Genomic DNA, 71,655 nt, shown 5'->3' with positions numbered 1-71,655 from the left:
GTGGAGGAGCAGGGAGGACAAAGAGTGGGCAAGCAGTGAGAAGACATCAGCATGGGGCTGTGTTGGCATCCAGGCCTTGAGATGCAGCAGGGGAGAACTGCAGGGGTTGATCAAGAAGTGCCAAACACCCATAAATTATCCACCTGTTCAAAGGAGGCTTTCCATCCCAAACTGGCTATAAATCTAGTCACACTCTTATTTGCTTCTTGAAGCCAGAAAAACGAGATAAAGACCTTATCCCTTAAGGCAGAAGTCTGGAACTGGACTGCAGCAATTCCATCTTTTTTTTTTTTCGCTCTTCAGGCTTGGTACGAGGTCCAGTGTGCTGGGGCAGGAGTACAAATCTGGGACTGCAGGATCTGAAGGGTTGGCTCTCACCTGCAGTGTGTGGTGGTAACAGGGTTTTGTTAGAGTGCTGTTCAGTGTGTCCCAATGTCTTCACACAGTGGTGTGTCACCCACATTGGTGCTGACACATTTTGCAGGGAATTTTCAACAAGTAGAAGCAAACACTGATCTTTTTGTCTTGTGTTGGGGGTCAAGTCCTGCTCCCTTTACTCAACCAAAGAGTCTCTTTGAAGCCACCTGGAGAAGGAGAGTCACAGTCATGCTGCTGCTTGGGGGCCTGGCTATGAATTCAAGTGGTTGCATTGGTCTGAGTTGAAATCTTCACAGTCATTGTTTGATATTGAAAAGTTGGTAGTTAAATTACAGTCTGTTAGTGACAGGGTCACGGCACCACCACAGCCTCGGGCTCATGCTCTGACCACAGAAGCAAGTTCTTGCCTTTCTCTCCCCAGCTCCAAAGGTGATGGACACACAAGTGTTATGGCAAAGTAGATGAAAGTGGGATGTTCCTGTGAAGTAACTAAAAGGCTGTAATTTCCTTGAGTGCAAGCTCTAACACCAGAGAAAGCAACCGCAGCATCACAAACCCATTCACGTTTGCCTTTACCAACTCCCGCAGCAGTGCATTACTGCAGGAAAACAGGCTCTCCAGCCTGGAGAGGTAATATAGACCACCTCCATTCTCATCTGATGCCTTTCCTCCCTCACATCCTTGGCTTCCAAGCTCCCTCTTAGCTTTCTTAGTTTTTAATGCACTCCTTGTTACAGACACAGCTATCGCCAGAATCTGTCTCTGCAAAGCTGAGCCCTTTTCAGGCACCAATCTCTAGGCATGAGAGGGAGAAGAGAAGATGAAAGGAGATGGTGGGAGAGCAGGAAACATCATGGACAGGAGGAGGAGACGACAGGCAAATGCCTTTGTCCCTCATCTGACACTGACCAGTCTCTGGGCACAAAGTTTGCCCCACATGGGGTTGTTGTCTCAAGCATTACACATAAAACTGTGATAAAATCTATGACCCTACTGGCTGTACCTGTGTTGCCATTGCAGGAGAAGTGCATTGTAGGGGGCAGAAAGATCATGAGAGAGATGGAAGACATCTCTCAAGGCCAAGTCTAGTGTCTAGTGCCTGGAGAAACTTTCAGGCTTCTTCGGGAAGGTTCTTGCCACGCCACGCCGTGCCTGTGAAATACAAGGACATCATGAAGAGTAGTAGGACAGACTATGCCATTAACTACTTCAAGGTGACACCTGCTTCCTGCTCTCCTCCCCAGGGAAGATGAGATTCAGTTCCCTTCTCCAGTGAAGGGAATGAATTCCCTATTCCTATCCCACCTCTTTCTTTTCCCACCTTGCCATACAGTGGATCTTCTGCTGGGTTATATCTTTGTTTATGCAGTACTGGAGACAGATAATTTTTCCTTACTATGGATTTGTTTTCTTACTCAGAAAAACATGCAAAATACCCCCATACCACGTCTGAGATAAAAAAGTTGGGAACTGTGTGGGGAACGCGACTGAGCATCAGTCATCACACCTGCTTTGCACAAAAATGCAGGTGTCAGCAAGGGATTCAAATACACTCCCAGGAACTCCTTGGCTAGGGAACACAAAGGAAATATTACTTATAAAAGAGGATGTTACCCACACACTGTTGGAAAAGGCAGGAATCCTTAGAGTAGAGGGAAAAGTGTGGAGTTATACGTCTGGAACAAGCAGCCCCTCAGCATGGGAAGTCCTGCTCAGGGCTGTCCACTCAGTTGCTCTTCCTCAGTGCAGTTTTTTCACAGTTAAGAGAATAAATCTAGACTTAGACATGTAAATTGGAGAGTACAATATCTGCTTCATATCCCAAACTATCCTTGACCCAGTAAAAGGAGCAGTAGCTCTGTATCTCAAGGATTCTCTCCTGACTCGTCTTGATCTCACTTATTAATAAATTTATGGACTCTGAGATGACTCGGCCAGACTGTATTCTTGTCTAAATTTAGCAGTCAATTTGGTTTATTGCTTCAGGGCTGCACTGAAAAAGAATCAACAAAAAAGCATCCCTTCTTTTTTTTTTTTTTTATCACTGGAGTTAAAAGTGCATTTGTGTGAAAATGGGTCTTAGCTTGGAAATAACAGCAATTAATTATTTACTAAGCACACACTGGGGATGGGCTTTCATAAAAAACCCCACCACATCACACCTCTTTTCCTCAGAGCCACTTGTTTCTCCTTTGTCTCTTCGTTGTCTGTGTTTTGAACTGGGTTTGCAAACAACACACTCTGGACCCAAATGATGCTACTGGAGATGGTGGGAAGGAAGTGCATGACCCAAGGGAAAGAAGTGCTCCTGGTGGGGCTGTAGCTTCTTTGGGGCAGGTTTCTGTCATTTCAGAAGCCTATAAAGCGTCTCACATATTTCAATCTGGTCTGCTGAGAGGTAAAATTAAATCCTGCAGTGAAATCAATGGGACCAAGTAAAACATATCTGGAGCCATCTGCTGCCTAGTTAGAGCACAAAGAGAGACAGTTTCCCAAATTACTCTTTCAATGGAAAATGAGTAGCAGGGTTTATAACAGAATTTCATCTTGCGGGAAACCAATCAGAAATGCTTTTGTATCCAAACTTAGTCACTGGCTGCATCTCTCATAATCTCTTACTGAGGCTCCAGCTCTGGGAACTGTGGAAGAGTCTGCTGGTTTTGTTTTGTTGAAGGAAAAAACCCAGTGGGAATTAGGTGAAGATCTACTCTCTTTGCCCCATTTCTCAGTCATGTGAGGAGTTGTTGGTTCAGTGTCTTATTTTAACTCATTTTCAAGGCTGATGTCAGAGTGATGAAAGCCCTCACTGCGTCTTCTCTGCAGTCTTTGGTCCCTCTTTTTGAGCAACCAGGTTGCTCAAAGTCCTATCCAGCCTGGCCCTGAACACTTCCAGGGATGGAGCATCCACAGCTTCTCTGGGCAACCTGGTCCAGCGTCTCACCCCCCTCACAGTCAAGGATTTCTTCATCATTTCTAATCTAAACCTGCCCTCTGTCAGTTTAAAGCCATTTCCCCCTTGTCCTGTCACTCTGTGCACTTGTTAAAAGTCCTTCTTCTGATCTACTGGAGCCCCTTTAGGTACTGGAAGGTGGTCTAAGGTCTCCTCAGAGCCTGGAATGTTCTGCTGAGACCAGGTTTTTCTTACTCTTTATTTCAAAACACTTAAGAGTGACAGAAACGCGTAAAATTATCAAAACTGGAATTTCCATTCATTATTTTTTGTTCAAACATTAAATTCTTTAGAAATGTAGCCAAACTTGTGTTTGTTTGTGGAGCAGGGAGCTCTGCTGCCATTAAATTAGTTGTGACATTTTAATGTAATTAGACAACATTAGTGTCAGATAAGATTCATTAATGGACCTTGATCTTTGGTGATTGTTCAAAATTGATTTTTGCACTGGAAATCTATGTTGGATGGAGAAAATAAAATCATAAATTCACCTTTCTGCTAAAATGCTCAGCTAATTGACATAAGTACATTAATGAGAGCAACACACTAATAGGATTATATCAATATTCCCCCTGCATCAGTTAGAGACTCAGCAGAAATGGTCATTAATTATTGCTTTACAGTAATCCTTGGCAGGTTTTGTAGGAGTTGGATTGTCCTTCCTTCAGAAGATATTTCTGCTTTGTTATTTTCCCCAGATTTGGGGCTTTGCTGTTGTTTCTACCAATGTAATCCCATCGCTCAAAACTTCAAGCCTGGGTGCCTAAAATTAGTCTCCTAAATCTATAGTTTGACATGTCTCCAAAACAGGATTGAATTTTCTCCTCTCAGAACAACTGCAATTTCAAGGCAGCAGGAGAAACATATTTAAAATACAGGATGCTTTTGAAGTCACAACATAACTACACATTTGAAGGACATTTGCAAGACCAGAAAATATAGTGGTTCAATTCTCAAAGTCAGATTTTCTGAAGAAAAATACAGAGATCCTATTTTTCCACCTCCGAGCTGAAAATTTTATTTAAATATTTCAGCAGAATCACTTCTAATTTCTACTAACATGTTTATATCCCTTGCTTGACTGTATTAAAACAAAAGAAAATTTTGAAACCAGTGAGTTTTGCAAAACAGGCCAAAAGTGATAAAACAGTTTTGATACTTTAGAATGGACTTGATTTTGTAATGTTAAAAGCCACAGTGACATATAAACAACATGGGTTTAGTGATCCTTGTTTATCTTTTCACCAGGTTTTGTTCATCACCTCATTCCATGTGATTTTTTACTCCAAATACTGTAAAATAAAGCAACTCCATGTCTGATAGCACAGGGAGCAGCTCACAGTACAGCATTTTAGCTACATTTCTTCCTCTGGGCTTTCCTGAACAGAGAGTATCTTTATTTATATAAAACAGCAGAGATAGGAATAATCCCACTGCTGTGCACAAGGATCTGTACATTTATTTCCAATAGTCTGCTCAGGGAGAGGTAGTCTAAGAATAGAGAAGATTCCTTTGTTTATAAACCAGCTCATCACAGTTAGATTTAACTCACAGTGTTTGGAAACCTCAGGGGAAAAAATGCCATTAATTCCAGGTAGCTTTGGACCAGGCTCTGCCTGAAGGAAAACATTCCCCCTTGCAAACACAGCTCCAGCAGCAATTTTCCTTTCAGAGCCTGACCATGGTGCACAAAAAAACACTTAGTGCTGAAATCGAGGAGGACACAGCTGAATATGACTCCCAACACCCATCTGTGATGAGAGAGTCATTTCTCAGTAAATATTTTGAAAACAAATACTTCAAAATATCATCTTATTATGAGTTCAGAAGATTGACATTAATGAAAGTAAAACCCTACAACAGGTACCAGACACATTTGCACCAGCAAACACAAACCAGCAGCTTTCAAACAGAGAGAAGTCATTGAGCCCCTCCAACAAGATTCACAGATAACCCTCTCCAAGGAGGCAGGACAAAACTGTGTCTGTGCCCCGACCAAAAAGAGACAGAAAAGTAACTGAAATGCTCAGTTAGTTGCTCCCTGCAACCCTGAAAAGAGGTTGTAGTGAGATGGAGGTCGGTTTCTTCTCCCAGGTAACAAACGATAGGACAAGAGGAAATGGCCTCAAGTCGTGCCAGGGGAGGTTTAGACGGGATATTAGGGAAAATTTCTTCACTGAAGGGGTTGTCAAGCCCTGGAACAGGGCAATGTTGAAGTCACCTGGAGATATTTAGAAGACGTGTGAATGTGGCACTTGGGGTTATGGTTTAGTGGGGGCTTGGCAGTGCTGGGGGAATGGTTGGACTCAATGATCTCAGAGGGCTTTTCCAACCTAAATGATTCTGTGGTTCACGATTACAGAATTATGCAATGGTTTGCTCATGCAAATGCACAAGCCAATTAAATGCAGATAAAAATGTAAACCAGGGTAATGAAGTGACACTGCAACATGAAGTAGTGATGCCTCAGTTGCAGTGTTATGGGATGTTATGTGCTCTTTGTCCCACAGATTTCTGCCCACTGCAGTGCCCCAGCTGCCTTCCCACTCTGAGGGGGGCAGTGATTCTGCCTGGCCAAATGGTCACATCTGGACATGGGACAACAGCTGTATCCTGCCTCTCCTTCCTTCAGTGAGGGACTAACCTGCCTCTCTCTTCTATTCCTTCTCATCAAAACTGTCAGGAAATTGACTGTCAAATGTAATTGAAAACAGCTGGTGAGTTCAGAGGGTCAGAAAAACACAGTGTGGTTCCCTCAAAAACAAATCCAATGAAAAGGTAGGATATTTTCCTCAATAAAGTGATAGTGAGGGGTTGAACATGCCCGAAGACCAGCTTCACTGCTGAGTCCTTTCTTTACATAAACAACTCAGGTGTTTATTGTGCTGAGCCTTGAACATGAGCTTTGAAAACGATGATGATAATGGCACGAATTCACACAGTGAGCATGGAGGTCTGCTAAGAGAGAACCAGACTGGGAGAGAGGAAGAGGGGAGGCAGACTTTGCTTCATTCTCAGTCTGCAAAAGACTCAGTATGCAACAGACTGGCTGGGTAGGCAGATACACAGCTAGAAAGCCAGGGGCCAAATGTACTGCTGAGCATATAGACATTTACTTTCTATTTTGGGTGATGATCCTAGTCAGAGTATCATCCATGCAACATATATAATGGCCAGTGAGATTTCTTTTTGTTGTCTTATAACTTACAAGGTATCTTGCATGTGTGCAAGGGAGCATGAGAAGCAGCTATCTGGCTTTATAACCACTTTAAACTCCCCGTGCAGGGGAGATCTCTGCTCATTGCTGCCTCCAGAGCACATCCTCGTTGCTGAGGGAGGCCCTCAGCTCCCACAAATACCTCTGCTCAGGCAGCTTCAATAATTTGCCTGATCGGAGGAGGCCAACGAGTGAGTGGTAAACACTTTCCCAAAGGTGGTCTGCAGGTCCTCAGGGAGTCGTGTGTGATGCTTCAGAGACCCACAGAGGGCAATTAAGAAAAGTCAGACTCTAAAAGGCATTGTGTATTGGTGCTTGCTCTTACTGGAAAAAGACATTTATCAATCAAAACAAGCTAAAAGTGTTTTTGCTGATACAGCTTAGCTTAAGAGAGTGCATTCTGTCTGACCCTATAATCCACATCCCAAAATTCTTCTGTGTCCAGGACCCTCCAGGCACAGATCCTGTCCCATAGAGGTCTGTGGGCAGCTGATGAGGCATCAAGGGCTTCCAGCTGTGGGCAGGGGACCAGCAACCATCCCAGGCTGACCCAAGAACACAGAACCCTGGAATCATAGGATGGCTTAGGCTGGAAGGGACCTCAAAGACTGTCTCATTCCACTCCCTGCCATGGGCAGGGACACCTTCCACTAGACCAGGTTGCTCCATGCCGCATCCAGCCTGGACTTGAACATGTCCAGGGATGGCTCATTCACAGTTTCTCTGGGCAACCTGTGCCTCACAACCCTCACATAAAGAATTTCTTCCTGCATCCCAAATCACAGCAACCCTTCACCCTTTCCCGGCCCCACTGCCTTTCACAGATCATTCCCTGCTGCGGGAGCCACGGCTGGAGTCAGAGGCACCCAAACCTCTGTGCTGTTCCTCACGGCACAGGGGTGACCCCACTGCAAGTCACTGGTCCTGTCCCACCGAGCTCAAAACCCACTTCACAGCAGCCACTGAGATGGATGGGCTGGGGAAGCAGAACCAGCACTGAAGTTACAGGTTTGGAGAGGCTGATGCAGAGGAGGAGCGACAGCCCCTGTTGTCACAGGATAAGTGGATGGAGGCACCGGGGGTTGTGTTTATTTAAGGTCACGGAAGAAAAGGGTCTTCAAAAAGTACTGAAAGTCAGTGAGGGGATGACTTTGTGCCTCGGGAGGGCTGTGAAGAGTGGAGGAGGGGAAGGTGCAGAGAAGTTGGTGCGAGGGGCACAGAGGATGCGTGGGGGGTGGCAGGAGAAGTGGGGGAGAGCTGGGATTATGCAGGGCACAGAGACAAGGACAAGGAGCTTGAACAACATGCAGTAGAGAAAGGTGAGTTAGTGAGTGGTTGTAAAAGGCTGGGCTGATCTTGGCAAAGGCAGAAAGGGATTTCAACAGCTCTGTTCCAACTGGGTGTCAGAGAGGATGGAGAAAAGGAAGTTTAATTTAATAACTAATAAGCAAATAATTACCCTGGGGTTTTAGCAGTCCAATTTGAAAGGTAGAATTTAGCCCTTTCTTTTGCTTTCTCCAGACACACAGCCTTTGATTCCTGCCATTGCTGGCAAAAGCTCTGGCATTTTATTCAGCTTTACTGTCATTTATATTGAATTTTTCTTCCTCAGCCACATGCGTGGTAAATGTTTCCATTTCATCCTGGCTCAGAAATGCCCAGGACCCACTCTGAGCTCTTTTACTCCAACTCTGCATCACTGCAAATCCATCAATAACGTTGCAGTTGCCTCCAGTTTTTTACGGATGTAAATGCAAGAAGCATCAAGCCTTGTATTTGGATCAGGAGGGCTGACTGCCTTTTAATAGAAGCATAATGAAACCATCAAGAGTTTTCATTCAATTAGACTTTTTCTCCCTCTGGCAAATGATTATAACACATTTATAGGGTAATGGGCAATTACTTTATACTCCTTGTCTGTTGACATCCTATTAAGTCTACATTTTCTGTCCCTAACAAAGAGATCAGATATAATTGTTGGGAACCACAAGGAATACATAAGAACTACCAGAATACATTTAAGCATAATGAATATGGATCTGCTAGAGAGATGCATGATGTGCAGTGGCAGATTTCTCCACTCCTTTCTGCTCTGGGAAAATCTCAATTACATATTCTTTTATTTCTTCATACATTAACTTTTCCTCTGGTGTCAAGAATGATCTTTGTGCTGCTGAGTAGGTGTTGATTGTACATTGAATTCTGTGCTTATGAATATGAGACTGAGGGATGTGACGAAGGCCACAGAGGGAAGTTTTGCCCCTGGAAGCTTTGAAGATGTGTATCACCTGTAGCTGGGGGGCGGGGAAGGCAGGGCAGGGGCAAGAGCTGATGAAGTCAGCTCTCTTGTGAAGGATGGTGGGTAATTGTAATGATGCTGGCTGATGTTTTCTTTAGCTCAATAACATTTCTTATCCAGCCTCTGAAGGTACCTGAACCCTCCTGTGGTGCTCTGTCACCTTGGGATGTCCTATGTCAGGCACCAGGCAGATGCATTCAGCTTGAGTGGGTGTTGGTGGGAGCTGTGTGTGCATATCCCTGAGAGCAGAACACAGCCTTCAGGTTGGGGCGTTCAGCAAAACCCTTACACAAGGATTTTAACAGCAGAAATCCAGAAGATCAGCATTTTGGAGCAGCAATCTGCAGAATCCACTCTGGTCACACACAAGCTGCCACTGCTCTGGGACTCACCCCTCTCAACATCAGTCTGGAGATCTCATGTACATGGCAATAATTCCCTTTTGAGTAACCCTGCTCATCCCACTCCAGGGCTCCAGTCTCAGGGACGCTGTTAGGTGGGGCCCAGGAAGCATCTCCAAACTGCTCTACCCCTGGATGTAGTCACCACTGCTGAATTATTCTGCTTGGAGATGCATTATATTAGCAAGACACGAGACCACTGGTTGTGGTAAACTGAGTGAACCTGTGTGGGATTCATACAGGCTTTTGTAGACAGTGGATCTTCACCTTAATGCTTCTCTCCCAGTCCTTGTGGTGTTCCAGCTCATTTAGAGTTCCTGATAACTGCGGTGTGACTGCCTGGTTACTGACACATTAAAGGGTGACAAACAGTACAGAGACCTTCATCACCTGCTTGGTTTTATGATCTTTCATTATCCTCTGGGATGACATCCCTGTGACTGGCAGGATAAGCAAAGCCACATCCTGACACAGTGGCCTGGGAATCTTGAGCACGTGCCATTAATTCCTACCTGGCCCTGCAACAGGATCAGTTTACAGCTCAGGAGTCATCTTACAAAGAGGACATCTCAGAAACAGTGGCAGAGTAGTCACCCAAAAAGAGACATTACTCAGATGCTCCATCCACAGGGTCAGGAGAGTGGAACAGGTCTTGGCCTGTGGCAATTTTCACAGCAGCAGAGTCCATGCCAGGACCAGAAGAGGTCTGAAGGAAGTGCTGAAACCAGCAAGGAACATAAAACCACTTAATCTGCAGATCCAAAAGTCCAAACAGACTTTTAACCTGAGCCCCCAAGTCCTTGCTCTTCTTGGTGTGCCTCAAACACTTCCTTGGAGCCTCAGATAGGGAAGAGTTTCCCACCAGTGGGTAGGGGCATCTACACTTCTACATAAGGTTCTTCAACATTTGAGTTTTAGTATCCTCATGTATCCAAATTCAAAATCCAAATCAAAAAGAAACCAAGGTTTTGAACACTCTGAGACTAATTTTGACCATTTGCAATACTTTGAGAGGATTTTCTTTTCACTGTTTATCACCAGTTTTGGTGTTTGGCGTTGCTTTTCTCCAGCTTCTTCTGAAACATCCACATGTGGATGGATTTTCATGCAGGTTAAGTTGGTGCTTCTGCTGATTCCAAGAAACCTCTCAAGAAGTGGGTGATTTATCACAAAGTCAGGGTAAAACTGATGACAGGCTTGGGGTCAAGAAGGAATTTGTGCCTTTGTTTTAGGGCTACAACTTTTAACTTTTCCCCGCAACAACAGGGTGAAATACTCTCCCCAATGTCACCCAAGTTTTCACTGACACGCAATAAAGGTGTTAAACACACTGAGAGTGCAAATTTAACACACTGGAGGTGTTAAAATTGCTATTGATGGCAGAGAGGCAGGCAGGGACATGTCAGGATGGCACATGAGCTGTGCTGGGAGTCTCTCTGAGCCTCACATCTGTCACCAAACTGTGCATGATGCCAGGGGTGGACTTTGGTGCAGTGGGGTTCCCTTTCCACACTTTTGTCCCCATGTATCTATGCATTTCTCTATAGAACAAGAATGCAAACATCTGTTGGCTGGTCTCTTCCTCCTGCAGGCTTAAGCATTACCTTTTTTCTTGTAAATCCTCCAAATCATCCATTTCACACCCATTTGTCGCGTATTTCATTTCTAAGGCAATTATCTGGGTTTTCTTGAATCAAATACCTGTGTGCCTTCTGTTTTCTGAGTAAATATGAATTTAATTGTATTTTGCTATTGTTTAGAAGCACCGGGGACACGACGTTTGGAGGCAGCCTGAATTTTGATTCAAAATGTCAGGTCTTTTTCTGAATAGCTCCATCAACTGGAGACCTTCCCCATCAGCTCTTTCATAAAGCAGAAGGAAACAAATGGGAAAATAAGCTAACTGGGAAAGAAAGAGATATTCCTTCCCTTGACCTAGAAGCCTGGCAGGACTCTTTTTCAATGCAGTGTATTATGTAGTGGTTTTCACTATTTATGCATATATTTAGCAGCAGCCACTCACCAACCTGCAAAGGGAATAGACTGGTGAAAGAGGAAATTCAAGGGAGGAAAGAAACACAGGAGATGTTTTTTCTCTGCTTTTATGTTGCAAGGATTGCACTGGAATATACACAAGAACATCTCCCCATTGAAACGTGGGACTCCATAGCTTTTAATGCCTTTAGTGTCTCTCCATTAGTGTACTTCCTGGTGACATTGCTCAACAAAAAAACCCACTTCAAACTCTCAGGACCAATCTGAAAGCAGCTCTAATTACAGGCAGAGGTAAAAAGATGCACCACAATGCAATGAGGAATGCAGGGGCCTGTTGGAGGACATATACCTAAACAGTCCTCATCCTCCAGCTGGAGGATACATATCAGGAAAGACTTTGCCCAGAAGCTGGATTTTTGAGCAGCTTTTAGGCAGGTTGTATTTGCTGGGTTCCTACTTTGTGTGCAGTGTGTATTCTGGCTTACAAACAGCTTTCACCAATAAATTTTGGCATTTTGAGTGCTTGGTACCTGCTGGCTTTAGATTCTCTGTTTTAAAGTACTTACAAATGTTGATGTGTTGTTACATACCCTGACAATTGTGTCATCCCCTGGCAGACAAATCACTTCTGAGTATGGGCACTGGGCAAGCAATAAATAGAGATGGAGATGGTCTGGTCTAGTGCAGTCACAATAATGATGTTCCACTCTTCCTGAGCCTGCTTGAGTTTCTTCACACCACCCAATCCAGAGCTGACTGTGTATTGTAAGGCAGCTCATGTGAAGAAGGCTGCCTTAGTGAGCAGACCTGGCCACACACTTCATCCTGCTGGAGGTTCCTAGGTGTGTCCACAATTTACACTATGATGAGTAATCCTTCGAACTGGGATTTGGTTACTCACCCATTAGTTTTAAAATATTACAGACAGACCATGAGGGGAGAACTTGGTTCTAATGGAGGATATGAGGGTGAATGTCCTGCTGCAGTCATCATGTCTCTGGGCCTTAATAAGGAAAAAAGAAGAAGACAAGGGAGATTTGCTTCCAGAAGGCGAAATAAACCCCTGAGTCTCAGGCCTTGATAAGCAACAGGGGGGAATGCACATCTTAAAAGCATGGCTAAGCCACAAAAGATAAGGATATGAAGGTAATTGGAAATATCATGCAGGTTTATAACATAGGACAGTCCCTCTGAGTAAAGATACAAGCCAAGAGGAAATCAAGTCAAGAGAAGAGACTTTTCAATGTACAGTGTATTTAATTAACACGTGGTAAGTGTGGCATCTCACAGCATGTCTTACTTTATGTGTTCAGGTATTTGATGTTATTTTTTCAAGCTTATTGCAATGATTTTGTTTCAGCTCCCATCTGGTCAAAGGCAGTTCATTGTGGATATTGAGGTTTTGGTATCAGAGAATTATTCACTGGATTAAACTGAACCTTCAGTGAATGTTTGATCATCAGTCACCATCCTTCACCATTCCTGACCTGCTGGAGTCCCTCTGCAATTGCAGCATGAATTCCTATGCAAGAGAATTGGAAATACAGTTTCTGGATACAGAGGAGCTGGTATAGAGGGGACATGTGTGGCCTGAGACCAAGCACAGTAATCAGCCCTCAACCCACCAAACTCATGGAGCAGAGCCAAGTGAAATGCTGGCGTTAGTAGTGTCTCTTCACTGTGTTCAGCACTGCACTTGCCACATAGGATGAACATTCCTGTGAAAACATCCATGAACAGAATAAACCAAGTGCTTCCCAGGTGCCTGCTAGGTACCCTTTCTCCAGTCTTGTAATGTTCAACCCCAGACAGGAGAGGAAAGGCCTCCAGGTGAGCCCACATCACACACCTGACCAACGGCTCCTACTGACAGTGCTTCTTCAGGGGCATTTTTGTTCACGTTACAATGAAAGCCCAACTCATTTACGAGGTGTCCAGTCTCCTTTAAAGGCTTTTAGAAACAAGATGTGTAGCTCAAGTTAATTCTTTCCTTGGCTCTGTACTAATCCCAGTAATGAGACCATTTCCTTGGTTATCTACCAGCCACTGCAAGGGTTATTTTTGAGGGGACTCTGAGGTGACTGAGAAGTTCTGTAACACCTTGGTAGGTGCAGCATTCAGAGCCCAAATGAATGAAATCCAACCTTTCAACAAAATAAATAAATAAATAAATAAAAATCCAAGTTTATTTTTCTTTGTCAAAGTGATTATTGATTGGCTTAAGGCAAAGCCAGGGACTAACCATATGGGGATGTCTGTTATACGATTGGATTAGTGTTTGGATCTAACCCCACTCCAGCTCTATCTCTAGGATCAATAGAAGATGCTAAAGAATGATTAGCCTTGTGGCTGCATTGTATGTTGTAATTCTTCAGCCATACAGGGGGGAAAAAAAAAAAGAAAGATAAACTGATCAGAGGATTTAGAAAAATTACTATTGTGTCTAAAAAATACCGTTCTATTATTTCCTAGACTGGGAATATTTAGCAGTAGTCAGACACACAGAAATACCAAACAGAGATTCTTATTTAGTTCAACTTGCTGTCCCAGGAGGTGCCTCTAGTGCCTAGAAGATGCAAAACCTTAAATGTTTTGGCTGTAATTTTGCCTGTAAAAATTATCGGAGAATTAGATCAGAGTAATTTCTTTCTTGAAGGATAGAGATGCACAGGTTTCACTCAAAAACACAAACTCATGAGGACATCATAAAGCTTTCCCTATATTCTTTCAAAAACCTACTTTTCCCTTTGTTCTGCTTTTAGAATTTAGCACAGGGCTTTCTGCTTTGAGATGAACGTGGAAAAATAGGTTTTAGCACAAAAGGACCCCCTACCTTCTAATACTAGAGATGGCTTGGGTTACTAATCCCTATTTCTAGGAGCAGATGCTGATTGTCCTATTAATCAAAGCAAATCATTAGGCATTAATTACACTTAGTAACAGAATAATTGCTTGGTTTACCTAAACTGTGGTAGGAATGTTTTTTTTCTTTCTGAGCAGGATAAGCTTATTTAAATGATGTCACAAGCACACACACACAAAAAACACAATGAAAGAAGAGAAAAATCTGGTTTGTTTTGCACATGCATGAGGTGAGCTGGTCTTGGGAACAGCGTCAATGGGGCTAAGAAAAGATAGTCTCAGCTGTTCTGGCAGAAGGGATGATTGTCAAGATAGGACACAGTCAATAAATCTTGTATCTTCACTGGTGGAAGTGCTGGGAACTGTTTTTTGTCCTGCTTCCCCAGGTGAGGTTTGAATGCTGAGTGATCAGCCCTTCAGCACAGCATGGGAAGGTGAGTGGGTCAAATACACCCCCAGCATTAGCAAAATACCTTCCCTGACCCAACAAGGCAGGAAATAAAGACACAGAGATGTCTAAGAGCACATTATTGCCTCTCATGTATTCTATGGTTCAAAGTTTATTTGTTGGGGAGAGAGGGGACCCTTTCTGTCAGTCTGGTGCTGTAACAAAAGGCTGATGTGACCAGGATCATGTCCACAGCAGCTCCAAGTGCATGGCAGAAGCAGCAGTTGTGCTCAGAAGGGTTGGAGCTCCAGCATGAGTACACACCTTTGAAGCCAAGTGAACAGTGTTGGCTTTTCCTGCCAATACCTTTAGAGAGACTGTGTCTCTCCCTGGGAAAGAAAGACTATGCTCCTGACGAATAAGAAACCCCCCAAGAAATATTTTCTCAGCCAAAGCTTAGAATTGCTTTAACCTAAAATTCTTGGAGCTAAAAGTTCAGCACAGCTTCACTGCATTTATTCCCAATAAAGGTCATAAGAATGTGACATTTTGGTGGTGTATGGGTCTGTTTTCAGTGGAAACCCTTGGATGAGTCGTGCTTATGTATTACTAAGATCATAACTCAGCTTTAGCAGAATCATGACTGCCTGGACAGAAGCTAAAGCCTCCATGTAAGAGACACTCAGCTCGCTTCCAGGAAGAGATTAATCATTGCCCTGCTCAGTTTGCAGCCTAAACAACCAAAGGATGCACCATCATATCTGAATTTAAGCCCAGTGAACTAACTTAGCTTTATTCCCCACTCGTTCAGTCTAATAAAAGCATTGGAACAGGCTTCCCAGGGAAGTGGTGGAATCACCATCCCCAGAAATGTTCAAAAATTGTGTGGATGTGGCACTTGAGGACATGGTTTAGCGGTGAACACGGTGGTGGTGCTGGGTTGATGGTTGGATTTTATGATCTTAAAAGGCCTTTCCAACCTTAACTATTTGATGATTCTATGATTGTCTCTTCTTGCAGACTTCTTAGCACATAGAAATTACAATGATGAAGAGAAAGCCATTCTTAATATGTTAATTTTTACATCCATTGAAAAGAGAGATATGGGAAGACTAGTGCACGTCCAGAGCTCTCCAGAGGCTACATAAAACAAATAAATTTCCAGCTTTGCCACTGACCTAAATAAAATAAGACTGGCCCCAGAAATGGTGGCATGCTATTTATATCTGTTCTAATTAGGAATTTCTTTAATGGCACTAACATCCCAGGATGTTGATGCCCCATCCCTGGAAGTGTTCAAGGCCAGGTTGGACAGGGCTTTGAGCCACCTGGTCTAGTGGAAGGTGTCCCTGCCCTTGACAGGGGGGTTGGAAGTAGATGATCTTCAAGGTCCCTTCCAATCCAAACCATTCCATGATTCTACATTAGTGGCTTGCATTCATCAGCAGTTTATTTAGACTCTGCACTGCTACCACACCTCCCTGTACTCATGTGTGCTCTGGGAACCAGGAGGCTGACAACTGAAGTGGGTGTGGAACAGGGACCCTGCTGCTGTCTGTGTGCACACACCTCTGCTTGCACATATTCAGTTTATGGAGACAAAGTTCCTGCTGATCCTGAAGGCACAAACAGCCAGCACAGGAGTGTGTGGGTGGTGCTTTTACCATCCTCAAGTACCAGCAAGAGGAACAAAGCTGAAAAGCAACATGTGCTTTGTCCTTGCACTGCTTTCCTGGGCTCTGGGGTATCAGGAATGCAACCAGACTCAGATAATACTTGACATGAAACAAACTCTTCATATGAAACAAATTTATCATACGATAAATATTGCCACTTGTGGACAAGTTTGTCAACAAAGTAATTTGTTGAGTTCAGCTGGTGCCTCTGGGTGACACAAGGATATGGAGGAGGGAGTGAGCTCCAAGTTCACGGATTTGGCTGCATCCATCACAAGAATCCCACGCCAGTGACACTGGCATCCTCCATTTGTGATGCTCCAAGTGTCCTTGCATTCCTGAGAGTATATGCAAGAAGCTGGCCAGACACAAGTCCTGCTCTAGCAGCGTGCGAGCAGCTCGGCTGCAGCCATCGATTTTTCTGGAGCCTGCGGGGCTGGAGCAGTGCCTGGATTAAGTGCAGCCCACTTCACAAACGAGGAGCGGCCGCCTTGGCGTGCCCAGGTCAGCACTGCAGAACAACGGGGCACGTTGTGAGCAAGCACCACATGAAAAGATACTTTATGCCGTGGTCAGGCCAGGCCAGTGTGGCAGCGCCCGGTGCCAGGGCTGGCACTTTGTGCAGCGGGGCAGTTACGTAAAGTGGGAGCACACAGACACTCGGGCATCTCTGCAGCAGGATTTCCAAACTTCTTTGCTGCTGGCCGTCTCAGCAATGGTTTTACTAGCTGTGCCTTTACCTCAGCGTCTCCTCAGATCACTGCCCATCTAAGTTGATGTAATCAGCCATTGAGGTCCTCACAATGAGCTATAAAAGTGGAAAGAAAGCAGAGGTCCCTGCCTGGCAGGAGTTGGCCACGTCCTCAGAGTAGAGCCCAGCGCTCTCTGGAGCCAGCACACAGCAGGGAGGAGACACTGAGGAGATAAAGCATTTGGGTCAAAGAACAGTGACTCAGCTGGAATTAACAGAACCCATTTGGGCATCTATTTTCCCAGACAGTTTTCCTTCTTTACGCTTCATGATCCTGTTCTTTTTCTCATATCCTGCTTTTTTGCTTATTTTCTGTTTTCCCACTCGCCCTCCCCTGCTTGAACCTCTGTCTCAATGCCCTCCCTTTCACTTTGTGTCTGTCATTCTGCTCCAGATCTTACAACACATGCAGTAACTAAAGTTGCATCTGGCCAAGTGATACTCTCAGCATCTTGAGAGCTCACCAGCAGTGAGATTGGAGGTGGTATCAGTTAGTTTAGTGAGTTACATCTACTTCCCCAAAGCTTATTTTCTCTCACAGGGGATGGAAAAATTGAAACTGGTGGCCTGAAACAGTGGCCCAATCCTGCCTGTCTGCAGATCCATTCTGGCCTTGGTCCCATTGTTTTGGGAGAGCAGGTGACAACAGCATATGACCCCATGTTTTCCACAGGGTACTGCACACATCTGTGACACTCCGTGTATAATGTAATACAAACAGAATTACCAGGGATTAAGGTTTTGTTTCTGCTCCTACTAATAAACGCCAAAATCCCCATTGCCTTTGCTAAAACAAAATCAGGCCTTAAGTGACCCTCCACTGACATCTGTAAGGATCTTCCCAAACGCAGGGCACCTTTGGTAGGATGCGCAGCACCATATGTTCGGCCTCCTTTCTGCCTCCCGCAGCAGCTGCCAGAAGCTGCGATGCTGACTGGAGCAATGACAACAAAAACAGCCCCAGCAGAGCCAGTATTTAGTACAGGAAAAAAAAAAGGCCAGTTTCCCAGGCCACTGACCTGGCATCTTGCTGCTGACTGGAGTCCTTTACCCTGAGCGTCACTGCCCTGCGCAGGGGCTGCTGATGCTCCCTGTGATATAAGAGAAAGTTCCAAAGGCTGGGAATGTTCACCTGTGCTGCAGACCCACCTTACTCTGCTTGAATCCACCTCTGAAGCTTGCAGACATTGGTTAATCTATTGATAGTCTCACTACAGTCTCAGGGTAACCAGGAGTAAAAGTGTTACATCTCAGGCACTAATTGTCAGTTGTCTCTTCTTCCCCCGTGACTTCTTCCTTCTTGCCATTTGCCTCTCTATCCCTCCTCAGATTTGTTCTTTCATCATCTTTCTAGACTGACAAGTGCTTGAAAGGACATTCAACACTTTGAAAGCTGCTGTTTTTCAGATTTTATAAATTTCTCCCAGCTTAAGTTCCTGATGACAATTCTGCTTAGAGCACGGCTTGTCAGGAACATTGATCTAGTGGAAATGGCCTGCTTTGAATCTGGTGCACGATGCTTTCCTGAGATATCCTAACAAAACCTGGCCAAGGAGAGAAATTCCATTATATTTCCAACTACCACATTTTTCCAAAGCCCTAGGATTTATTTTAAGGCTTCTTCTGCAATGGCTATGAAACCAGTGTGAATTGTTTATTCTCTGTTATTTTAGTTGATACTTTCTTTTTAATGAGTCCTACAGGCTTGATGGCTCAGACTGATTGGTACTGAGAGGTGCTGATCACATTTGGTTTTCAGTCAAGTTGCTTAACACCTCTGGGAAACACTCAACATTTTATTATCCAGCCAATCATTGTCTGCCCAGTCTTTAAAGTATAAAATCTTTAAGGGCTGTACTCTCTTACTGTGCATAACCAATGAGGCCCTAAATGAAGCTGTACCCTGTGGGCACTGTAATATAAATGAAAATTGCCATGTAGGTCTCCCAGCTGTAACTACAAAGTAACTCAGACACATCCTTGCTATCACTGATGGGGAATGGGAATGATTGCTCCCAGAACAATCTTTGAAGTCATAACAGCAGCGATGTTTTCCCAACTGGGAGTATTTACGGAATGGTTTGGGTTGGAAGGGACCTGTAAGATCATCCAGTTCCAATCCCCTGCCACAGGCAGGGACACCTTCCACTGGACCAATTTTCTCCAAGCCCTATCCCACCTGGCCTTGAACACCTCCAAGGATGTGGAGTTCACAGCTGCTCTGGGCAGCCTGTGCCAGTGCTAATATCCTAATATCTAATCTAAATCTACCCTCCTTCAGCTTAAGGCCATCCCTCCTTGTCCTATCACTAAATATCCTTGTAACATCCTGGTACACTAATTAAATTGTATTCATATTACAACCGTCAATAACAGAACTTTCTATATAAGGTCTAGAGTTTCAGTGAGGAAAATTTAATGGAAAGTTACCTGTGTAGATCATTAGGTTATAAAACTACACTAGTAATAGAGCCACTGTACTGTTACACATGACAAGACCAGATAATAGAAGCACGTACCTGTTCTAATAAAGAGACTTCCACTCAGGAACTTGCAGAGATCTCAGTATTTCCATAACACTACAAGCCTTCAAGAGGCACACTCAGCATAAAACTTTTATTTTCCCTGCTTAGAAAAAAAAACCACAACAAAAAACCAAAACCAAGGCAAAACAAAAAAGCCCACCAAGCCCAAACAAAACCTTATCTGAAGTTTTTCTCCACAACTTAACTAGCACCGAGAATTTTACCAAGTCTGAACATAAGCAGATAAAAAATAATCCCATGGAATGAACTTTATAAAAGCGGAGAGACGCATTTTTCTGCTCCTTTGTTTTGTAATTTACAAAGACAATATATAAGCGTTGACCGTCAACTGTCAGTCTTGATATGATGATAATAACAGATAACTTAACTATTTCTGAAGCTCTGGAAGAAATCACTAACCCAGCAGCACTCCCTTGTCAAAAGCATCACCATAGCTGACAGAATAAGCCACAAAAGACAGAAAACAGAAATTCAAATCATTATTTTACTTTATGCCAATACTTGCAAAAGATAAAACCATTCTGCCCAGCCTTTGACAATCTACTTTATTCCAGTAGTGTCAGCTCAGATAAAACTCAGCAGAGGAAACTGAAATACATACAGTATCCACAGGAGCACCATTTTTTTGTTTGTTTTGGTTTGGTTTTGTGATGTTCTCTGTTAAAACATTGACACTGCCACATGTGAGTGAGCTGTGACAAACGTGCGGGGTGGCATATGCTGCTGCCAGCCTCACGCTGCTGCGAATGTGGCATTTGCAGATCAAAAAAAGCCTTGTGTCTCAACCCTCTGCTTCTGCTGTGGATCACAGAGATGCACAAATGCCGAGGAAATTTTGGCAACATGGGAATTTTTCAGCTTTTTAACATCTGTGCCTCCTTCCCAAATCAGCGCAGGGACATGAGCAGACAGCATGTGTGGATCTTCCATACCCAGGAAATCCTGGTTAGGATAGTGACACTGACAGCGCATGGACTTCAGGCCAAACCCACAGATTCTTCATGGACAAGGAGATTTTATCTGTATCTCATCATTCTGATGCAATATTTCCAATTCTTCAGAAAATAAACCCTTATGGTCCCTTGATGCTACCACAAAACTCTTCTTGACTACCATTAATACTTTTAACTCTTTTATGTGAATGCACAGATGATGGAAATATTGCTATTGACAGTCTTGAAGATAAATGTGCTTTACACACCCAGAGATGGTTCAGGCAGCAGCAAGAGCTTCAGAAGATCTGAGCTAATATTCCTGCTTGTAGACCTGTGGGAAATTTACAATAATCCAGTGTCCCTCAACAATCTGACCCCAAACTCAGTTCCTTGTTACATTACTGAGGATTGTGAGATACTTAATGACTCTGATGATGTGGCAACACTCACCCAAGGCTGGTCTATAATTCCAATGCAACAAGTGATCCAAGTGTCCTATTGATAAGCAACAAGAACATCTCAAGGCTGTTTAAAACAAAAATCTGGAAAATTGATCTCTTCTGACCACAAAATTATTTGCTTTAACAATTCTTCAGAAAATTGTCAGTAAAATAGGTAATTTTGATACCACTCTGTATGCAAATGATAACAACACTACAACCTCATCATATGTGGCACCAAATATTTGTCAATTCTCATTTGGCCAACAAGAATTACAAACTTATGCAGCAACATCAGGCCCCCAGGCCCCCTAGGAGAGGACCACTCTCAAAGCTCTCAGGTCTATGAAGTTTGCCTAAAGCAGAAAAATATACCCAACAGTTATTTCCCTGTTTTTGCTATCAGAATGCTTCTCCTGTGCCAGTAAAAAAAAAAAAAAAAGTCTATATTTTGGATATCTGGGAAGAGCACAATCCAAGGTAAAGTGGAAGTTTACATGAAGTCATGACCTACTTCAAAGAACCAGCTTCTTTTAAGTGCTCTGGCTGGATGACCAACCTGAGTTTAAAAGCAACTCTGAAGTTCAGCGTTAGTTTCCACATAATTTATAATTTACATCTTTTTTTTTTCTTTTGGCAGAACTCTACTGCTCTTTGGTCTCTGATGATGAGTCACAAGTATTAGGTCAAGATGAAAACAAAACAGCAGCAGTGGCAGCAATGGGTGTGCAATGAGCAGGGCTTTGGTTTAACTTCTCACCACTCAGATCGTGTTGGTAACAACTGGCAGATTATCCAAGAGCCTCTTCCAACTGTGAGGGAGAAAAATATACAGGCAATTGCCTATGATTACTCCTTCACTGTATGTAACAGTGAGATACATGGCTGGTGAAGTATTCAGGGAAAGATTCCCAAGGAAGAAAAATCACCTTGCAGTACTGTGTCCAGTGACACTTGCAAGCACATGTGGCATGATTTAAAATTGTGGTGCACATCAGTCCTATATGGGTAACACCTGGAGTGCTTCAGAGGCTTGGCAATTCTGTGATTGTTAAGTGTCCTGGTTAGAACGACTGGGACCAATTCATCACTGGATGGGTGTAACCCAAAACTGTGTATTCTATAGCCTTCCATGCCATTTCCCAAAAACTGTTGTCAGTAGAGGCCTGTGAGGTGGGAAGATGTTCTTGTCCTCATATCCTTTTATGGAATTCCCCGCTCTGATACCCTTTTATGGAATTCCCTGCTCTGAGGGAGAGACTGAGCACTCCCGCCTGAACTGGAGAATATAGAAACTGGGAGTTTCGGAACCTTTCCTCTCTCGTGGGATCCAGAGGAAGACTGCAGACCACCGCTCTCAACCAGACTGAGACCACCACCCTCAACTGGACTGCAATCACCACTTCTGACCAGACTGCAACAGCTCTCCCACCAGCAGGTTTTTTTGTCCCCTCTCTCTTTACTTTGGACTCGGGGGGGGCCAAGGTACACCACTTTTGTTCATACCCCAGGGTGCTGGGTTATACATTTGGGTTTTGCGGGTTAAAACCAATTATCTGTCTGTATAGTTGTACTTATTGTATTATTTTAATAAATTGTTATTCTAACTTATAAATCTCTCTTTTGAATTGAGTTCATTTCCCCTGCTGGTCAACTTTTAAACCAGCACATTAAGAAACATTTAAAACCACTTCTGGTACCCATAACTTCGGGACATAAGTCCTTTGCAGCTGTGGCAGTGAGCACTATCCCTGACCACAGCATCATGCATTTTGTGGAAATAGTTAAAACGTGCCACACATGTGCCTCGAGAAAAAGAGAAAAGCAGCAAGAGCTCAGCTCAAGGCAGTCCTGCTCTGGCAGAAGGGAGCAGACAAGAACTGCAAGCTCCAAACTGAGTTTCAGTGTGGACTGTCAGCTTCCAAGCTTCCCACCAGACAGAACAGCTGGTTCCCCACTAGCAAGAACTTTTTTTTCCACATTAGTTCTTCTTTCCCTGATTTTCCCCAGCCCAAGTCTTAAAGGATTATTGAGTAACTACTCTGCTGTGTGAAATAATTTTGTGGCTGCTTTGTGGACTGTGGTGTGATACAGAAAATTAAGTTCATACCATTAAAACATTTGACACTACTTCTCCTGGGGAGTCCTAACAGTCAAAGTATTTGCCTTTTGCATGTGTCTAAACATTTTATTAACATGGGAATGTCCATCCTTTGATATTTCCTTCATACCCTTCTGGCAGCTTCGCTTGATTTGAATGAAACAAAACGCAAGCTACCCATTATTGCTGAATTCAAGTGATTCCTGGAAAGAAGAAAATCTAGGATGTAGCAAGGTGGGGGAAAAAAATATACCTTTCCAATGGTAACGTGTTGCAAGTGCTAAAAAGAGCATCATCTTCACATCAAATCAAGCAAGGTACAGGATTCAAGAAACAACGTGCCAAGAGGCAATTTCTCAGCAAGATGTTGGCATCAGAACACAAAGTGATGTGTCTGGAAGCAGAACTGCTGAGCTGCAAACAACCTGGGTGTGAGTCAGAGGATATTAGGACAGTGCCTGTCCACCAGGAACACAGACTTGATTGCATGTGACTTGTGTCAACTCTGGAGACATCAAGAGCAGAACATAAAAGCAAGGCAACAGAGATATTTCTAAATGAGCCATTCAGCCTCTAAGGCAATGAATCTGGCAACAACTCAAGTTTCAGGAGGAAAAAAAGTCAACATTCCAGGTTTGTGTTCCATGGTTATATCCTTCATTCATTTTTTTCAGCCAAAAGGTCACCGAAACATCATGTTTTAAATCATTAAAAGACACAGTCAATCCCCTTTGAAACTAGCCCATAACTTTGAAACCAGAATCCAATTGCCTGTTCAGGCTCATTAGTGTCTTTGGATCCTAATGACCCACTCAGTTGCAGTAAATGAAAAACTAATCCTTTTTTTATGCCATTGGCCGAAAAGGATTAGCCAACTCTTGCTACCCTTGCAATCAGCCTTGCACTGGGGGGATTACAACCATCTAATACTGTAAGTCTACACATTCCAATCTGTTACAATATGTAGCACTTAAAGCTTATTTCCTTGAAATGCTTAAACGTACTAATGCCATAGTGTAAGATTGTTTTCTTGGGATGCAAGGATTCTTCTGCCCCTGCCCCCAAAGCCTGCATGTTACCCATGCACAGGCAGAGGTGCCCCTGTACTTCCAACGTGAAGTTTTAATTACGTTCATAGTCTTGAAATGAAAAATTAAATTGATATTTTTTCTTTGCATAGGGCCCAGACTAGGGAGGCACAATGCACAATGAGGTTCAATGAACTAATTATCTTGAACTGTGTGGAAAGGCTGCAACTAGGGCTGTAAACCACTGAAACTTTTTTTTTTTAAATTAAGTTTTCATTAATTGTTAATGTTTAGAATACAGGTGATATTTTTTGCATCCTATTAATAATCTGAACACAGAAACAGAGCCATTACTTACTTTTAATGTTATCTAATCAACCCTGCAGGTTGTAACTCCAATTTTGTACCACTTTTGTCACTGCAGTTTTTCCAGTCCAGAATTCTGGTTGCTCTTATTATATTACACATAAAATCATTGAACAATCAGACGAGTCTACAGTGTCATGCCATATGCTTTTTTTCCCCCTCAAAGTATTCACACAACGTATCACTGACAATTTAATATGGGAAAAAGCCAATTTTAACACTCTCAGATGCCCGACTCATACTTGAATACTGAGCATTGTTTCTGACATAAAATGTGAATAACTCTTGTGGTTTTATCACCTTAAATATTACATATAACAGCACAACAAAATTTGTCCTGCAGAGTGTTATGCTGGGCATATGCACTTTATACTGATAGACTCGGACTGAAGTTACAGAAAATTCATAAATTGCTCTTAACATAAAATTTTATTTTTGAGTGTGAACAGTTTGCTGGAAGTCTTAATTTCCTGTTGAAAGTGGCGGGCGAAGCCATAAAAGAGCATTCCATGATGATAAATCTCATATCCCAAAACTGCTGGAAGTCATTACATCAGTCTTTATCTCATAGTTGCTACATGAATTTTTGAGCACCAAACTTATCCAGCTGTTGCTTATTTGTTAGCCAAATACCCCCAACTGTTCATAAACATGCTTTACATTTATGCATCAGTAAAACTAACCGTAAAATAGTAGATGGTGCTCCAGACGAGGTGTTATGTTACTTTACAAATTATAATGTTTTTTTTTTTTAGTGGAAGACCACTTTGCACAACAAGGCATATGTGGAGACATGCTGTCTGTGTGATTTCTGATCAGAAAAATAACATCTCCATACAGCTATTATTTCTGAGGGAGAAACAAAACTGAGGCATCAGTGCCTGTCTCATCACAGCAGCAGGTGGGAGTGTGAATGTCAGTAATCACTCTTCAAACATTTTACTCAACAAATTCAAAAACCGATTTATTCAAATATCATTTTATTTCCTCACAATTTGGTGACATAAAATATTTGTTATAAATATTTATTTAACCTAATGCAGGGTGGTACACTACCTTGTACAAGGAATTTTTCAAGTGAAGTCGTTTTCTGCCAAAAACTTCATTAAAAACTTAAGTGGAACAGTAAATATGTCAGGGCCCTGAACAAACATTTTCCTTCTGAGGAGGATACTCATACAAGATTCAAAGCCAAATCCCTTCTCTGCTTATTGAAGAGAGTTTTTTTGCTGTTAGTACCTTAGGGCTCAGTTGTGAACCTGAGCTCTGTTTCATGAGGTGCAATACAAGGACAGAAAAAAAAAAGGCAACCCCCACTCCAAGGATTCACAGCACAAGGGCACAGCATAACCCCATTGCCACCTTGCTGACAGCTGCACTGCTTTTAGGAGATTACAGCTCCCAGCTGCCACTGCCACGGCGCTGCTGGAGGTTCCTGGTCTCCAGCTCAGCTGTAGTCACGTGTGGAATACCTGGAATACCTGGAATTTTGCTCTCAAGCAGCTCTCACTGCACTGACAAGAGAATCTCTGCCTACACAGCTTTCAGACCCGAGGTGGATGCAGTCAGGTGTGTGTGTAAGGGACGAACCAAAATGACGTTGGTGAGTGAGATACGTCCTGTGTCAGCAATCCAGCAACAGGACTGCTATTGATTTTACAGGCCAACAAGGGACCATTTTAAGACAGGATTTGACTGACACTAATGAAAAAAACCTCAGTGTGTGTTTATTAGCAGTTCATGCTCTTAGACCTCAGTAAAGTATCCCAAATGCTGAGTGGTTGCTTCTTCCAGAGCTCTTTTTCAGCAGCTTTCTCTTTTAAGTTATTAATCAGCCTATCCAATTTCTGTCAGTAAACATCCACCAAGACCTAGAACTATGGTTTCTGCCACTTCAGCCTGCAGCCTTGGTTTCTGGGCTTTAATGTCAGAGACATGGATGACAGAATCCATCAGGAGAGGGGAAAGAAAGCTTCAGCCCCAAATTACACAGCCTCAAACTTACCTCTCCCTTATGTTTTTCAGATTGCCAGATTAGAAAATCTGAGTCTCACTTCTTATTACCTGAACTTCAGCAGGACTTCACTAAAACTTTCTGATTCATCTCCATTAAAAAAAAAAAAATCCAACTTTCACAAATCTCTAGGCACTAGTACTTAAGAAAATCTGGGTGTTACAAAAATAGTCCTGAGACATTTAGGAGCTTGGCAGAAAAGAATAGTGGCATAGATAACCAAGCTTCTGGTCATTTAGGGCTTTGCAGGCGAGCAGAGGGAAAAGGGACTCTACTCCCCTTTGGACATTGCTGACATTTTTTGTCAGACTGTGCAGATTCTATGGACAGGATGCTTTTAGTCCACTTGTTCCACTCAGTCTATGTGCCCTCCTAACTAGTTTGTGCATTTGCAATGTCTTCTGTGAAATCTGCTGAATGATGTGGTCTTCTATTTTGCTTGCCTGCTGTCAGGCAGGGTGTTTGCTTCATAGTAAATGACTGAGAAACCCAATTCCCTCATAAATTCATGAAGAGTATCAAAAATTAGTAACCTATGCTTCACATGTAACAGAAAAAAAATATCTCCAAAGTGATCTGGTTTTTCCTTCAAAGGCCATAAATGTGGAAGTTGTGGTTCTAGAGAAGATGGTTCTGAGGGATTCACAGGGCACAGGGCTGTGCTGGCTCAGAACAGTCAGAATTCCCTGCTGAGTAACTCTGTTATTGTCTTAAAAGCCATTCTTTCCATAAGGAAAGGCATTTGTGGAGAGCTGAGGGATACACTTGTGCTGACCACAGTTAGACTTTGGGAACTGTCTCTGCCTTTTTTTGAAAGACACTAGATAAAGAGGAAAAAATTTGCTTTCAGTATGTTGAGTGGAAAGACAGAATTTGAAATGTGAAGTATCACAATTGCAATATTGTTTTGCTCCAGATATTAAGAAATACCTACAAAACTTTACATAAAATTAACAAAAATGTTTATTTCAAAATTATAAATCAGCTGTTACACACAGAATACTCAAAACAGTGTCTTTAACTCAAATTCAGCTTTTACTGCTACAATAAACAGTCACTCTTACTAACACAAGTAATTTAGTTCACATCAGAGGCTGAAAGTAGTCATCTAGATGTTTAGATGCTCTCACACAGGTATTGAATTAACTCACTACTGTAAAATGATATTTCTGCTGCTTCTAAGTGCCAATTTGGCAAGAGCATATCATAACATTTTATGAAAAAAACACCTTTAGAAAATAAATAGGAAAAATAAATCTGCATCTCAAAGTGTGTGTGGTTGATGAGCACACGTTCTTGCAGCAACTACAATAATGTATTCTTACATTATTTCTTACAGAAATGAAAGGAGAAGATGAAATGCTTTGTACTTTAACTTCAGAAACTGAAAACATTTGTCAAGGCTAAGAAGGAAAAGAATTTAAAAGGAAGTCAAAGGTATTCAAAAGAGTGTAAATTGCTTTGTATTTTGTAAGGAAGAATGAAAACCTTTCATAGAAGGAGACTGTGATGATCTCTGATCCTGTCCAAATGCAAATGGAAAACTAAAGTCATCTTTTCCATCTCCAAATGCATGAGAAGTCGATTCTGAGGCAAAGGGAAAGGCAAATGCATCCTCACTTTCAGGTTTCCCAAACAAGCTCCCTATATGGAATACACATTATATTTATTATTAGATTAAATCTTACTGAGAGAATACTGCATTCAGCATATGTTTCTTTAATAACATATTATGCCCAACGTCCTGCTGAGCATCAATGTACAGTTGTGTGTTTATTTGTGGAGGTCATTATTAGAATCTACATCGAAGGAAGTGTGAAGTGCTCGAATGATTTAGAACAACAAAACACTTGTGCATGATATATTCTGCAACAGAGAAACAGAGGTCTTTGTAAACAGAATCCACAAAAGTGTTTCTTTAGAGAACAGTGTGATCAATCACTGAAATACTTGGGAAAACAAAGCTGCTGAGAGAAAAACACTTGAGTTTTTATTTAGTAGCGCAGAATTCACACTTAACAACAGATACATATGCATAAACCCTTATATTCTATACTCATCCAATTTTAAAAAAAAAGTAGCTTTGCTCTTGCAGCACCTCAAAAGAAAAAGATTAGATTACAGTTCCCTTCAGGGAAGTGCTTGATCAGAAGTTTTGGTCCTATTGATATAACGAAAAATTGGCTTTTCCTTTCAGAAAATCCAGGACTTCACACAGATCATGCAAATGTCTGTGGCTCACTCATACTGAGTGAAAGATACTGTGTATTAAGTCTGATTCTGCTCTCTTGTGCCATTTTTACATTGTGTACTTTCAACGGTTTACACCAATGAAAGTTAGTTTACTATTGAGATTTCTTCAATCAAATGGAAACTTTATTTTCATTTTAGTTGGGGGAGGAAACAAACCCCAAGCAGATGTACTCTTTCCAACTCTAAGCTGGTATCTTTAAGTTAAAGTACTATTTACCAAGTACTACAGCTTTTTACATTAAAATAACTGTTCTTTTTATCTGTGAAAAAGCTTTGAGAGTTGAATTTTTCTTCTCCCTCACAGGTCCTCTCAGTTTGCTTCAAACACACCTGCCACTACTGCTATTTCTTTCTTTCTCATACCTCTTTTTTTTCCCATGGTGTCTCAGACATTGGAAGCCAAACGTGCAAGGAAAGATTTAAGCTCATCTAAACACAAATGAGCACAATAAACCACTGAGCTACATTATCACACCTGACTGTCCTTTCAAGACAAACAAAGGTGCTCTGCTAAGCAGGATCATGAGCTTGGCAGTCACATAAACACAAGCAGAAGACAGCTGGTCTACACAAGCACATCTGAGTTTCAAACTTACCAATATCTTTGTGTGGGGACTGAGTGTTCAGGTTTCCCACAGAAAAATTTTCCTCTGCCTGAAAATGTAAACAAACATTCTATTTAACAAATGAGAAAGGCAACGGATAAGCTCTAATGTATGTAATATGTTCTTTTGCTTTTGGTGAGAAAGACACTGTCTCAGTGTTAGCAGCCTTCACAAAATCTGTATACAAAGGTGTATATCAGTCCCTAAAGTTGCAAAGGAAACTCTTTGATCAGATAGATTTCATTATAGTTGCACATATCTGCAAACACACTCCCTCCATTCTCCTAGAAAAAACCCCACATCTGATTGATAGCTGTCCAAAAGAGGATCTGGCTTACTGCTGTTGTTTAAACTGAAAAAAACCCAAAATTATTTAATTCTGTGACATTTTAGAAAACCTCTAAGCAACAACACAATTAGTTCCTACTGAGTAGGACCTGCCATTGCCAGAAAGAGTAGCGGGGTAATCACTTGTCACTCTTGAGGAGACTTCTTACACTACATTTAAAATAGATGCTGAAGTCCTTCAAAACTCCCATCTAACGTCAGAGAATCCCACCTTTGGTACAGTTTGATAATTCTTAGTTTCTGTCACTGAACAGGCACAAAATAATGTGGGTTCTAACAGCACTGCATGACTTAATATCCACCTCATTCCTCAACAATTCACAAACCACTCACCAGTGTGTTCTCTCCTACACACAGCTCATTCTACAAGATACCAACAACATGTATCTTGCCAAACACAAAATGGAATGGTGCTTTCCCTCACCCCTGTTTCAGCTTCCAACCTCTGAAACAGGAGATACCTGAGCTCAAATCCCTTATTTGCATAATTGGGTTTGGATCTCCATTGCCAAGTGGTACCTAACCCCTGTCCTAGGCACTGACACACATCCATCCTGGATCCCCAATTATCTCCCTGTTAACCCAGGAGAGGAAAATTGACTCTGCAGCACTCCAGTTAGGGAATCTGCAAGGAAAATGAAGACCTGGATTCCATTCCCTGTTCCAAATAGTTGCCTACATAGCTCCTCCATTTAAATATAGCTATTCCATATTTGCTGTTCAATGCCCTTAATAGATTGTGCTTTCTTCCTTTCTCACTGTTCTTCACTTCATCAAGACCACACAGGATGTGCATGTGAGCTGGGAATTCTGCTAGAGAACTTAAATTTTGCACTGCAACACTGAACCAGAAGCCTTTTGATAAATAAAATCACCACTACATTTGCACAAGATCCGTCTGAGAAAGATTCATACTTGGTCAGAAGTCATCATAGGGGGAATTGCCAGGAAAGGAATTAAGCATTTTCAAAGGATAACAAAGTAAAATTAAGCAAGATATTAAAAAAAAAAATTACTACAAGGTAACCAGTCTGAAAAATCTCATTCACTGTCAGTGCTGTTTTCTTCACTTATTTTGCTTTGTGGAAATGTGGTGCTCACAAGTAATCATTTTTACCTCATCAGATGAGTTTTGTGCCCCAAACACAGAAGAACCAAAGAAGTTAAAACCAGGTGACTTCTGGGAGAAGTTCATAAGAGAAAAGAAAGCAGGAGATTTTGATGTTCCTTCTTCACAGCCTAAATTCTGAATGCTGTAAATACAGAAAGGAATAAACTATATTAATAGTTTTCTAAGTAATGATGTCTTTTTTTGCTCTATTTTTCTCTTGTTCTGTTTTTTCACCTTTTTAGGTCCCCATAGCTTCCATCAATAATTTCTTTTTGCATCACAGAACAGGTAACACAATACTTCAAAGCAAAGGTGGTGTTCTTACCAATTCCCTACCCTTCTAACAAAAACAACCTATTTAAAGATAGAAGTCAGAGGTACCAATATTACTGCAGGAAAAGACAATGTGTCTCATATTCCTAAGCAGAGTCTTGCTCTTTCAAACAGCTTCAAGTGGAAAGGATATTATAAGAAAACCTAGTAAGTGCCTAGAATAAATTGGAAAAAAAATCTGAATATTTTCAAATGAGTTTTCTAGAAAATTCTTTCTATAGTATCTTCCAAAAACAGCAGAAAGGCTTATACAATAAACATCAATACAGCTTTTTGCTCAAGATCAAATAAAAGCTGAAATCATACAAGTCAAAGGGAGGTGTTTCAGAGAATTGCATCTTCTTCCCCTTTAAGTCAGGTGTTTTAGGTGCTCTTAAAAATGGTTCTGCACTTTCTTCTACTATGTCAGGATTATCTTCATTTGGATTAAAACTTGTGTGTACATCCTATTAAAAAGAAATACACAATAATGTTTATAATGTATACAATTTCCCAAAATATCATTAGCCCATTTACCTATAAATATGTTTATTATATGCTTTAGGTCTAGTTATGTCTCATGAAAAATAAAAGGATTTTAATAAAATGCTGACAGTGACATATTCACCATCCTTAGAACTGTAACCTTAATTTACCCAATTTAAAATGGACTTCCTGTGAGTTAAAATTTTCATCCAAAAAATAAAGAAACTTGTGAACTAACATTTTCAATAAAAAATGTAATTCTACAGTATGTCTTAGCATAATGTTTAAGGTCACACTGGAATCCTCTTGATACTCCCTAGTGAGATAAAGGAACATCACCATCAGAATATATTTTGGTTGACTGAGATATTTCATCTTCCTCAGAAAAGGTTAAATGAGAATGTACACTTGGATTCTGTGCAGCAATTTCCACCAGACTCAATATTATTTTAAATATTTCTTCTCCATCAGTTGGTTTCAGGCATCCTTCTGTAGTGAATCAACCAGAGGATGAAGAGCATCTCAAACTTGGTCTTGTCTGGTAGTTGTAGCTGTGTGCTGGTTTGGGCTGGGGTAGAGATCATATCCTTCACAGTGGATGGCATAGGAGATACAGTGATAATTATTCAGGGATGTTTTAGTTACTGCTGAGCAGTGCTCACACAACATCAAGGTCTTTTCTGTTCCTCTCCCACCAGTGAGTGGGCTGGAGGTGCACAAGGAATTGTGAGGGGACACGCTGGGACAGCTGACCCCAACTGACCAAAGAGGTACTGCACACCATGTAATGTCATGCTCAGCAATAAAAGTTGTGGGGAAGAAAGAGGAAGAGGGGAATGTTTGGAGTCATGACATCTGCCTTCCCAAGTAACTGTTCTGAGTGATGAAGCCCTCTGTTCCTGGAAAGGGCTAAACAACTGCCTGTAGATAGGACATAACGACTGAATTTCTTATTCTGTTTCACTAGGATGCACAGCTTTTGCTTTACCTATTAAATTGTCTTTATCTCAACCCACAAGGTTTTGCATTTTTACCCTTCTGACTCTGTTCCCCTTTCCACTGTGGGGGTCAGGAAGCAAGTGGCTGTGTGGTGCTCAGCTGCTGGTGGGTGTTAAACCACATCTTGATATCACCTATATGTGCAACACAACTGGCTTGAATATTACTTGAATATTGTGTGAGCTTGACCTCACATCCAGGCATAGGTGATAAAAGCAGTGCTGATGGAGCCAGCACTGAGCCTATTTATCACAGTTCTGTGTGATAAATAAGTTTCAAAAGCAGTCTTTTTTAATGTTTCATCAGCTCACACTGATGAAAATGTTATGCACCAATTGATACAAAAAATATGATGTGCATAGGATGGTCATCCTAAATGGTCTGCTGTTAAAGCAGCAAAAAAACCCTCAGAACACTGATGTGATCAAGAGCAATGATCACTATATTACCAACCAGAGGGTATTGGTTGGCTCCTCACCTGTTGTGTGCCTTATAATGAGTCACTGTGCCAATTTCTGAGACTCACCTCTTGCCAACCGATTCAAACATGTCAAAATATTTTGACTATTGTAAATAAATTAATTACTTATGACATAAGAAATGCTTTGCTTACTTGAGGTATGTGCGAAGATTCCTTGGGCTCCTCTGCTTCTTTATCACCACGTTTGGCCTCTTGGTTTGCTGCACAAAAAAAGACAGCACTGCCTGTATTGCAGCAGCTTTTTAAACAGGTACATAAAAATTACATTATGGGAAAGAATCCCTGAGGAAGGTTTACTAAGTTGGCATTGCTATCGGTGAGGAAGTGTTCTGACTGTGGTTTTCATAACCACCCACTTTGTGGCTACATCCATAATAATTACCTCTTGTTCTGCCACTTACTCACTATTGTCAGAGCATTTCTCGGGCTGCTTCACGTGGTTTGGTGTGTTCTCTAAACCTACCCATTGTTCCCTGAGAGTGCTGTGTTTGTCTAATCCAGCTATTGCCCTCTGAGAGTGCTAAATACCAGTCAATAGAAACCAGGTGGGAACAATATAAAAAGCACATCCGTGTGACAGTGATGAAGTGTTTAAAGGAGGATGAGAAACGAGAGGGAAATTTATCAGACTTTCTGCTCTAAGCTTCAGGTCGTGCAACATCTCAGGCACTGTGGTTAAGGACACTGTTTCAGGACACAGAAGTAGTGTCCTATTTATAAAAAAATATAGACTATAACCTTTTACATGCATTTTAATTGGTAGTATAATCAGAAAAAAAAATTTAAACTGAAGTTCAGTGCCTTGTGATCTCGAAAACTGTAGGTGTGTTTCTAACTACCCTGTTTTGTTTCTGTAAACATTCTGTATGTTTTTCTCCAGTTAATTTTTGTCATTAAAAATCTTAAATGTGATGATTCCAGATTCCTAAATGACTGGGTTTATTATACCCCTTTTCTTTGTATTTTCTCATGCCTCCTGGGCAGATTTTGAGACTGGATTTCATTTTATCCAAGTAATTTGAGACTAGAGTATGAATTTACAGGAGCTGTTGGAAGCTTCCATTCATTGGCAATGGTCAATGCAGAATGAATCTGCCTGTCTGCTATACTCAAAGTTTGAACTAAATAAACAAAGTGGGAAAGGAATACAAATGGTGGCCCTCTTAACATCAGAATGAAAATTTGGTCCAGAGAATTATATGATCCAGCCTTATAAAAGAAATTGCAGTGGTACCTTACCCTTTACTGCATTTTTACTCTCAAACTGCTGCTGACTGGAAGTCAACTGCCTTGGTGGATTTGTCACTCTAAAAGACAAAAATTATTGTTTGTCTAAATATGAATTATTTCCAAAAAACTCAGCCTTAAGAATGAAAACTACTTTATTAAGTTACCTGAATTTCACTGGGGTTTGTATGCTTGCTATTAGTGGAACTTGGGCAATTTGTGGGTTGTTAGTTCCTGCAGTGTCAATAACCATCTAAAAGACAAAAGAAAAATTCAAATAAGGCAGCAAATGAAATTGTCACATCAACAGTATCACTTTAATTTCTTCTTAGACTGTGGAAATCCCTTCTTTTAACCAGGAATTAAGAATCAGGCAATGTAAAAAAACCTTACCTTTTTCCCTATATTTTCATTATCTACATTTTGGCAGCATGATACCCAAAACCACTTCTATAATTTTTTATAAAGTCTTAGTCACAACACTGATCACTAGATGTGAATAATTAACTTCTCTGTGACACAAATAATGTTATATAATTTACAAAGTTTATCCAGGTTTGCTGCTGCTGCTTCTCAACACAAAAAGGGCTGGGCCAGGCCTGTCTCTGCCACTGAAGGCCAATGTGAGCATGTACATCAGTCTCAGTCAGCACCGATCTCACGTGTGGATTGAAAAACTGCAGAAAACACGGAAATGCTCCCACCTCACAGATTTTCATCAGATCAAAAGCCCTAACTCTTATATCTAGGGTGTCTTTGTGCCTTAAGGGCAGAGTGGCACCAGGGTTCTATGCCTCTGCATCAGATAACACGCTATTTCACACGGAGCATCTAGTTCTGGTTTATTTTTAACTTACAAAATGTATCAATCTGAATTCAGTTCAGGATAGGGGACTAAAGGGCTGGTTCTGCATTATCTGTCACTCAGCACTTGAAGTTTACACCTTCTCTGAAGCATAGCAACCTTTCTTCCAATCTTATTTTTCCTCAGACTCCATCTTCTTTTCCTTGTTGTCATCACCCTTTCTGAAAGTTCTCTTAACCTTGACTTACTGCTTCTCAGTATTGTCTAAGTGCAATTCTAAGTCCCAGATTTCCAGCCTCATCTCTAGATTACCCTGGCAACAGCCCCTTCCATCATCCTTGTCATGTCCAACTCCCTCAGCCAGTCACAAATGAGAATTGCTTGAAATTTCTTCTGGCCTCGTTCCACTCAGCCTGGCCACTGCCCTTCATGTTGTCTTATGTTATGAAGACTTTGTCTTCTCCCACAAGCTCCACTCTACACCATTTAGTGATTCCCTCACTTCAGTCCTTCAGTTCCTTTGAAATTCTTAAGAAAATCACAGCTGGTTCTGTTTAATTTTAGCTTGATTTTTATTGTTCAATAACATTTGGGTTTAAACAGAACAAGTGAGGTGCCCCTTAGAAAGAAGGTTTTGATGTGGAAACTACCCCGAGCTTCTGCACAGCAAACACAATCACAAACTATTTATTTTGTCTCCTATGGCCTTCCCTTATCTGAGTACTCCTTCAATACCTTAACAATCTATTGCTCCTATCAATGTCCTTGCTCTCTATGAGACTATTAGTGGTTTTCACAACTGTGCAAGCTGTTCCTCCAACTTGTTTCTAGGTTGGTTGATTGTGTTTGAATATTTAAGATACAAATACACTTCACCATTTCATAAAAGTGCCATATGAACTCTGTGCTTACGGGTGAGAGATAGAAAATGGAGTTGTGGGCTCCTGCAGTGTACAAAGCAAGGTTGTTTGTGGGTTTATTCCTGTCAGCCCAGATTTTTGTCTCTGGTTAAACCTCAGAATTGAGCTATTAACTGTAGGCACACCTGTACAGTATCCTGCACACTTAGTCCTTTATGAAATCCTTCATTATGGAGTAGTTGGCTGAGAAGTCATCAGTAATAGAAGATTATGTTCCTCCTTTAGAGCTCCAAAAATTTGCTACATAAAACCAAGTGAATCTACAAAGGTTATTCTAAATTTTAAAAACTATTACACAAAATCAGTTGGAAAGGTGGAGCACCTCAAGTTTGACATGAGAATGCTTTGCAAGAACACACATATTTTCAGAATGAAAAGGCACCAAAGAAAGATTTTTGTTGTCATTACCAAATAATAGCAGATTACCAAGATTAGTGCCCTGTTTACAGGATTGGAAGGTTTCATGTAAGATATTATAGCATGAGGCATGTTTGAGGTGTTTTAAATTTAAACCACCACATAAACCAGATTATATAATCTCATGTTTTTACCAGTGGGAGAGCTACATACCTCTGACAAATTTTCTGCAAGATTGGAGGAACTGCTAGTGGCAACTGGAAGTTCCATTGGTTTTTCTTTTTCTTCTCTCCCTAAATTAACAAATATTATGTAATATTGTGAATAGGATTAAGTATCCAAAGCATGGCATTGTTAAACTGAACTTGGGAACAAAGATGATAAATTTTCCTTTCAATACAGAGCGAAAAGAAAATTATCACAAAATATGAAAGTATTAATCAAATAATAGTCAGTTAAGATTTCCTGTACTAATGCAAACAGTGCTAAAGGTATGTTTCAGATTTTTCTGGCAGCATGCATCAGGTGTAGCTGTCATGTTACTTTACTCATTGCATAGGTACGAGAGGAACCAGACATAGAAGATTTCCTGAACATAAAGACAGGTGAGCACCCAACTTCCACTGAAAACCTGGCTTCAACTGTAACAGTAGGAGCAGTTCACTAGATTTGTTATTGTGCATTATCCATTCATTTACACAAAAATAATCCAAAATCCTGGCTGAGAAATCATTAAACACACTGCACCTGTTTCTGGTTGTTGATTTGAGAATCTCATACTGTGTACAGACTGGACCAATTTCTGAGGAATGTGTAGGACAGGTAATGGTTTGCACCGCTCATGTTTCTCTTTTGGCAAAGGTGAGTGTTCAGGCTCTTCAAACATCCTAAACAGAATTAAATTTAAAATCATTAAGTTGCAAAAGAAAAGTAACCATAAAATATAACTGCTTCAAATAAGTGTAGTTTCCAAGTGAGTTGGCTGTTGTCAGCGAGGTTCTACCACTTTCAGCACCAGTAGCTGATAAAAATGGAGGTTTTCTTTAAATAATATCAGACAGAGAATATCACTGAAAAAAAGAAACCACCAAGTAGTAACAAGCCAATCATAAGAACATTAATGACTTAAATTTTGTCAGTATCAAAGAAAAGAATTAGTAGTTTGAAATTTGACACTTTGAATAAAGTACATCATTATTGTAGTTCTGAAATCACATTTTCACGTTTAAAAACACTTTTTCTCTCTCTCTGAGATTGTCTGGAATACTCACACTACACATACACAAAAGAGAAAACTGCAGCAAGTGTTTTCACTTGTGGGGTAATTATCTGTGTAGGGTAAATAGCCCTTTACAGTGGAGAAAGACAGAGGTTAGCAGAACAATGAAGGGTAAAGTGGCTATTTGGCACAGGAACGTTTACCATTTTTTAAAATAATGAGTTCTATTCTATTTTCTCTCTGGCATTCTTGCTTAGTGCCTCTGTGCTTCTAGCTACAACATCTGGTCTGTTACTGACTGAACAATGCTGGTCAGAACAAATAAAGAACTGAGTCAGTCTGTTGGTTCTTCTTGAAATGTTCCATAAACAAAAAAAGGATAAAATGTAGGATGCTCTTTATAAGACAATGTGGAGTAAAATCAGCAGTACTAATAAAAAATACCAACTAGAAGCACTGGTTAAGATACATGGGCCTAACAACACATTAAACTCACCTGTGAATGCACCTCAGTCAAGTAACTCTGATGAAAAGGACCATTTTCACGTGTAGTTACGTATACACCTGGTGCTGTGCTGGACTGAGACCTAACAAACCATACAAACCATATACCACCTAACATAGCAATCAAAAAACCCCTATGAATATTAAAGATTTTTTTAAAAATTGTATCTTCTAGTTACATTGATTATAGATAAACCTGTGTCAAGAATGAATATTACAGGAAATAAGATGTGTATACGGCTGGTGCATCTTTAAATTCAGATGCAGGGAGCACAAAACCGAGGAGAAATCAAAACACAGCTAAGCACAGAACTCTGGCTAAAACTGCTTCACTTTGTTCAAAAGTGGCTTATTCGGCCACTTTACCACAATCATCATTCAAAGATCAATGGAACGAGGCTGCAGTGGTTGAGGTCATCAGCTAGACTGCCATAGACAGTCTAATAAGGGTGGAGTTTTTTGTTGTTTGGGGTTTTTTTTTCTTTTGTTTTGTGGTTTTTTTTTCACAGAACTTAGGATGCCAAGTTGTGTTTCTAAAAGTTGTTGCAGTCACTTTCCATGTGCTCCTGTGAAGCCTAGCAGGCAACTGTACCTTTCTAAAGATTTACTCTCCATTAAATATATTCTCCATATTCTCCATAAAATATATTCTTCTACAACGCATACCTATTCAGAAGAATGTATCAAAGGCAGCTACAAACCAGACTCAGCAGCTCTTAAATATGCACTTCTTAAGTAACAGAGCCTGCAGGTAAACTTTATACATATGCAATACAGCTGCTCCCTTCCCTCCCCAAAAACACTGTTGAAAAATAAACCATGGGCATCTTCTCCGACATAATTAATAACCACTGGAAGAAAAATCAAACTGCAAACTGAAGCTCAAAACAGTCCAAATTGCAGTAGCAAGAAAGAGCATTTGTCTTCTTTCTCTGCTTCATTGTTAGTAGACATCTGAGTAGATAAAAAAATCTTTATCTTGATCCATACTGCAAAACAGGGAACCTTTTTTAAAGTGTAAAGAAAAAAATAGATATTCTTAAGTCAAAATAAAGTGGTATTTTCTTAGTAATAGTTTCTTCATTGTAGTATAACAAAGCCCAAAGATTAATATTACTTCATTTTCACTATAGGAATCAAGTGTATTTGATTAGACATATGAAGAATCACACCTGATTCCTGTGGTATTTACAGGACTCTCCTGGAGTCATGTTCAGTATTCTCATGAGGAGAATGCCAGCAATTCCTTTGGGAAGCAGAACTTTAAATCACTAGTAACTAATAACTGCCTATGGGGTTTGGTGAGCACAGGATTGCCTCTTCATATATGTTTACATTAGAAGTCCTGAAACAACTTTTTAAGTACTTTTCCAAGAATTATATTACCAAGTTTTTTCTCTGACCAGTAGAAGTTAATCTCTTGTAATGCAAAGGTACTGAAAGAGCAGCAATAATCTGCCATGGAATATCTTCTATGTGAAGTTTTAGAAAAAAGCTCTCTCTTGGAACATAAGAAGTGGAATTAATATATGACCAAATTGGAAAAAGAATAAATACAGAATTGCAGAATAATGAAATTAAAGCTCTCTCAAACATTTTAGAAAAGCAGAGAGAATGGACATGATATATGCTGTAGCATATTTCAAGATATCAGCCTTTCTATGTAATAAATTTAATCTCTAATTGAGAAATCAAGACTAGGGCTTCAAAAGAGTTGAGTCCTATTTGGTGGCTGATGAGAACTCTTGATTTGCAAATTTTACCTGTGATGACTGTCAGTGTAACTGGTGAACTATGAAAGCCCACAAATCAGAGAGAACAGCTGGTATGAGCAGAGGAACCTGTGTTTTCCACTCAACCTTACCAATAACTGACTGGCCAGCAGTAAGTGATTCCAACTAAAATGTTCCAGGCCTTTTAAAAGAACATTTACCACTTCCATTCTCCTGCCCAAAGGAGAACAAATAAATCAGCACCTATTAATTGACTTGCAAGTTGGTTTCTTGTCTTGTAGCCCTCTAAAGCATTTCATGGGTATTAATTTGTACATTGTTCTGCTCAGTGCTTTCATTGCTCTCTTTAGTTCTTTCCCCTGATGCTGCTGGTTTCATGCTGGTCTGGATCAGTTTATGGAGACTCACAGTACAATTCCCTTTTTTTCTGCTTATTTTGTGGCAGAAGATGAAGATATCTCCTCTTCACAAAGATTTCTTTGCTCAGTAGTATCTTTGTAGTGACTGCAGGACAGCTCACAAGAAACTACAGCCTTTGGCACTCTTACATTCTGCTGTCGTATTTTTGTACATTGCCTTGAGTGTGCAAAAGTTTTATTTCACATCTCATTTTCTCAATATATTTTCTATTTGGTTTTTTTTCCTCACAGTGTTTATGCTCACAGCTTCATAATACACTCATTTTAACATCAGTAGTTACTTAAATGGTTACTTCAATGCTTTCTGGTGAAGACTTCTTTTAATACATTAATGTCAAATAGGGGTTTTAAAAAGAGTTTTATGCCATTTTCTACAGGCCTTTATGTTGTGGACACCTTTGACATAAAAAAATCCTCAAACCCCTTTAAAATTTACTCTAGGAAAAACTCATTAATTAATAATCAGGTTCTGGTATGACTACATTTGCTATATCACAGAAGTGCATACATGGACATTAAAAGGCACTGTGAGTTAGGGTAGTGTAAAAGGTTTACGCCACCTTCTATCCATGATGCAGCCCATGGAATTGCTGCTTCAGTAAGAGCTCCAGAAAGATCTGCTTGTGTGCAATCCAGACACAGCTATAGGTGGAGGTACAAGCACCTGGAGGCTCCATGACAGGGAGATAAATGTAGAAATGGCAGGTCTGGCAGTGCACCCTATGGATTCCTTTCTACAAGGAGCCTGTCTGAGGGATTCTTACACCTCCATACCCAGAGCACAGACCTCTGCCTCTTATAATAAGTCTCTAATTGGCTTTTTTTGCTCTGCAGACTGGACACACATGAGTTTCTTTGAAAATTCAAAGGGAATGCTTCCCATCTTTTATTTTGCTTTGTCTTAAAACTAATGGGATTTCTTGTTTTGCCATGTTCTTGCCAATTATAAAAGCTTACATAAGGAGGTAGAATGCATGTAAAGGCTTAAAAAAAAATCATCTGTATGATTTGTAGGTAAGGAGATATTAAAGAACTAAAAAATCCCTGTAGGGATGATGTATTTCTACAGACATATTCCACTAAATCCCTGTTTAAAGCCCCAAAAAGATTCTTTTTCAAGTGCACCAGGATATAAAATCACTCAGACAAAGTCTTTTGGACATATTTTGGCTTTAAAGTGGATTTTGGTCTAAAAGTGTCAGCTCAATGGGAGATGTTTCAACATTCACAAGGACTCCAGATAAGTGCAAGATAGTCCTGATGGTGATTTTCAGTCATTGTAATTGAGCTCAAATTAAAGTGAGTCCCAGCTGTAAATGATCGCTGACTAATTTACTAAGCCATTAATCCTGTCTATGAAACTTTCACTCATGCTTGTTTTTAAGAACTAAATTAAGAGTTAAATTTCTTAAGTAGTTCAGAGGTGAAGACAACTGACTTGTGGAACCCTGACTCTTTTCCCCAAATATGCATTTAGTAGAGTTGATGTATTTTATCTCTGACTGCACAGTCACTGTAGTTGCACTCAAAACTTGTAACACTACTCACACAGATTTCTCAGAGTTGCTGAGGAGCAAAGGTTTCTACAAAATACTTTAGAATAGTATTTTTTTGATACATTGAGCTTCCAAGAATCAAAATTTGCCACCATCTTAATCCCCAGAAACATAAAACTTTTAAAATTGCATAATTAAATCACATGATCAGGGTTAGAGAAGTTTGCCACTCCATTTTTAGCAACAATCTGTCTTTTGTAACACTCTTTGTGTAATGCTGAGATACTACTCAGAATAAAAGCAAGGAAAAAAATAATTTTGAAGTGTACCTTTCTTTAAACTCCTCTGGTTTCTCGAGACTTTTTTGATTTTTTCCTTCAATCATTTCAGAGTTATCTTGATCTTCTGTAGCCGCTTCAAGTCTCTTAAAAGATAAAGAAGAATTAGCATAAAAATTGACAAAATTTTAAATATTACAGCTATGTGCTACAAAAGTTTTCTAAACCTAACAAATCATTGCACTGTAGCAGTTTTTGCAGGCAAGACATTCTGAAGAAATAAACAAGGTTAAAGAGAGGAAATATTTTTTGTTGGACCTACTGTAAGAACTGGAACGAACATGGAAGTTTTGGAACATGGGCACTGCACATCTGTTCAGAACCTGGAGCTCCTTACATGGTCTCCTTCAAAGCTATAGGCAAATTCACCTCATCCCTTCTTACTGTATGTTTACACAGCACACACCACATTGGGAACTTTAGTCTATAACTGTGAGTGTCGAACAGGATCACTAAATATTAAATATAAAACCAGAAAACACCACTTGTGCACAACATGCTTCTATCAGCACAAGGCAGTAAATGGAGTCCTTGATCAGCTGGTCCAGAGAGGTAAAAGCACCCAGATGCAATGCTATAAAAAAAAAACTAAACCTTTACAAAATTGGCCTATTGGGCTACTGAGGCTTAGAACAGACCTTTTACAGAGGCCTGGGTCCAGCTGCTGCACTGATAAAATCCCTTTTATTTTTTGAAGATCATCCCTTTGAAATCAGTGCTTCTTCTAGTCAGTGGAACTGTATTGATCCCCTGTCTAAAATCAGCCGGTTTTTACCTCTGAGGGTTATACACCCACACATTTATTGGGGGGGGGGGAAAGAAAAGAAAAAAAAGAAGGAAAGCAGGAATTTCCATTTTTCTTGTTATAAAGCATATTTAGTTAAACACAAACCCTTAAAAACCAGTAGGGCCTGTGAAAGCTGTACCCTCAAGCCCTGGGGCTCACTAAGGAGTGTCCCTGCACTGTTTTCAAGTGTCTTCTCTTGAGATAACACCAAAGTCCTCGTGACACAGTGCCTTGGCAGGAACTCTGGCATAGGCTGAGGTCAACAGAAAGCAAGCTTTGAGAGCCTTTACATTCATGGACCCCTCTTCTCTAAGAAGACATACGTGATGCTACAGAAACATAAGGCCTGGATCATCCTCTTGGCCTGTGTGCTTGAAAATACACTACTTTTTTTTTATGTTTCAGAAAATATAATGGCAGCATGTATACCCGCATAACGTGTATTTCTAGAAAATAAAATTAAAATACAGTTACCTTTTTTAAAGAACCAATCTTCATTTCTAATTCTTCTGCTTCTTTTTTCAGTTTGACAAATTCTTGTGCAGCAACAGTGGCAAGATGTAACATTTCCTGTGTTTTTTGCTTCGAAGATGCACTTTCATGTTATGGAATACATATTTGAACAACATGCATTTTTTTTTCTAGCAAGGGATACCATCAGATCACTGAGCCCTCTGTGCCTTAAGTGCAAATGCCAGAGGTGCAGAAAGCTCTGACAAATCTACATTTCTTTGCCAAATCTTCAAATCTAACTTCAATTAACCTTCTCCCAAACAAAGAATTTTCCTGGATATGTTATTAAATTTTTTATTCTCTCTCTGGAAAATGCTCCCATAAATTTAAACTGAAGTGTATTATTTGACCTTTGATCTTCTCACAGAGAAATGCTGATGCTGCCACTCTAAAGATAAATATATAAATAATTAGTCTTTTCTAATCGAAAGTTGTGAAAGGTAAATATAAACTTTTTTCCCTGCTAACTGCATAAACATTACAAATAAAGGATACATGTGTACAGTCCAATCGTTTACAGATTTAAAAGGAACAGCCTCTGCAGAAATAAAATTTCATTTCAGAACATTAATTAACAAACCTAATTTTCTCAACAAATACAAGATAAATTAATAGATCAGGAGCACTTATCTTTACTTAGTATAAATAACAGAAATTGCAGTGTAACAGTAATGCCATTAACAGGCACTAAAAAGATACTAAAATTAAATTTAAAATTCTGAGAGCCTTGATCTAAAGGATTCTTAGAACATTTTTACCCCAAGAAGCCCAACGACAAACCTCTCTCCATTACATTTAGGGGTTGGAGAAAGGAATATTACTATATACACTCTAAATTTTTCTTTGCTACAGATTTTTTTCCTAAAAATAGCGTAACACAAAGAATATATTTTATTAGCTTAAAGGAAACTGTGGAAAATGAGAGGATTTCTGTATGGCACCTTTAATGTGCAGTGCACTGCCAATAGGCTTTAGTGTAAAAGCACTGATAAAAGCAGTACCCAGATCCAAGCAAGCATCTTCCTTCCGTTTGTGTTTTTTCCAGTGTTTCAAAACTCTCTTGTGGATTTCTTCAACTTCCTCCTTTTTTTTGTAATGCCTCTGGGCAAGAGCAGTCTCTGCATATTTTTTGTGGTGTTCCTCCAAAACCTCCTTATACTGGATTATGCAATCCTCATACATTTTCCTGTAAAAATATACACGTAATTTAATTTTTTTTCACATGAAGTCACCGTTCATAAGGAAAAAAAACTATTAGTTTATGGCATCAGCTCTGATGTCCTAGGGAAAAAAAAAAGTCGGATTATATTTAATATGCCACTCTTTGGTTTTATTTTTTATTTCCTGGCTATTTTCAAGGAATACTCTGCTGTATGTAACAAAGAATACAGTCGTGATGTAATAACCAGTCAAACCTCACTGTTCTGAAAGGAATGTAGACCACAGCACATTCAAAGTCAGCCTGGCAGATAACAAACATATTTTTTCCTGTGTAATTATCATGAAACTCATTTCAGGCCAAAGTCTCTGCTGGTGTTTATTGGCACAACTCCCTCGGTTTCAGTGGAACTGTATCAAACTTACAGTTCAAGAGAATGTGGCCAAACATCTCATATTTAGAGCAGCCTGATGCACCACTGGACTAAGAGCTGCCTCCAAGGAGATGCTGAGTAATCTCTGTCTGACTCAGGGAAGCCTTAAACACACATATGAGTCACACTAAAACAATAGGTCTATTCACACTTAAGGTTAAGCAAACACTTAAATGTTCAAATGGCAAAGAGCCAGAATGCTCAGCTTCTTGTAGGGCTGCCCTGTAAATTAATGTTACACTAATATAATTTCACTGGCATCATGTGAGCACACAGCTACGAGTTACTAAGGTAGGTAACATCAATTAATGTTCATGACATTCTTAAAACTCTCAATCAGCTTTTTAAAAAATTATACTGTAAAAACTAACAAATATCAGAAGTAATAGGATGCAACTCATCACATAAAGCACAAAAATTTAGGCATGTGCAAAATACATAATAAGAGCATGATGGTGAGTGTTTCTGCAGATGGCAGATGTTAATAAAGAGGTATCACAGCTGGGTGTAAATTACTTAGGAAAAATGTTTAAAATAGTGACAATTTCTTAAGACCACCATACTATGGATGGCCATAAATACTGCTCTGTGAAAAACAGATTTTGGGAAAAGAATATGAAGTTCATAAAGAGGTTAATAAATGAGGTATGTTAATAAAGAGGTATCACAGCTACAGACATCCAGCATGTACTGTTAACACTAAATAATCATTTAATTGGGAAAGAAATAATACACAGAGTTCCTTGATATTACAATAGGCCAATATAAAATCACAGAAGGTAAAGGAAATGTCATCCTGTAGGAAAAGGTTAGGTGAGCAATACAGAGGGACAAATTTAAAAATATTAAGTTATTAGTGCACCCGTAAATTAGCAAGAAATTCCTTTATGGAAAAAATTATGGTTCATAACAGCAACTAAAGCCAGAGAGCCATTTCTTTACCTGCCCCACGAATAAAGGCTGCATTAAGGAACAGCTCTCTCTGCTCGCAAAGCAGACAGTATTCCTCTCTAAGGAACACATTTTACCTCAAACTTTCACTAATCACTTAATTGCAGCAGGACTGAAAGGCTGCATTTGTCGGCCCTGGCTGCCCGCTGGCAATCCCAGACAATGGAAGAGAGAAAAACTTGTGTCCAAACTCAGTGCTAGAAAATTCTGCTCTTACAAAAGGAAAACTAAAGTCACAGGGCAAAAAACAGGAAGATTTTAATTTTCAAATCAAACTACACTCCAGGCACTAGTTCCTGTTAAACTGATCGAAGTTCAATACACTTTAGGGGAAAGAAGTGGTAGGTCAACACTGTGAAACCTAGGAATTGACACTTCCCAAAATTCACATAGAAAATTACACCAATCTATCTGGTTTTCTACACAGGTGGTCTCAGGAATCTAAGTTTCTTGATTTACTTGATATTTCTGTATACTGTACAAAATTTCCCAGATATGAATGATGAAAAATATTCAATTCTATTTAATTAAATAAATGCTACAAAACTAACTGAGGAAAAAAAAATTGCTAACATACAATTTAGAATGCATTACAAATAAATTTAAACAATATAAATAAGTAAAATAATTTGTTGTAGCAGATAACATTTCAAGCTTCTGAATATAATCCTAAAACTTTATATACTTTTCCCAAAATCTATTTTTCTCAGATCAGTATTTACAGCCACATATACTGCAGTAGTCTTAAGAAATTGTCACTGCTTTTAATATTTTTCCTAAGTAATTTACATCTTACAGTTTGTGCAGATAACACAGAAGTATTTAGAATTCAGCACTGCTCACATTAAAGTCATTAGAAAAAGTTTTAATCTAATTGCAATGGGAAAGGGGCAGTGTTCACAAACCCCCTAAACATTATGTAGATGGCAACTTATTCCTCTTTCCTTCTTCATATCACTTTTTTCAGGATAAACTTCCAGTTCATATGAGCATTCTTCTTTGTTCTTGAAACCAACAACAATGAAAAAATGTGGAACGCTTGTAAAACCTCCATAAGTGCCTAATTAAACACAAACTGATCTGCCCATCTTTCAAAAACATCTTTCCATCTAAAGAAGCATGTCCTCAGTGCCCACAACTCCCAGGCTGAAAAGCACATTCAGCTCATAAAGTTCTAAATATACTGATTTTTCTTCCTAATTTAAATATTTAGAATTTACTGAATGCACATCTTGCTGACTTGAGCATATCATCAGATGCTTCAGTGCAGAGGGATTGTATTTGAGGAAAAGCTTTGAAAAATAACATGAATTAAATTTATTTCATGATTTATAGTCATGATGTCTTATAATTAAGCTTAGGAAAACAGATCAAACACTTTCATGTTGGAATTGAAACTAGTTATCTAAAGAAGCAATTTAAAAGTAATGCTTCTTTGGCTTGTCAGCTCAAATTAGTGAAAGCCAAAATGGCTTAATCATATACTCATAGAAAGCCAATTTAGCCTTATTTTTCACCAAATTTAGAGCTCTGAACAGGAAGAAGACAGATAAGCTACTAACTGAGTTAATTAAAGGCTATCAGGCATGCTATTTCTGCTGTCTTGGACAACTGGCAGAAAGAACAGTTACAAAAGACCCAAAGCCAACATTTTAAATCACCTAAATTTGCGACTCTAAACTGGTATTTAGATATCTAGAGGGGTCTGCTGTGACTTTTGCACTGCAGGGCTAAGGAGCCTCTTCCCCCTCACATGCAGATCAGTGAAGGTGAGCAGCCTCTCTAAAATGAAGGTCTGTTTTTACTCTTTTAAACAAAACTTTGGAGGGCTACTTTGGCACAGCACATTTGGAACCTTTCAGTGAAAATCTTCAGGGACTGCTCTTGATGTCACTGAATGTAGGCAGCTACATTGCACAATTCATAATTTCTTTTGAATGCAGAATATAATTAATGAAGATGAAACACCTGAGATGACACTTACTGAACAGAACTGCATTTGCATGCTTTGTGTTTATTTTGAAAAATATACAGTATACAAAAACTTGGTTTTTTACATTCTAATAATCATATGCAATTCATATTCTAAAATAAAGAAAAGTGTGAAACTATCTGAATGCTTCTAATTGTTAGCTGAAAAAATTGTCTTTACTTCTTGAGCTTTCCTTGAAACAGTAGGCAATTGAACAATGTTCTGAAAAATTGTAATAGGCATTTGGGAAGCAATTGAAGAATCCATGTTTTATCCTATTCCATTGGTAACTACAAAATAAGATATGATCTCATAATAATGTAAGCCAAAAAATCCTTTTAGTTATTCAGTCACTCATATTATCCTGTAAAGTTTACAACAAGTTGTGATGCAGATTGCTGGGTTTAGTCAGGTTAATAAGAAACCTCATCTCACATGACCACAGATACCTCTCATTTTCTGTAGCTTCCTCTAAAGCTTCAAGTTCATTTTTCACATATTCTTCATGTTTGCCAAGAATTTTATAGGTGGGCTTCCAGCTGTGGAGAAATTAAAAAAAGAAAAAAGAAAGCGTATTAGGGGTCTTTTCTGATAAAAAGCCATTCAGAAAATAAGACGTCAAGTTACTTTAGTAGCTTACTAGAACAAATAATTCATTAATGTTTTGATAGTCAAACATAAATGGGTTTAGTACAGAAGTCTTTCACATGCATACATTTATTCTGTTAAGATTTTAAAGCTGCAAATTCATGAAAATAGATATATAAAAATAATTAAGAAAGATTACAAAGCAGTTTTTAAGGAATGAATGGAATGGGCTTCACACAATTTTTTGGAGCCTAATGCTAAGCAGTGAGGCATCAAAATCCACTTATTTGGTACTCAGTAGAGCACCATCAGTAAATTCTTTAGATATGAACAATCTTCTTGTTGGAGATGCCCAGAACTTCACTCTCATCAGTATCAGCAACACCCATCCCATACCTAAATGCAAGCAGCCACAAACAGAATTCCCTCCATTTGCTAGGCAAGTGCTGCTCAGAAAACACCAAAGTGACTTTCCTAGAGCAGGATGCTGTAGAAGGTACTGAAAGCACAGCAGATTCACGGAATACTTATGACTACTAAACTAACAGTACTTTCTCAACAGCCAGGCATTAGAGATACCTCTTCCTTGGATGTGGGAATATTAGAAAGAGAGACAGATAGACTTTCTGATTCGAGTGAAATTCAGATGTGAACTTTAGGAGAGGCATATAAGAAGGTTTTTGAAAAGAAAGCATCTTGCCTGAAAAAAACAAATAGAGTAAGGAGCATGTGAACAGGCTGGGCTGGAATGGGACAGAGATCCTACTGCCAATGAAAAGAAATTACATGCTCCCTCCAGTGGAATCTACTATAGAAAAAAATAGCATACCCTCTCTCTAGCCAGGACTTAAAGGGATCTATATATTCAGCCTTAGTCCAGAATACAAGCTGTCCTAGGCAGCACTAACACCTACAGTGAAGTTTGAGAGCAGCTATCTGTCCTAGGAGATGCATACAGAACCCCCAGTTTTAGGAACACGTACATAGATAGTATCAAAGCTAAACGTTGAAGAAATAGAAGGAAAAATCCATTAGGACTGACGAGACTAAGTGAATCTGGAACAGCAGAGATACAGTTACATGAACAAAGAGGAGGGGAGAAGTGGCAATACAGAACAAGGCTGCAATTGAAAATAGCAAGTAATTCAGAGAGCAGCTGAGGACATACAGCTCACTTTGCACTGCATAGCCATGAGTAGGGTAAGTAAAGGGCATTTTTGGATACAAATGTGCCCCATGGTTCAAAGCTGGAGGGTTTGTGACATCCAATCACACAAAGTATGAACGTCCATTTGAACAATCACTCCAAAGGTAGAATAAAACAGAGGCTTCAGTAACAGCTGACTTACTGCAATTTCCATCAAGGAAATAAATAAAGAGCAAAGATCTGGCAATTAATTTGCTGAACTGAAGTCAAATAATCTTTAACTCCAGGTGATGAGACAACACAAAACACAACCAACATTTATAACAGCAGTAAAGTTTGTCAACAAAACAGCTAATTGAGGAATTACAGCCTCCTTCAGGAAATTTAGCACCGTGGGCACAAATCATTTGACACCACTAGTGATTAAAAATGTAATTACAAAAATGTTACTTCACCATATCTACTGCAAATGAAGCAGAAAGCTGAATTTCTAAAGGGTCAGATTTTTTAAAAAGCAGAAACCAACATACTTATATAAAAATGTACTGGCACACCAACACTGTCATATTCTTCTTCTACTCAGAAGCCCCCATGCCTTTCTTTGGAGGAAGAAATATCCAAGAGATATAAAAGTCAAAAAGCTTTTATTAATCAGAGTACAAACCATATTTACATGTGTAAACACAAAATGTGTCACATTTGGTGTTCACGTCTACTCTGTAGACGTAGAAAAAACATGTAGTATAAGGACACTGGTTTGTGAGCACAAGGTATGCAGGATTCAAGTAGCTCATCTACCAGTTTGCTAAATGCATCACTGTTTCAGGGATCACATATTTGTGTCCTTCCTTTCATCAGCCAGGATATAAAGAAAAATCTTTGTCCACACTAATCTGCAAGGAATAAAATTATCCTGTCATTTGGTAGTTTGGCCAGCGGGACAAGACAACGATTTCTTTTCCAAACTAACGGCATTCTGAGTTCATCTGGCTTTTTTCCTTATTATGTTTTTTCTATTTCCATGAAATCTCTTCATCCTCGCACCCAAATTTAAAAATTGTAAGAGAAACAATACAATTGGAATAGGTTCCACCAGCGGTATTTCACTACTTCTTACTGCTCTGGGATCAACATTTACAGTTTGAATCATTCAAGAAACTAAATATTAGCAAAATGTCATCACTTGTCTAAAAACATACGTTTCATTTGGCTCATTTTGTGCCAGTTCTTTGTTACATAGACCAATATGGATTTCTTTAGAAAGCACAGTATTATTCCAATATATCTGTCTCATATATCATATTTTTTGTAGACTTGTCGAATATAAGAATCCTTTATTTTGCTCAAAGTCTTCAAATCTGCTTCAATACACTCATGATCATGTCTGGTAACCCAGACAAAACACTGTTTCTTTGAGGGCTCTATTGAGCATCACTGGCAATTAGTCAGCTGAGAGGGTGATTGTGACTCCAAAACAATATTTGAATTTGCAAAACCAACATTAGAATCATGTCCAGTATAGATGGAGTGTCAACTAGAATAAATTTTAGAAGTTTAGGATGATTCTACTGTGTAAGTGCTCTAATTGTCTGATCTTACAACTAGGGCTTGTTTATTGCAGTTTTCAGTGTGTCGTTAAATGACATTTCCAATAATTTAAGACACAAAGTCTCTACTCTTCTGCAAGCATTGTCCTTCTATGAATACATGTATTCATTAATGAGTCACTTCTCATTTTCAGTCTCTTTACACTAATGCCATTAATTATTCTTTGTAGGACTTGAGCCAAAACCCAGTGAATTCAATGATTAAAATTTAGATCAGATCCTTAGTTTTACCCTTAATTTTTTCATCCATTTTTTTTATTTCATTTGCATCATTTAACAGTCTGTGATTTGCAAAAAAGATATCAAAGGAAGTGGTGTGAGTAGTTTCATAAACTTACATAAGTGTTCATTTTATCCTGCATTGGAGGCAAGAATTTAATGTGATGGAAAAATGGAATTTTCTTGCCAAGGTCAAATTTTTTCCTAACCCTTTTTATGATAAAGCTACAAACAAGTATGGTATCCAGCCACTACAACCACTTCATTCACTAATGATTTCATTCTTTCTTCTGTTTTCTGAGGGTTCAAAATAAAATCAGAAAGGACCCTAATGCCATCTTTACTTCCCTCTTTATTTTAGAAACACCCACACTCTCCATTCACATCTGAAACCAAAAAAAAATTCAAATGTATGTTATAGATATTTTTATTGAATACTTACCTTTAGATATAGAATTGCAAGAAAACGAAACAGAATTTGCCAAGAAATCATCACTTCAGCTGCTGAGGAACTAGAAAAATTGTGGAGAGATGAACACTGTGGTGGATTTTATCACCTGGGCCAAACCCTCTGTAGAGTCAAATACAGATTTGCCTTTTTAGCTACCCCTACAAACACCTGAGATTTCCATTTCTGAAAACAAAACATTATGTGTCAGGAAGAAAAAACTCCTTGCAGCCAAATTGTTTCTTGAAAAGCTTCTAATTACTAAGATCCAAAAGTGATCTGCATCTAAAACTTGCACTGATAATCTGACACAAAAATTTATGTTAAGCAAAGTGTGAACAGCAGCCCATTGCATTCACCAAAAGAGTGTGCCTGGGAGAACAACTCTGCAGCATGGAGCAAAAATTATACTAAAATCTGCTAGTGGAAGCACACACATATGTGCCAGAAAGACTTTTTTTTAAGAGTATTCTTAGTGTTGTTCAAATTTGACAGAGCTCAGATGCGTCCAAATATAGAAAAATTATGTTTCTATTACCTTACTACATAAATGCTTTAGCATGCTGCAAAGACAGTACCTATGATCTCTGAGAACTGTTGATTCTAACAAAAAACTAATCTAAAATTAAATGTAGTCTGATTTTCTATAATTAACTTTCTCAGGAGATGGGTAATACTGCAATTTTTTTTACTTTAGATTTACAGTGTGAAAAAAATAGGGGAATCCTAAAGTTTTCTTTAACATCACTCCTGTGAGAACCCACACACACACACACAAGTAATTTTTCCATTACTTCCCCACTGACTTCCTTATTGCCAGGCATAACTCAGAGTCCAGCCTAAACTGTACTTACACATTACAGTTCTTCTTATTGCTCTCATTTTGCTTTTTCAAATCAGCTATTTCCTCATTGCCTTTCTTTATATTTTCCTCCAACTTAGCAATTTTATTCCTTTTTTCTGCAATTTCTGCAGTATGTGCTAAAATTAAAATTAAAAATAAAAATAAAAATGTAAACATTTAACAGATCCATGAAATAAAAAGTCTACACTCAGAATTATTAAAAATTTCTTCCAAAATACTTAATTTCCATAGCGCCAGGTGAGTGGACAGCCTGCAATTAAGCAAAGCAACAACAAAGTGAGTCAAAACTTAGGGAGTTTCAGCTGCATGGGGGGTACCTTAGTTATCATCTAATATCATGAGATTGACTTTGGAAGAAAAAGTAATTATTTGTGCTGCTTCTGAACCCCACTCTGTAGAAAACTGAAGTAACAATCAGTGGCAGAAAGCAAAGCACTCTGAACAGTTAGAGCTGAGCTCTTGCAGTCCTCAGTATCTGCAGACACCATAAGTAGCACACGGGGAAACCAAGGTAAAGACACTTTGCCCTCATTAATGTTTCCAACTGGGGAGACTGATTGAAATACAAGAGTTGCTAAAGATAAATGTCTCTTTGTTGTGTTTTAGGAATGGTATTCCCCAATTCAGTGTTCCCTCTGAAACACTCCAAACCACCTCGATCTCCCTAAAGAAAGGTATAAAATAACCTCGAGTCCTGGCCATGCCCCTTCTGACTACGGCAAAAATTAACCCTGTCCTGGCTGGAACCAGGACACTCTTCCAAACATTTGTTTTCTCTTACACAAGTCCAGAAACCCAAATGTTTTGAATGGGAAAGCTGACTACAAGAAAGGAAAAATAAAAACATCACTAAAGCCATATAAGCAATCAGCAGAAAACAGAAACAGATAAAATAAAATAAAAAGGAATTTTACTCAAGGTGTATGATAAATTAATACAGAACACAGGTTAATTAATAAAAAAAGCTTTCTAATGACAAATTCTCAAGGACTTTGACATTTGTGGAGATGCTGAAGGCAAACTCTTAATTCTGCCTTTTCTGAGAGCAGACAGCTGATAACACTTTCTGAGTGAGTGGTTAGGAGAGAATCCATGTTGTTGAACATGGTCAGTTCTCTTTCACAAGTAAAAGCTGTGAGAGCTATCGTGCCTGCTCACCTTGCAATGCAATAAGCACAGCTTGGTGCAATTCATTTTTCTCTATGTTTCTTATTTCTTTTTTTTTCATACAAGCTTTCACAAATCATCCCTTGCTATCACTGCCACCCTGAAGCACTAAATGCCAGAGTAGGTGACCCTAGATGGAATTCAATCACACATTTGTATGTGGCAGTATCCTGCAGATGACTTTTTGAGATTTACCAAGACATAACTGTATTAACAAAATATGCACTTAACATTTCATTTAGTATTTTCTAGAGATGAGCACCTCTGTGATTTGTTCAACTCACCCTTTGCTTTCACAAGGACCTGGTGGGTGAGATCCACCTCACCCAACTTCACAGTGCAGGCACCTACTTCAGAACTAGACACCCATGGCTGCAGCTACATTCAGCAGAGACAAGCTGACATTTTTAAAGCTTACTTTACCTAACCTACTTTAAACTCTTTCTTCAGGATAAGATAAATCACACCCTAAAAGTGCCTTTTCCCTCTAATGAAAAGAAAAGGACTGTAGCCAAATAGTCTGATGAATCTCACACCAACAGTCTGAGACTGAATGCTACAGCTGTTCTTCTGCCAAGTAATACTCACACAGAGACAAAATTACATCAGTGTCACTATTTTTTGGTAAGTTTTTGAAAGATTTAACCCAAACTGTTAAAAGCCTGAGTGTTGGCTGGGAGTTTACAGATATTTAGGCATCTCTGAACCGAACACAAGCAGCTATGCAATGTTACTACATAGCCTTTGGATTTTCCCTAAGAACATGACCATTTACCCTAAGCCTGCATAAATGTTAAGAAAAACCTCAAGTCTACAGTTCAATTATGTGACTGATCTAGACCTCTAGATGTGCCAGATTTAGTGTTACATGTGTTTTTATGTTTAAGATGTTTCAATTTAATATTGATAATCTTCTTAATGAATAAGTACTTGCTCGGACATATCAGCGAAGATCATTAGAAATGTTATAATCAAAAAGAACACCCATTAGACCAGAATTCCCTCTTATTCTTGTTCTTGGAGGTTATTAGCTTCAATATCTACCTATGAAATACCAGTGGCACAGATGTCCTCACATTGGTTGTGGTAGAGAAACTGTTCTCCAGACATTCCTATAAGTCAGTACCTAGTAGCATGGTTAAAAAAAGCCAGAGTGTAAGTCCTGGCAGGGGGTGGAAATTTGATGTGGAGCAAGAATTTCTCTTTGGGTTTACTGTTTTGAATTTCAAATAAAATAATCAGCTGCTTAATTGCAAAAAAAAAAAAAAGTATCAGGCTTGAGTAGGTAGCAGCAACTGAGAGAACTTTCATTATTTTAAGCAAACAGAAAGAGAGAAGAGGCAGTGAGGCAGAGGTCCAAATCTGGAAAGAACAAAAAACCTGCAGAAAGAAAGGGAGGCAAGTGGCAGATGTATTGAGCAAGCACAGCTGAATCAAAGAGCTGCCAGTGACTGTGAGGAGCTGCAGAGTCGGAGCAGGAAATGGCGCAGCGTGAAACTGGCTGTCCATGAGGCAGCTGAACGGCGTCAGCTAAAAGTCGTGAGCAAAAGCAAAGTCTGCTGGGGAGAATGAGCAAGTATTGATGGCAAAAGATGAGGCAGGGTGAGAGCAGGACACGGGACAGCTCTCATTGTTCAGCTTGCTTCCGTCCCCGAGGCACAGAACATGTCCCAAGACTAGTGAAACAAGATCAGTGTTCAGAATCCAATAAAATGATAATTTATCACTACTCACAATTTATCTGTTGATTCACACGTTCCTTAGCAAAAGAAGTTTGTTCTACCTGGAAAGCTTAAGAAGAAAATTAACACATATATACGCATGTATATACATATATGCATGTATATACATATATACATGTATATATATATGAGTTAAGCTGTGAAACAAACATATGCTGTGCAGCATTAATTGCACAAACTCTGATTAACAATTATTTTAACAAAATATCTAAATAGCAATTTTACTATTAAATAGCTGTTACTACCCCTCTCTCCAACCTCAGAGCTAGCAAAACATTATGTAGGCAAAGATCAAAACCTTAATATTATACATTTATTTGAAGTTAATATAACTGTTTTAAGCAGAAAACATCATTACATGCATTGTATTAGTAATTATTAATAAAAAAAATATATGATATAATGACCTACCAAGCTCGACGAGAAGTTTGTCCAAGTTGGTCAAAAGTTTGTCACTCATTGTGTAAACTACAAAAGAAAAATGCAGCTCAGGGATTTACACAGTCAAAAGCTTTATTGATACAATAAACAAGTCAAAATTGCAAGACAATACCACACATTTTAACATAAAAGAGAGAAAAAATAGTTTTAACTGCATTTGAATTACTGTCTAAACCATGTTAGTGGAACCAAGTTTCTCACTGATAAGGGAGAGTCCCTTCCCCTGGTAAGGGACTCAATGAAAGTCTAAACCACAGTTTGGAAAAAAGGAGGTTTATAATTTAGGTGAAGTGCTGCTCCTGGAGCAGTTCTATGTTTGAGAGGCTTAATGTTCTTAGAAGGAATGAAGGATGCAGGAAAAGATGCTTGTGAGCAAAATGTGTAGCCTGTACTCCAGCTGGTTACTAAGCCTATGGACTGCAGTGCTGGTGATGGAAAAGCTCCTTAACCCTCCTGCACACTCCTCCCGTATAATCGCAAAGTACATTTGAATCAGAAGGTGTAAATATGTTCAGTGTGATTAAAGACAGAACTCTCATACAACAGAAAGCAGATTGTTTACAAATTCACTGTTCTGTTTGCATAGTGCTGCTGGGTGCAGAAATTCAGTGATGGGTTTTTAAACAGATGGGGAATAATGAGTTTTCTAAACAGGATGCAAACACGGTTTATCAGAACGCACTGGATACAGCTCGTTAGCTCAGGTACATTAACATTAGCCAAGTTATCTGATACTTAACTGTCTCCACAGCACAGTGAAAGAAGTAAAGCCACGACAAAGCGGTGATGAGGATGAGATCCTAATCCAGGATAAAGTAGAATAGAAAACAACTGCAGAATTTAACTAAAGTGGCATTAAGGCTACATCCTGCAGCACTGAGACTGTGGAAGCGGGAGGGGGCGGGGGGAGCGTTTAAAATGCTGGATGTTTGACAGAAATGAATTTGTCTAATAGTTAAGGGAGGATCAGAACACCTAATCCAAGTGACCGGATTAGCACAGGCTGCAATAAAAACTCCGAGAAAGAGATAATAGTTTTACCAAATGTATTTAGAAGATTGAAATCCTAGTTTCTAGTGCCTGGAAACACATGAGATAAAAAAATAAAAAAAATCTTCTGAAAATACTAAGAAAATATTAAGAAATACTACCTCAAGCCACAGGTCAATGCAGAATATTTTTGCTTTTATATGATGTGAAAGAAAATCTGAAGTAATTCCTTCGGATTAAAAAAATAGTTTGGAGCATGTATTAAAAAACTGTTCTCTAGAAACAGTTTAACAATGTTTGCTAGTTGTTTTTCTGACACTTCCCATAAAACCTGCAAGATATTGGGACAAGGAAATTCTATTCATTGGTTTATGAGCTGAACACAAAGTTCATCAATAGAGCAGACTCTATAGCTGTGTATTATTAAGATAGAGACTATTATATCATTGCTTAAACAATTACAAATAATTTTATCTTTTGAATATTTTCATAGAAGAGAGAAACAGAACTACAGTGATTTTTCAAATTTTTTTACTGTAATTTTATAATACAATTTATGAAAAGTGTAAGAAGTTGAAGAAAATAGTGCTTCTGAAAGCATGGATATGTAAAATACTTCTTATTCTATTATTAACTTGTTATTGTTAAAATGAAGTAACATAACTGCAAATGACAAATGCTATTCTGTGCTGTGAATTAAGAGGATACAGGTGTCACCAGTAGAAAGGACCGAGAGATTCAATGGCACTGGTAACACAAACGTTGTTTTAAAAACAGTAGTTAACAGCAGCCTGAAACAATTTTTGGACAACTGATGTCTTCCAGGATTTGACTGGAGCAAAAACTGATCCTTGGACCTACTGCAGAAAAGTAGCATCAAACCATTATTCAACTCAGGATGACAAATTCAGGGGAAATTCTCGTATGTGGCTGATACTTCTGCAGAAGATAAACATGTAACCCACAAGACTGGGTAAAACAGCTTCAAACCGCATCTATTATTTCTAATGGGGCTATTCAGAGCGCTGCCAGGTGAAAAATATTATTATGCATCTCGCATTTTTGGACCGCATTAATGTAATTACAGGGAATTCAATTGCGGCAATAAAGTTTCGTATATTACAAGACTGTACTGGGTGAAGAACCCACAAGCAAAGTGCTGATGGAGTCTGCAGCCATTACAGCACTAACATTAATGCCACTGCTCAGTAAAACCATCTGGCAACAGCCATTTCTGGGTTCTTCATTAAAATGTGGAAAATGCCCAAAATCTGTGAGGTAAATATCTTCCTTAAAATCCAAGGCTCAATTCTGCCAATTGTAGGTTGTGAAACGGTATTAATTCCTGTTGTCTTTATATAAGTAATTTTCATTCCAGCGAAGCTCTTTTGAGGGCAAACCGTATTTCTCCCGTGCTATTCATTACTGTTTACGGCTGTAAAGAGATTGGTTATTTGATTCTTCATGAAATTTTGTGGAGTTCACATTTCTAGACTAACTTTTCATCTCAATTGAAAAAAAATTGTAATGTACTTCATTTTAATGTGTGTGCTCCTCTGCCCCTCTTTTGCCACACCGTTTTCGGAATCCTGTGAGGAGACCTGAACATCCACTGGATTGCCACATTTCACTTAGTCTGGCACATACCAAACAAAAGGCTATTGCTGCAGATTATTCCCTAAAGTCCTGGGATTTAAAAATTAAAACTACTTTTTGTCAAAAAAAAGTGGGGGAAAACCCCTATCCTGTGGGACACCACGGGGGCTGAGGAGCAGCGCCACAAAATGGCGGCGCGAGAAACGGGGAGCGAGTCCCTCACGGCGGAGGGGGAGGACGGGGACGGGGCGGTCAGGGGTCCCCTCTGCATTGTGGGGGCCAACAGCACTGGGGAAGTGACCAGAACGTGGTGGCCCCTTCCCTCGCCACAAGGGAAAGGGCGAGGAGCCGCCCAGAGCCTTACCCAAGGCCGCCAGGAGAAGGGATCGGAGCACCCCCCACCGCCCCCCTCGGAAAACTGGGGGGACTTCCCCACATCTCTGGGGCACCTCAGCCCCGTCAAAGGATGCAGACAGGGCGGCAGGTATCACCTTGTCCCCTCCACGCCGTACCGAAGGAGGTGGGAGCCAAGGCTGGGGGCAAGTACGGAGCAGGTTCAGCCGCCGGGAGAAGGGGCCGAGCCCGTTCACCCAGCAGGTGAACAGGCAGCTCCCGGAGGGGCTCACGGGCCGCAGCGCTGCGCTCCCTCAGGGGCACATCAGCGGGGAGCCTGTCCCCCAGAAACCGCCCTCTTGCTTTGACAGCGGGAGTTATGAGGGAAAGACCAGCATTTCTGAGGGCTTCGGGCGAAAAGCGATGAGGATGCTCCATCTACCGGGAGCAGCGCGCAGGAGGGGCGGGAGCCGGGCGGGGAGAGGAGGCAGCGTGGCTGGAACGGGGCATCGCCTGGAAACCTACTGGGGAGGGTTAATTACACACGTACACGCTCCGGGATGTGGCACGAAAATAAGAAGGTGCAGAATGTAACTTGCTTTATCCACCCTCCAGGTCCCACGCGTGCTGCTGACCCAGCTGTGGGGGATCAGCCCAAATCTTCCTTCCCTCTTTCCCTCACGGGCCCGGCCCTCGGACAGTTTAAAAGGGCACTAAAACCCATTAAAAAACAGTTTAAAGAGCACTAAAGGCATCTCCGTTCTCCTCCCGGAGCAGCTTCACACTGAGGATGCTGCGGAATGTCGCCGCTCACCTCAGCACAACCTGCGCTCACAAAATTGTACGCGTTTATTTATTTATCGATGTGCAGTATTACAAGGCAAAAATGCAGAGCCAGGGCACGGAAGAAACTAGAACACGATGCTTCCTTCCACGCTGCGGTAGCCACTGGGGTTTTTCGTCCGTCCCCCCCCCCCCCCCCCCCAGCTTACTGAGGCAGAGGTTGGATTTAAGATTATCAATAAGCAAGAGAAAATAAATTGGAGGGGAGGGTACAAGGCGGAGGAAAAACAATGGAACTGATGAAACAAGGGAGGACAGGAAAATGGAACGGGACTGAAGAGACGAACAGAAGAGTCTCTGCCACCCGCAGTCCCGGTGTCGGTCAGATGCGATGCTGCTTTCAGAACTGTCAATTCAACCAACAAGAAATGCAGCTTCAAAGACAAATAGCTGACCTACCCGGCTTCAGGGCAGAGATGAGGAGGGGAAAGAAAAAAGAGAGGGAGGGGGGAATAGAAAGAGAGGCATGTTCTTTTGGAAGTCAGGTGTCTGCGGCCTTTGCTCCGTGCACACTGCTTGTGGCGAGGCTTCGTCCTTTCCAGGACCATCTCCCGCCTTATCTCCTTGCCCGTGGCGAGAGCCACCTCCTTGTCCTGCTCCCCCAAAGACACTCTAATTCCTAGATGCCTCTTGGGCTCTGCAGCTGCTGCTTTGCAACCGGTCTTCCCAAATCACTGAATGTTCTTGCAAGGAGAAATTGCTTCAAAGCTTTATCCTGCCTTAAAGACTCCTAGAGATCCTCCAACCTTCTAGAAATGGGAATCTAACAGCATAGTAGCCGGTAACTTCACTGATGGTCATTAACACCTCCCGGTGTCCCGGTAATTTAAGTAGTGGTGCCAAGGAAGGCTGAGATTCCCACAGATCCAGGGACCCCAGTTCACCCGGAAGGTGGTCAGTCAGTTCAACAGGCTTTGGATAAAGCCGGCAGGGACTTCCTGGTTAATTCCCCCTAAGGACTGTCCCCACCTGGACTTGTCAGGGCCCAGGAGCTCCTTTACCCATTTCTTTATTACAAGAACTCCTGTCCGAGGTTATTGCTCTGCACCCACCTGCTGTGTCTCTCTGGTTCCACCTTGTTTGTTTTTTCCTTCTTCCCTACAGAAAAAAATCTCACCCAAAGCCACAAAAAAACATTTTCATTACCGACGGCAAGCAGGAAGGACTCTTTCATAATATTATCTCTAATCAATGATGAATGGGTTGCACTACTCTGAAAAGAGATACGGTCAATTCGGGGCTCAAAAAGGGCTCCCAAACCCACTCCCTCTCGCTGTCAGACCCCCAGGCCCATCACTCCGCATCTCGGTGGGCTCCATGCCCCTCTCCTGCTGTTCTGGTGTCTCCCCCCAGTCCTGATTGCCGCTCCTCCAGCTGATGGAGAGGGCAAAGAAACGCCCAGAGAGGACAAGGCACCCCAGTGCACCCAGCAGCACCTATTATCGAGTTTGGGAAGGTCTCTGGAGACACCCCACCAAATCCCCCCAGAAGAAAGCAGGGAAGCTTCGCTGCCTAATTTATCGGGATAAGAGGTGGAAAGTTGTCCTTATGAAGCTGCTCGGGGATAAACTTGCTCCTTGAAGCAGCGCTGTAATGCCAGAGCCCAAGCAAATGCCAACCTTCACCCATGGCCTCAGTCCTGTTTCCGAGCCCGGGGTGGTGCCTGACTCCCACATGGTACCCAAATCTAAGAAGGAGCTCACTCACAAGAAAAGAGGGACCCTGTTTCCCTAGCAGCCTTCATCCACAACGAGTCACCTCCAGGAAGGGCTGGAGTCCAGCTCAGTGCCAGCGCCCAGACCAGCCGGGACACGATATTTGTCCTGAACTCAGCCCCGGGAACATTTAGACACGACACTACCTCAGGGTATCTAATCCTGGTTCTCCACCTCCCCCAAACACGCGAATTGTCCCCATTCCTGCTCTCTGCTAAATAAGTTTTTGTGACAACCCTCATCCCCATACTGGAAGAAGATGTAATATTTGAAGGACTTGAATGTAAAAGAAAAAGGGAAAGGAAAGGAAAGGAAAGGAAAGGAAAGGAAAGGAAAGGAAAGGTTTATTTAAATACTTTGGGAATTTGTTTGTTGCTTTTGTCGAAATTGTCAGTGAAAACCCAGACAGAAACTGATAGAAGCAGATTGAAGATTTTATGTGAAAACGTGAGTGTAAAAGGAGATTTGGTGCCATGTGTATTTACCTGCAGGTAAAAGCAGCAGCCAAACAAATCCCGATGGATTTTAGATTTTAAAACCAGGTTCATGGCTACACTCTAAAGAGAACTAAAGATATATTTTGAGTGGTAGATCCTTTCCGTCTGCAGCCATGGTCTTGACCAGAGCCCTGTACAAGGAAGGTCTTTCCTTACCCATGTCAAAATAATTCAAGGTTTTTGAGTTTTCATTGCGTCTTTATTCCAACATCAGATATACCAGCCATGGCCTGATACTTCATAGCTAAAGTACCCTAAATAATACGCCGAAGGACAAAGATTTAATGAATATGCGGTGTGAGAGTGGAAAGTGGGTGAGCATCTCTCTCTGTCCGACAGCCTTTTAGGGTCTCTTTGGTGCTTTCAACAGGTATCGGTAACTTAAGCGAGAAGTTAAGCCTGCTCACTCTTGCTAATATCAAGTAGATTACAGCTTTAAACGTAACTTTATTCGTAGGAAGAAAACGAGTGACTGATGGCTGTTATTTTGACAATCACGGCGCTCTGAAAAAGAATAAGGTAAGTGTGCGAAACACATCGCAACACGGGTCGTTTCCCTACCAAGCACCCCCCAGCACAGCATCCCGAGCTTGAGGTCCTCCCTCCGCCAAAGCTCCGGGATAGCTCGGTGGGAAACGCTCCCGAAAACCCCGTCCCCGCTCCCCGGAGGGGCTGACATTTCCAGGAACCTTTTCTATAGGCGACAGCGGGCACTGTCCTCGGGCTGACAATCCCTCCCGCCTGTTCCGGGGGAGCGGGGTAAGAGTCAGCCGCGGGGAGAGCAGGGATCGGCGCCGCTTCCCAGTGCCCGCTCCAGCCCTGCCCGTCCCGCAGCGCTCCGCGGCACCAGGCCGGGTCCTGCCCAGACACATCCAAGGCCACAAAATCCCAGGTTTTCCCGGTACTCCTCCGAGCGACTGCGTGGGCTCCGGCTCTCCCAGCCAGCATCCCTTGATGAACTCCCAAATCTCCGACAATCCTACCGAGACATTAAATTGGGGCTTCTTCTTCCCGAAGTTAATTTTTAATGCAATACTTAACTCCAACCAAATGTTTTAAAAATGTATTCGCACCTCTGCTGCGTTTGGAAGCTCCATCTAGATAAATAATCCCCAGGGAACTAGATTCTTCGACCCAAGATAGCTGATAACTGCTGATATGAAGGTGTATAGATATGTTGCTCAACATATTTTTGCTTTAAGGAGGGGAGAATATGCCCTGTCCTGAGGCCAGAGAGCACACTGCGTCCATGCAGGCCAGCGGGATGCTATGGATGGATGACCGTATTTTTGATATATATATTTTTTCATGTGCAGTTCTCTTCCTTGTTCTCCAGTGGGTTCATCTACGCGGGGTAAACTCTACCTGTAGCAAGGGTCAGAGCCGTGACCTAAATTAAAGTAGTTGTCATTGCCGGCTGTTAATGTCACGAGTAGTGTCTCCATTATATGGGGCGGGGGGTGAAGAATAAACCGGAGGAAAGGGCCGAAACTAAGCAGACACGCCTGAGTGCACCCCCAGGCTCAAAGGCAGCTCTAATAAGACACGGGGGCTGAGCCAGGAGCTTGGGCACCGCAGGAGACTCGGCTTTCCCGGACGCGGCACCGCGTCCCACGGGAATGGGGTCGCTCCTGGGGGTCGCTGCGGGTCGCGCTTCGGAGGGAAATCCCGGCCCGGCCCGGCCCGGCGGTAGAGCTCCTGCGGAGCAGCGGAGCGGCGGGGAATCTGCCGGGGTCCCGGCAAGGGATAAAATTCCCAGAGGAGTGGGAAAGGAATGGAAAGGCCCCATTGGAGCTGATCACTCTCACTCTCTGCGCTGGTGGCACAGAGCAAGGAGACCCAGGACCTTCCCCAGACAGGGACAAGCCAGTCCCATCGGACCTTACCATTTCCCAAATACAGATCCCAGTGTTCCCAGCTGGAGAGGGTGCAAAACCACTGGAACTGGGATGGCTTCCCCTTTCCCTTTTCAGGTCACCCTTTAAGTGGTTAACACAAGGTTCCTGGTTCCATATCGGTGTCGACTTTTCTTTCTCTCCCTCTCCCCTCCCAGCATCGCCCCATCCGGGCCGGTTTCTGGGGAACAAAGGCTGGGGAGCTGGGGGGCAGCCCCTCGCCCCTGCGAGCTACTCTTAATGAGGATTCATTTCTTTAGCCTACAGTCCTGGCTTTCATTATGGAGCCTGTCTCCCTCTGTTCGTGGTCATTAGGCTGCAACCCAGTAACTCCCTCGCCAGATCATGTGCATTCTTTAAAAAAAAGGAGAAAAAAAAAGGAAAAAAAAAAAGAAAGACCCCTTCAGTAATATTAGCAACCATCATCATCATCTGGCCGTTCTAAATTAGCTGGGCATTAACACAGGCTTTCCTCTCTTCCACCTCTCCCACAGCAGAGGTTTTCCTGCACCATTCCGATCCCGGGACGCTGCCGAGGGCTCGGCGGGGCGAGCTGGAGGGCGGTGGGGCAGCTCCTGCCCGCGGGGACGCGCCCGGCGCCGCCGGGGTCGCCGCCTTCTCGCCCGCTCGATGGGGAAGCCCGATGCTCATACCGAGGAGAGCTGGGGTGCTTTTAAAATTCCTGTCCTAAAAGGTTATTTGGGATCTTTCGTTGAGCTGGTCAAATTCCTGTTTTTCCCTGATGGACTGGACAGTGATGGGACGGAAATGTGGAAGGGGACTCTACCCAGCAATATTTATAGAAGATATTATCCTCTTCTCTATTAAAAATATATTTATTATATTTATTTATTTTTCCCTAAGCAGATAGGCAAATCAAACCTGGGTGAAGGTGAAGCCGAAAAGTCTCCCCTTTTATTTTTTTTTTTAAGTTTCTGTGGAGTGTCTCTGAACTCGTGAGTTTTGTGTGTGCTTTTATGTCTCCCCAGCTCTGTCGGGTTTTATGAAAATGAGCAGTATTGAAAGCTTTTCCATCCCGCTAGCTGTGAGCCTCACATAAATGATGTAAATGGCTCGAAGGGTTTTTTTCAAGTGAACTGTGTAGATCTGTGAAAATAATATCAGGGTTTTCCGTCAGAATGAGCTTAGCACTGTACTGAGGCGTACCATAATCTGACCCGACACCTCCGACCATCTGCGCTATCTATCTGCCTTCTGATTTACCAAATCTTCACAAGCAAAAGACAAATTGTACTTGATACTAAAGAAAAGACGGCAAGCCTCAGTCCAGCTCCATTTCTGCGGAGAAATGATTGGAGAAAATGTAAATCTGTTTAATTTCGGTCTACGGGCAACTAGCAAAGGAGCTTTCTTAAAGAAGGAAAGAAAGGAAAACAAAAACAATAAGGAAAAAGAAGAAGGGGGAAAGAGACAATAACAAGATATCAAATTAAGAGGGGATTTTTTTGACAAGCATTCTAGAAAAAAATGCATTGCAAAGAGCAGAGGGGAGAACATATTGAGCTTAATTCAAAATATATGCTGCCTTTCCGAGCACGGTCCCTAATGTTCCCGGGAAGAAATTGCCACTGAGCGGCTATATTTAGAATAAAATGTGGCTTCTTGATTATTCCCTGATTTTCTATTAAGATGAAACGTATCCTCGCAGCTCAGAAAGTGATTTCATCCCGCTCCGAGACGACTGGAGCTGGCCCCGCTCCTCCGAAGAGGCGTCCGGGTCTCACCTCGCACCCAGTCACGGAGTCCCTTTCTCGGAGCTCGGGGGGAAAGAAGCCCGCGAGGAATGATTACTACGAGGTGATCAATATTTCAAAAGATTCCCGAAATCTGCTTTAAGTCGCTTTCCTGACCTACAAATGACTTCTCACTCCTCGCGACTATTCTCGGCGTCTATTCAGGACCACTGAGCCGAAAACAATAAGGTTTTAAACGTTAAAAAAATAAATAAATAAAGCTTTAGTTGAACAGGGAAGGGCATTGGGCTCTCTGCAGATAATTCCTCGTCATAACAAAGATGGGAAGTCACTTACAGGGGGAAAGGGGAGAGTTTTTTCCTAAATATTGGCTCTCCCTGCGGTCCGCCCGCTGCATCCATTGTCACTGACACTCCCAGAATCACTATCACTGTTATGCAGCCAATTTTTTTATCTGATTTCCCAGCTCTGCCTTTATCCCCCTCTCCGCCCGCAGGTGCGCCGACCTCTGTGCGAGCATCACCGGGCCGGACCCCGCAGCTTTACCGGGGCGGGTGGTGGGGTCCCGGCCGTCCCATTCCTGAACCTGCCGACAGCACCCCGCGGCGGGAGCCCCCTCTCCCGGCCCGCATCCCGCCGCTCCCGGGGCGGCCGGGCGGCCGTGCCCTGCCCGGGTCGGCGGGGCAGGGCGGCGGGGTCGCGGTGTCCGGGGGGAGCGGGGCGGGGAGCGGGGCGGGGAGCGGGGCGGTGCGGGGCCTCCCGCCGTGATTGGCAGCGGCTGGCAGTGAGTGGCAGCCCCGCCATGGAAACCCGGGAGCCAATCTGCCGAGCCCGCAGCGAATCAGCCGCTCCCGCAGCAGCGCGGCGGCGGCGCGGAGCTGCGCTTGTGCCTTTTCTGGTTTCCTTTTTTTTTTTTTTCCCCTGCTTCTTCTTTTTTTCCGCCTTTTTTTTTCCCCCATTCCCTCCCTCCCCCCCCGCGCGCCCTCCCTCCCCCTTCCCGCTCCATCCTCCTCCGCCTCGCCCCTGCCCACCGCCCCCAGTCTCCGGAGCCGCCGAGCGCTGCCCATCGCCTCTCCGCCCTCCGCCGTCCCTCCCGCGGCAGCTCCGCCGGCGCCGGCGGAGGCAGCAGCGGAGCGAGGGGCGGCCCCGGGGCCGCTGCCCCCTTCCCCGCCGCGGGGGTGTGCGGGCATCGCCGGGGGTACGCGGAGCGCGGAGCGGAGCCCGGCGCCGCCTCCATGTTCCAGCTGCCCATCCTCAATTTCAGCCCGCAGCAGGTGGCCGGGGTATGCGAGACCCTGGAGGAGAGCGGGGACATCGAGCGCCTGGGGCGCTTCCTCTGGTCCCTGCCCGTGGCCCCCGCGGCCTGCGAGGCGCTCAACAAGAACGAGTCGGTGCTGAGAGCCCGGGCCATCGTGGCCTTCCACACGGGGAACTACCGGGAGCTCTACCACATCCTGGAGAACCACAAGTTCACCAAGGAGTCCCACGCCAAACTGCAAGCCCTCTGGCTGGAAGCGCACTACCAGGAGGCGGAGAAGCTGCGGGGTCGACCCCTGGGGCCGGTGGACAAGTACCGGGTGAGGAAGAAGTTCCCGCTGCCCCGCACCATCTGGGACGGCGAGCAGAAGACACATTGCTTCAAGGAGCGGACGAGGCATTTGCTGCGGGAGTGGTACCTGCAGGACCCTTACCCCAACCCCAGCAAAAAGCGGGAACTGGCTCAGGCCACGGGACTTACTCCCACGCAAGTGGGCAACTGGTTCAAAAACCGCAGGCAAAGGGACAGGGCAGCAGCCGCTAAGAACAGGTAAGGTGCTGCCCGTCCCGTCGGGGCACAGGAACCCCCCTTAGTGAGCCTTCGGGGGGGGGGCGGTGCGAGACTGCCGGCAGAGGATGGGCGAAACGAGCCCGGGAGGTTTCTCCCAGGGAAATGTAGCGAGATAAAGCAGGAGCAGCGGGGAAACCCCAGGGCTTTTAAATGACCTGGTTTTAATAGGGGAGGGTCCCCGCACCGGCTCTCCCTTGACCGACCTGGAGGGAGCGGGGCGAGGGAGCGTGAGAGGGGCCGCCCGGAGCCGCCGTGACCCCGGCAGGAGCTGGAGTGTTCAGGGCCGTGTTCAGGGGCTGAGCGGAGAGAAGCCCCCTTCAAAGTTTTGCCCGGACATATAGATACCTCTTTGAGGTATGTCCATCCTGAGCAGAGCCGGCCATGCCCTCTGCGGGCCCTGCCAGAGCCTCCATGCCCTGTTCCTCTGCTGGAACCAGCCGCGAACATTCCTCGGGATATTGCTCTTATTTCTATTCTTTAAAAATATATTAAAGAACAAAATCGCAGCTCTAAGTGGGCAGTGTTATCCCAATACTAGTGACACAAACAGACGCTCCGGCAAGCGTGGAAGGGAGCAAAGTCTCCCCGTTATTTCCTCTCCAGGATCCCTGGGAAATTCCCCTTGTCACCCCTCAGCCGGGCTGCCGCAAGTCAGGGACGTGGCTGCCATGACCTGCAGCCCCTTTTTGTAGGCTGAGGGAAGATGTAAGGCCTGCTGGAGGGGAGCCGCCGCCCGGGAGATGCTGCAAGGAATTACCGACCGCTCGGATGAGACCCGGTCTGGGGACAGGCTGCGGAGGAGGGGGACAGCCTTCCCCCGGGTGTGCCAGCCGACGAGCGGGGTTGACCCTGAGGTGGGCACCCAGTTTCTCAGGCAGAGCTGAGCTGAGAAACTGGGTGTCCGCCCGGCTCCTCCTCTCTCCTATGGCTGGTGTAACTGGTGTGAGCTGGAGGCTGCGGGCAGCGGCGCGGGGGTGCAAGTCGGGGGAGCCCCCAGTGGGGTCGCGGGGCGCTGCCGGCGGGTCCGGGGGTGCGGAGGGCGGGCGGTGATGCTGTGTGTGCCGGTTCCTTGCAGGCTACAGCAGCAGGTCCTAACGCAGGGCTCGGTGCGCTCGCTGCAAGCGGAGGAGGAGAGCGGCGGGGAGGCGGTGGGGGCCGCCTCCAGCCCCGCAGCCAGCCTCTCCAGCAAAGCGGCCACCTCCGCCATCTCCATCACATCCAGCGACAGTGAATGTGACATCTGACACCACCGCCATGGCAATGCGGGGGCAGCGGGAGGCCCGGCTCACCGGTGCCTGCCCGCACGGCCGGAGCAGCGGGGCTGGCAGTGCCCGGCCGCGGGAGCCAAACCCGGGGTGCGGGGCGCTCCCCCGCCGCCCGCCCGCACCTCCCTCCCAGTCCCGCAGCAGACTGCATTAAAAAACGTCATTGAAATCGTTGTCGCCTTTACTTCGAAGGGTTTGCAGAATTTATGCATTAAAAAAAAAAGTAACTCAATAAAGCCCAGAAAACGTTTTTAAAAAAATAATAATCAACAAGAAAACCGAATGCCAAGTTGGAAAATGTCTGAGCGCCTGCCCTTATCCCGCGGGGGTGTTTCATGTCGAAAAGACGCTGTTCTTTTGGTTGGGTTTTGCTTTACTTTAAAGGGGTTTATATATATATATATATATAATGTTTATTTACTTATTTAAGGGATTGCTATGGTAGATTTTTTCTATTATTATTATTATTAATTATTATTATTTTTGGCTTGTTCTCTATGTGCACAGGTGACTTGTAGAGCATGTGCAGGACGAAACTGTATGAAGCAGCCTAAAACCATAATAAAATATTTGGTGAACGATCCTCGCATCTGCTTTGAAATGACGGTGTCGGTCTCAAGCCCGCCAGTTTACGCAGAGCAGATCTCCGAGGCCACGGGTATTTCAGCATCAGCTCGGCAGGAACCGAACTAGCGGGTCCCCAGGAGCGAGGGTGATGTCTTTGCCAGGCAGGGAGCGGGGGGCAGCCGGGATGAGGGGAAGAGTGAGGAAAAGGGTCTGGCGGGGAATGTGGGTGCCCAGGGAAGGGAAGAAGGAGGCATCGCCGCGGCTTCTCCTCTCCCAAGGGCTGAAGCTTTGCGGATTATCGCGGCGAATGTTCGAATGTTCGGACAGGGAAGAGGAAAAAGGGGGGAAAAAAAACATTAAAATGGAGAGATATGGTTGGGGCACAGCCCAGCCGGGGAAACTAAACCTCCTCCCTCACCTGGCAAAGGCAAGGAGAAGATGGGGAATTAACCATGCCAAGGAAGGGCCGGATTAGGGGCGAAATAGCCCCAAATCGCGGCCTCTGAGATGTGCCACGGGTTGTCCCCACCATCCGCCTCCCTCGCTTTGTTTTGCGGCGGTTTTGCTGGAGGAAACCAAACGCCAGGTTCAAGGAGCGTGCTAAGCTTTTTCCCCCAGCAGAAGGATTTTATATTATACAATTTGACATTGATCTTTAAATCGCCTGAGCTGTGCTTTTTTTGTCTTCTCGGTCTCATCGCGTTTACTTCCCTGTCCTCAGAGAGATGCCTCCCCGGTAAGCTGATTGCTCGGCTCGTTTTATTTAGCAGCCGAAGCCTGGCACCGGGCAGCGCTGGGAGCGGGAGATGCCCCGGCTCCCTGCAAGGGCAGCGGCCGGGGAGGCACAGGGGCATTTATTTCAGCTCCTTGATAGTTTAATTCAGTCCTGCTGCCTTTTATCGGGAGGTATATCTCCGTCTCGGCAGTGGCTTTTTCCCCTCTGCCTTAAATTGAATTTAAAGGCCGGATTCAAGGCGTTTACACCGCCGATGCCTGAATCTGCTTTCCACCCCCAAATGCATGTGCCTTGGTTTTCCTTATAGACGGTTTCAGAGATAGGGCAGGTAGCAGGAATTTATTAGCTGTTTTTCAAGCCGATTTACAAGCAGCTATTTCCTTGGTGGGGTGTAATTGAAGGTGTCGGAGGGGGCAAACGAGCTGTATTTTGGGATTGCGGGAGGAGCGGATCGCAGGGCGGGGAGCGGAGGCAGTGCGGGGGTTTCCACCTGCCTTTAGGGTACCGACCAGTGGGAGCATCCGGACCAGCACACCTTGCACCCCAAACCCTGAGGGTTTTTTGCCTCTTAAACCTCACCGGATTAAAGCCGTGCAAGAGGAGCCTGGCTTTGCTGTTTTAACCTCAAACAAGGTGTGAGTTTTACCTTGGGTTTGGGGTTCGCTGGCGAGCAGCGCTTCTCACCCACGAGGTTGTTTTGAGAGCGAACTCGGTATTCGCTCTCAAAACGGAATCTGCTGAAACACGCCGTGTTCTTCCTTTCTTTTCTTCCCCGGGAGTGGGTGAAGCGGATTGCAATTTCTCCATCGGCTTCTGCGGGCAGAGTAGTAGCGCTTATTGTGGGGAATTAAAGGTTTCAAAGACATATAAAGAGAGTGGAGTATTATATAAGCACATGCGCTCTGCGTCTGGTAACGTGAAATTTCTCTCCAACTTAAAAAAAAAAAGCTGGGATTTGGACAATAGGCAGCGGGGATAATATTGTCTCTTTCGACAAAGGGTTTAAGTGTCATAAAGGATGCGAGATCTCCCGAGTGGGCTGTGGAGGGACTCTCCCGTGGATGCTCGTGACGAGACCATGAACCAACCCCCTTCTGAAACAGTGTCAGGGGCAGGAAGCGGAGCACGGAGCCCACCTGGGAAGAGCAGCCCCGCTTCCCGGCCTTGCTTGCTGTGGGTGATCGGGAGAACCGAGGGTCTCCCAGCGCTGATTCCCCGCCGGAGCTCCGCAGGGGCCGGAATCTTGGGGATGCACCGGCGCCTTTAGTTCTACCGATAAGACTCAAAAAAGAAAAACACTTTTCCCCCGCCCCCCCTTTTTTTTTCTTCTGCCCTTTCCCTTCCCTTATTGAAAGCGCATGCCCTTCCCGTGGCATTTTCAACATTTTTTTCCCTAAAGATCAGTCCAAGCTGTCGCCCTCCTGAGCCTTTGGTTGTTTTAAAAATAATAATAATTATAAAAGGGGAAGAGTGGAGGAGCTTGTATTTACATTAAACAAAACGCTCCGAAAAGGGTCACTAAAAAGTCTGCCTTGACCCCTCTCTCTCCGGTTTAACAAAGAAGGAAAATATTGTATCAAAAGTGAACTGAATGGGTAAGGCGGAGAAGAGAAACAGCTTTTCCTCTCTTCAGCTGGGAAGGGGGGGAGAAATGTTCGAATATTTCCGTTTCTTTT

At 42.2% G+C, this 71,655-nt stretch overlaps 2 protein-coding genes across 6 annotated transcripts; one reads left to right on the top strand and one right to left on the bottom strand.

Moving 5' to 3' along the window:
* Positions 1 to 27,292: 27,292 nt before the first annotated feature.
* On the bottom strand, positions 27,293 to 59,194 carry CUNH14orf39 (chromosome unknown C14orf39 homolog). 5 transcript variants are annotated; one of them, XM_027702382.1, is made up of 19 exons: positions 58,637 to 58,959; positions 57,781 to 57,849; positions 55,970 to 56,026; positions 55,551 to 55,607; positions 52,639 to 52,765; positions 48,225 to 48,314; positions 44,262 to 44,446; positions 43,756 to 43,798; positions 43,222 to 43,342; positions 41,952 to 42,046; positions 36,999 to 37,138; positions 36,465 to 36,544; positions 34,337 to 34,422; positions 34,182 to 34,249; positions 33,075 to 33,142; positions 31,304 to 31,443; positions 30,671 to 30,806; positions 29,197 to 29,254; positions 27,293 to 27,991 (listed from the first exon to the last, which is right to left on the bottom strand). In XM_027702382.1, the coding sequence occupies exons 3-19, from the start codon at positions 56,016 to 56,018 to the stop codon at positions 27,789 to 27,791; spliced, it is 1,746 nt and encodes a 581-aa protein (XP_027558183.1). In that variant the 5' UTR covers positions 56,019 to 56,026; positions 57,781 to 57,849; positions 58,637 to 58,959; the 3' UTR covers positions 27,293 to 27,788. The 5 variants fall into 5 exon arrangements, with proteins under 5 accessions (XP_027558183.1, XP_027558184.1, XP_027558180.1 ...); XM_027702383.1 differs by lacking the exons at positions 57,781 to 57,849; positions 58,637 to 58,959 and adding an exon at positions 59,098 to 59,194; XM_027702379.1 differs by lacking the exons at positions 57,781 to 57,849; positions 58,637 to 58,959 and adding an exon at positions 59,077 to 59,186.
* A 7,424-nt stretch (positions 59,195 to 66,618) lies between these two features.
* On the top strand, positions 66,619 to 69,254 carry SIX6 (SIX homeobox 6). Its single transcript, XM_027702384.1, has 2 exons — positions 66,619 to 67,390; positions 68,487 to 69,254. Exons 1-2 carry the CDS (start codon positions 66,819 to 66,821, stop codon positions 68,653 to 68,655), a joined length of 741 nt encoding a protein of 246 aa, XP_027558185.1. The 5' UTR covers positions 66,619 to 66,818; the 3' UTR covers positions 68,656 to 69,254.
* The last annotated feature ends 2,401 nt before the right edge of the window (positions 69,255 to 71,655 follow it).

This window comes from Neopelma chrysocephalum, unplaced genomic scaffold (genome assembly GCF_003984885.1).
Source record: "Neopelma chrysocephalum unplaced genomic scaffold, ASM398488v2 Primary Assembly neopelma1_183, whole genome shotgun sequence".
Taxonomy (NCBI): Eukaryota; Metazoa; Chordata; class Aves; order Passeriformes; family Pipridae; genus Neopelma; species Neopelma chrysocephalum.
Note: the sequence above shows the minus strand (reverse complement) of the source record. Positions and strands in the feature narration are given on the sequence as shown.

What these genes read in the sequence shown, in the direction of transcription:
- CUNH14orf39 (XM_027702383.1), bottom strand. Translation starts at nt 56,018, where the DNA reads ATGAGTGACAAACTTTTGACCAACTTGGACAAACTTCTCGTCGAGCTT. An exon ending in CAAACTTCTCGTCGAGCTTG is followed by an intron (nt 55,608 to 55,969) that starts GTAGGTCATTAT and finishes TTTCTTCTTAAG; the next exon opens with CTTTCCAGGTAGAACAAACT. An exon ending in TTGCAGAAAATTTGTCAGAG is followed by an intron (nt 34,423 to 36,464) that starts GTATGTAGCTCT and finishes TTTGTCTTTTAG; the next exon opens with ATGGTTATTGACACTGCAGG.
- SIX6 (XM_027702384.1), top strand. Translation starts at nt 66,819, where the DNA reads ATGTTCCAGCTGCCCATCCTCAATTTCAGCCCGCAGCAGGTGGCCGGG. An exon ending in GCAGCAGCCGCTAAGAACAG is followed by an intron (nt 67,391 to 68,486) that starts GTAAGGTGCTGC and finishes GGTTCCTTGCAG; the next exon opens with GCTACAGCAGCAGGTCCTAA.